Source organism: Gossypium hirsutum, chromosome A13 (genome assembly GCF_007990345.1).
Source record: "Gossypium hirsutum isolate 1008001.06 chromosome A13, Gossypium_hirsutum_v2.1, whole genome shotgun sequence".
In the NCBI taxonomy this organism is placed as follows: domain Eukaryota; kingdom Viridiplantae; phylum Streptophyta; class Magnoliopsida; order Malvales; family Malvaceae; genus Gossypium; species Gossypium hirsutum.
In genome coordinates this window covers 13004357-13076445 of record NC_053436.1, presented here as the reverse complement: position 1 = coordinate 13076445, position 72089 = coordinate 13004357, and the positions used below count along the sequence as shown (strand labels likewise).

The window sequence follows — 72089 nt, the reverse complement described above, 5'->3', positions numbered from 1 at the left end:
ATCAATTTGTGACCAATCCTTCTATCAAACCGCCCTCAATCTTTCCACTTATTTACCATCCTCGCCATCCTCCGACCAAAACGGATGACCGCAATAAAATCACATGTCCACGTCATCCTAGAGTGTCCCATCCACAAAGCTAACATCGCACCACGTGGCAAGCACCCATCAAACCTCGGACAAACGTGAATAAATAAACCAGTTTTTGCTCACTGAAAAAAATAAAAAGAAAACTTCCAGTTACCAACGCTGACAGCTCTTCACTGTTCCCCCTATTATGTATTTTTAGCTCAAAGAAATGTTTGCTTTTCTGTTATCAATGTTGATGCGTATTTGCTTCGATTAATGGATTATGTGTTCTTCGACATTGGCTGATTTCAGAAGCCGGGATTGGGTTCTTTTCATTGAAGAGGTAAAGCTTAATCTCAATTTACTCTTTTTCTATGATTTTAAATTTTAATCATTCAAATGATTCAATTCCTTGTTCTTTGCACATGATCTGGGTATAATTTTAATCGGTTTTTGTTAATTTTGATTATTGAAGGGTAGTTTCTGTTAGGATTGAGGAATCAATAGAGCCGAATTACCGCCCAACTGCAGTGGTTTACTGTAAAGTTAGGAGGAATAACGGGATGGAACCTGTATGCGATTTTTGTCGAGGAGAAAGAGCAGTGGTTTACTGTAAATCGGATTCGGCTCGGCTTTGCTTGAGCTGTGATGGGTGCGTTCACTCTGCAAATTTGTTGTCACGTAGACACGTTCGTTCACTTTTGTGTGAGAAATGCAATTCTCAATCTGCAGTTGTTAGGTGTTTGGATGAGAAATTGTCTCTTTGTCAGGATTGTGATGGTAATGGCAATGGTTGCTGGAGTTTGGGGCATTGGCGAGAGGCCCTCAATTCTTATACGGATTGTCCTTCTTTGGCTGAGTTTAGAAGAATCTGGTCTTCGGTTCTTGGTGCTTCGTCTCCTGCTGTTTTTGATGTTGATTGGCCAGTCGGTGCTTCAGCTGCTAACGACAATTGTTTCACTAACTGTTTGAATCAAATAGATCAAGGGGGCTCATTTGAACTGGCTGGTACAAAGTTAAATGAACTAGATTCATGTCCTAAGCTAAAGCCTTGTATGGTTTCATCTTCTCTGATATCACCAAATGCAAATTACGTCCCTTACTGTAACGATGGAGAACCTGTTTTCTCAGAGGAGCCGAATATGCCAAAGGTATGGCTTTTGCTGCTATATTTATTTGAATTGGTGATGGAAAGTATTGAATTTGAAGTAATAGCTCGACTCTTGAATCATTCTTTGTTTAGCCGCATTTGGACTGATCTGTCTTGAATGTTTGATTTTGGCTCCTTTTGTTCCAGGGTTATTCTGACCTCAGAGATTTCAAAGTTCCTGATGGTGATGACCTTTGTGAGGGCCTGAACATCAATGATGTTCAATTCAGCTTCGAAACTGCCAATGAGATATTTGGTGGTTCACAAGGCCAAACTAGGTACCAGTTTGAGAAGGTTGGGACAGACTGCCTAATTATGGACAAAACTTTACCGGTAATCGAATCTAATGGTCCTAGCAAGAACATGTTAGAGGTTTTCTTTTCTCTCTCTAATTTCAATTGCAAAATTTATCTTATAAATACATCTATGGTTATATATATATATTTATATTCTATTTCTTCCTTTCCACATTTTCTAATCTAATTTGTAGTATTGTATGAGCATCTGAGTTGTTTTTCATATAAAACTTAGAAAATTATCAGCTGATGCTTTGAGTTTTAAATCCTAACTTTTTGGTACTTCATCAACTGTGATGTGAGAGTGTAATAGGTAATAGGCCAAAAATCCATCTGCTATATAGCTATTGTTTCTATTCAGTAATATGTTTCTGATAAAGTAAAATCTGAAACTTGAAGTCCTTGTGCAATAGAACACCATTTATTTTATGTCCTAAGTGGCCTCCATTTGCAGCATTTGTTTTAAAATCAATTCATTTCACTGCATTAGTTTCAACTCATGACTTGTGCAAATCGTACTTTGTAATACTACTACCTTCTGCTCTACAAATCAAACAATAATAGACATATGGTAAGGAACAATTAAGTTCATAACTAATAGGATCAAGACTCAGCTCCATGGTACTCATGTTATTGTGTTAATAAGACATTTTACCATGTTACATGTTTATTTCTCGAGCATACTTATTGTTGCTGGTGTTCTGGAGTTATTATAAACCTGAAAAACTACATAACTGTGTTCTTGTTTTATCTATGTTTCTTTATTGAAGTTGAGAAGAGATTTTAAATCACTTCATGGTTGACAAGCCACTGTTGTGTATCTTAACAGGCATTACCATCGGGACAAAAGGAGTGCCAGCCTTTTCCATCCCCTCAAGTTGGTTGCTCAGCTAGTATGATGGCTACCATGATTGGCACTTCTAATTGCATGCTTATGAATCCGGGTTGTAACCGAAACATCAATCTAGGATATCCTGTTGGCCAAGTTCCTTCAAACTTAGCTCCTTCACCGTCCAACATTACAGTGAAAACTAGCCCTGCTGGATTTCAAGACTGTGGATTACCACCAGGTTTTCTAACCGGTGACTCCCATTTCCAAAATTTGGAAGTTAGTTGCCCACAAGCTAGGGATAAAGCGAAGATAAGATACAATGAAAAAAAGAAAACACGAATGTATGTTTTTCATCCCTGTTACATTGAAATTGATGTTTATCTTCTGTTTTCATGTTAATATGATACTGAGATAACTCATTTTCTGGTTAAAAATGTTTGGAGGACACTTTCCTGAAATCAAAATTGTTCTGTTTTAATACCTGATAATCTGTAGATTTACTTCTTTTGGGATGACATTGTCTGTTGTCTTTAATAATATAGATTGCCTCTTCAACATATGAAATCATCAGTTGTAATTTGTAGGCATGATTATTGTTTTACTTTTCCTGAAACAAAACAATTAGTTTGACAATAAAAACAGAATACATCTCTGCATAATGAATATTACTTACGTTCCCAATTTAAGATGGAAGGAGGTTGTTTTGCATTTTATTTTTCAATATTTGGTTTAAATAGCTATTAATTCACATGGTCAGGATGATGTATGACAAGTTCTTCTTCAATTGTTTTTTCATTTTCCTATTTACAGATTTGGTAAGCAAATAAGATATGCCTCCCGTAAGGCTAGGGCTGACACTAGGAAACGTGTGAAAGGCAGATTTGTGAAAGCAGGCGAAGAATATGATTATGATCCTCTCGTTGCACGGAACTTCTAAGGCAAATTATGGAATCATGCCCCTGATCATGAAGGTAAGAGATTTAATAAGACGATAATTAGTCCATCTAAAAATGTTTGTAAATAATGTTAATCATAATGGCATGATAAGCATTGAACCGAGACTCTAGCCTATTTTCAGTAAAGAAAGAAAAGGTCTACAATGGATCAATTGATAAAATAAAGAGCTTATTGTAGAATACTATATTGAAGAAATTAAGAAATCAGTAACATTAGAGCGAAGGAAATATAAAGGAACACTGAAAGTTTAGTCATCTTCAGATTAGCCTGCTTTTTTTTGGTTTATAGGGAAAGTCAAACAGATATTCAGATAAGACAGCTGTAGGAAACAAGTTTCTGCTAGAATTGATCTTATACATAGTTTTTTTTCTTCTTTTTTGGAAAATTTCCATTGTTGACTAGTACGAGTATGGCTGTAGAGGTTAATCACAGTATTGACAGATATCGCATGCACTTTCAAAGTTCAGGTCTTAACCCTTTAATTTTGTTGCTTAGGATCCAATAGCTAACAACATTATCATTTCTCTTGTTCAATATGAGGCAGCAATGCAGCTTTTTTATAAATTTCCTCCCTTGGTGTACTTTTCAGGGTGTCCTTTCCTTGTACACTTACTCGACTTAAGCCTTCTCAATTGTACTTACTATTGCTGATTTACTTGGTCTTTCTTGATGATGGAGAATTGGCAGTAAACCTCCCTTAGTGTATGAAGGTGCTTTTATTTCCATTTGTTATGAGCATTATTTGGCTTCATATCAGAAGCCTGTTTCTTATGCACGAGTCTATTGTACTGTAGGCACCTTAAATTATTTGAGTTGTGAACACTCGAGTTATAACCGAGTTCATCCCTGATAATCTATGAACTGCCTCAATTATGCTGATGCTATAGCTCCACATGATTTGCTACTGGGGGCTCTTAACAATAAATTATTCATGTAAAATTACTGCTTACATTACATGCTACTTTTGTATGCTTCATTAACCGCATAAACTCAACTGAGGATATTATTCTATTGGTATATTTGTAGGAAAAATTATGAAGGTACACACATCAAGAAGTCCCAGCTGGCTTTGAAGAACGTTGAAGTAAAAAACCATTGGTGCATATTTTTTTCTTAGACCCTTTAGCTTTTTCCTAATCATCTATGTTGCCACTGCACAAGGCAAAACCCTTGTTGCAAGTTAATTTTGGTTAACAAATTTTTTATTGGTGCACAACACAAGCTCCATTCCATGTAATAAAAACACTGATCCTTGGTCATCAAATTGAAATAAGGAGTAGAATTTTGGTCACAATTTGTCCTTTTGATTTCTTTCATATTTTAAAGTACTGTATATTCTTATTCTGCCTGTTTTTCTTTAGTTGCAGATGAAATGATCTATGAAGAATGGTAAAAGGGAAATTGCTTGAAGTAGCAGGGTCAGTAGCAGAAGCAAGTTGTTCCTCTCTTTAAGGCCTCTGAAGGAGAGAAAAAGTTTTTGAAAAAAAGGGAAGAGGATAGTGTACCATGTATATGCAGGAAATAGATAATGTCGCAATATAAAACACTGTGAAGTTGTGAGGAAAAAGGAAAATTAAATGTAACCTCCCCAAATTTTGTACTTTGAATCAGTACATATGCTATACAATTATTATTATTATTATTATTATTTGCTTTTAACCTCCCCTTCCCAATTGTCCAATTCTTGTCTTAGAATAGAAAAGGTCTGATGAAGGATTTTCAACTCCTCAACACATCTGGTATTGATTTCGGAGGTTTTGTCGTCTTCGAAATATTATTTACTTCTGAATAAGTTGCAGAAACTAACGAGTCTGTGATTAGAATTATGGGTATTTAATTTCGGTTAAAATCAAATTAATCAACTGAACTGATCTAATTCGGTTAATCGATCTAATTTGGTTGGAGGTCAGTTAATAATTTTTTGGAGGTTGGTTATCGAATTGAGTAATATTATATACTATAGGTATTAGTTAATTCGGTTAATCTAGTCAAATGAAACATTATCTTTTTTTTTTATATATATTTTATACTTGTTTTAACCAAAACAAAATAAAAACATATAAATTTCGATTAACATAAATAAATAAATAAATAAATAAAACTAAAAAGAATTTCATCTATCCAAAAACATACTCCCTAGCATTTCAATGCTTTTCCATTTAAAGTTGCATAATAATAACCAATCTATTATTACAGGTTTTTTCTGTCTAGATCAGGGTTTTGTGTGTCTTTTGAATTGAATCTATCTTGTTTAGATTTGATACCTAGGTTTTGATATGGCACCATTGTTTGCGAAAGGACAGAAATTTTATTGTTTCATTTTGTTAAAAGAAATGCCTTGAGAAAAGTGTTGTAGGGTTTGAGTGATGAAGGTTGAACTGGAAGGTGCAAATGAGGAGACTCTAGGTTTTATATAAGAAAATTTTTAGAGCAGAAAAGGAGTAATGAATATTCTTTTAGGGATGTGGCCTAAGGGTTAGGTTATCTTTATTAATTTCATCCTTCATGCTAAACAAAACCCTAAAATTTTGTCATTATTTTTTTTAATGGTACAACAAGCATTTTAGCATGGAAGATTTAAGATTATATAATCAAAAGAAATTTAAATTTCATAGAAAATTATTAAATTCAAGTTACTTGACTTGATTTTGTTAAGGATAGTTTGGAAAAATAAAACAAAATTTTAAAATTTAGGAGATTAAATTAATTAAATTATTAAATTCAAGATTTCATTAACAAATCAGTTGATATTATCGAGTGAAAAGAAAATTCAATAATTTGTATAATTGATTTAGATGTTACAAATTTAAAATTTTAATATTAAATTTTTTTAAAAAAATTTTTGGCAGTGGAATAAAAAATTACAATTTAATAATTTTTTTAGTTTATCACTTTTTCACTTTAATTCTTAATATTTTTTTATCCAAACAAATGCTTAATTTTTTTTTGAGTGACTAAAATGAAGGCTGCCTAAAAATTAAGTGACTAAAATAAAAGTATAAACATAACATGTAGCAATCAAGATTTAACGCTTAGATGACTAAAATAAATACATTCTAAAAATTGGATAATAAAATTGCAAAGATTTTATATTAGATAATCTAAATGAAAACTTCTAAAAATTGTGTCAACAAGATAAGAGTAGATTGATTTTCGTGTTTTCGTTTGCCCCACCAATATCCATTGCATGCATTTAATGAGAATGGCAATTTTCACTCGAGTGACAATAATTGTAGCACTATTTTTCAGGGGTGATTTACCTAAAAAGGCCTATTTCCAAGTATATTTACGGAAATGGGTCGATTTCTAAATTATTTACTAGAAAGGTTGGTTTTGGCAAAATGCGTCCACGTAGAAGTGTTTTAAGGGAAAAATGCCAGCAAAATGCGCCCCTGGGGGAGCGTTTTTGCCATGTCAGCAAAATCACGCTGACGTGGACGTGCTTTGCTGACGTGGCAAAAACGCTCCTCTAGGGGCGCGTTTTGCTCCGTGTTTTTGACCCCAATGGCTATTTTTTTTACCGTTGGGGGTCCAACGGTAAAAAAGAGAGAGTATAAAACCCCCTCATATTATTTCACACAATATTTCTTAAAATTTTAGCAAAAAACTCTAAAATTTCTCCCTAAAGCTCTCAAATTTCTCATTAAATTTCTCAAAGCTTTCTTTAATTAGTTATTTACTTTAATTTGTTTTCTAAATTAGTATTATTTTTTTTATAATTTCAAAAATATTTGATCGTGCTAGCAATGGTCGAGGAATTATTTCGTCTCGATAATAAACATATCTCCGTCAAAGAAATGAAAATGGTAAGGGTTAATTTTAATTTTTGAATATTATTTAATATTTTTTTCATTTATGTAATTTTTTAATATTATTTAATATTTTTTTCATTTATGTAATTTTAATTAATTTGTATTTTATAATTTTTTATAACAGTCTGTAGATCGAGTGTTACAATGTTATATTCGTAATATGCTCCATCACCATTGATAGAAAATTACTTAAGGGAAACAAGTTTTTGTCACGCGACCACTATAGGCCGGGGGTGCAAGTTAGACCCGAAACTCATCAGCGCGTTAATAGAGAGGTGGAGACCCGAGACACACACGTTACATCTTCTATGCGGATAGTGTACTATCACTTTGGATGACGTCCAGTTACAATTAGGATTGCCGGTGGATGGGTCCGCATTCACCAGGTTCGTTCAATCTGCTGATTGGGGAGCCATATGCTATAATCTTTTGGGTGCAATTCCGGATAATATTTACGGAGGTCAAATCGAGATGGGCTAGTTATGAGACACATTCCCGGAGCCGGGGAATGATTCGACTGAAGTAGAAAAAATACGGTATGTTCGGGCATACATCCTTAAGATGATTAGAGGTTATTTGATGCCGGACTTGTCACGAAACCTTATACATTTAAGGTGGTTGTTGAAATTCGTTGATTTTAGAGCAGCTGGCGAATTAAGTTGGGGGTCTACCGTGTTGGCAACATTGTATAGGGAGATGTACGGGGCGACGCCACCAAATAAAGTCAAAATCAGAGGTTGCCTATCACTACTACAATCATGGGCTCGGTTTCGCTTTCCATTTTTACGTCATCGAGTGAACCACTCATATACATTCACACTCATAATGAGGTAAAATTTTTATTTAATTTTACAATTATTCCATAGATTTAAAATAAAATTGTAAGCTGAAAATTTATTTAATTAGATGGAACCATCCGGCGAGTTATGTTGGAATACCTACTGCTGTTGAAGATATATGGCTTTTATTAGACCAATGGTCGGAAGCGCAAGTAAGTATTAAATAAAATATATATACATAAAATAGTCATTTCATATTTAGTATTTAGTATTTAATATTTAGTATTATGTATATAACTAATATTTTTATCACATTCATATAGTTTCAATGGACACCATACGAGGATCCGACAATACAGGTAGTAATTCTGAAAGAATTCTTTCAAAATCTGAACATTTGGCATGTTAAGGTCTCATTGGTCAACTGTGCTACTGTCGAGATGCACTAGACGGATAGAGTGTTGGGGCAATTTGGATTCCAACAACCGATTCCTGAGGAACCTATTGTGCTCGATGACCAACATAAAATCCACTTACGGTAAACGAATACAAATTGGCTGGTATTCTTCTCAGAATAGATCAAAATTTGGGAAAACTGGTATGATCATATACCTGATCATGAACTGATTATCGTCCCAGAGTTAGCATGCGCGCCAGAGTACATGCCATGATTTAAGATCCATGGCAAGTCATATTTGCTGTTGGAAGAGCAGAGACGTCGGTAAATCTGTGCTGAAAGGGAATGACAGGGCACTTTAAATTCAAGGACAATGGATGACGGCACGGGCCCATCAACAGCTCCCATACAATCATTGGGCCTAACGCCTCAACCGGTAACACCCACATCACAACCCCTTCAGATTATGCCAGGTGCGTATCCTAGCCCTTCTATGTATCCTAACCCTTATATGTTTCATTTTCCTCCCATGCCAGGTTAGAATGCATGGCCCGGTATATCTCCTTTCCTGATGACTCCAACTCAACTGATGATATATAGGTCATCATCGCCGTAGGGATTGCACGAGGCACCATTGGCGAGCTCATCTCATTACCAATCCCTATCGCCTTATGGGATTCAAACACATTCGCCGTAGGTGATGCAAACACCTCCACATTCTTTATTCTACCAAGGTGGTTCATCCTCCTAACAACCACAACTGGAGCAACCACAACCTCCACCGGAGCAACCACAAACCCCATCGGAAGTGCAACCAAGGAGGAATCCAGCGCGTAATTGTCGATCACCCCCATATGGCACTGATTCTGACCGGCATATATATTGATTTTTTAAATATATTTGTACAAAATTTTCTATATTATTTCATTTAATAAAATAAAAGTTATTTTTAATATTTTAATATTAAATTAATATTATATTTTTAATAAAATAGAAGTTCTTTTGAATAAGACGGAATAGAAATAATGCAACATAGTTTCATTATAGGAATTATCAACTATTTCGGTTTGGACATGATTGAATTGTATGACCTGGGTTCCTACACCATCCACACAACTTCTGTTGATTCGTTCTTTCCCGGATATCCATATTATTACGTATTCTAATCGAGCAAGGTCGACCTTTTGGTTTGCGACGCAATTCTCTATCTGGTAATAACTTAAATGGAGCAAGCGATACAGATGGCCACTTACGTCCATCTGAGACTAGTGGGAATACGTGTCTCTACACATTGTACATGTATTCTATTTTGTACACTTCGTCAACATATCTCATGGGATCCAAATGGAGATTCTGGCAAGCTGCAATTGCATGAACGCATGGATAACGAAGTGCGTCAAACGTCCCACAGTCGCAAGTCTTTATTATCAGGTGTACACGATATTGTCTTCCAGTAATATATTAGTTCGGTCTGTCAAACTCTGTCACACAAAACCATAGCTTGTCGCGATCGTGACACACTATGTGCATGGTGTTGGCCCGCGCTTTCGCCTTATTAATTTCTTACAATACCTTCCAGAACTATAAATGACTTCCCTGTATTTGGCCTTTACAACTCACTGCTCGTTTTGGAAATAGTGTCACCAAACGAAAATATATTTCTCGCACAACCAAGGTTATCGGCAAATGACGCGTTCCTTTTATAACAGAATTTATGCTTTCAGCCAGGCTTGTGGTCATATGACCATATCGTAGGCCGTCTGTCAAACTCTATCACACAAAACCATATGTTGTCGTGGTCGTGACACACTGTGTGCATGGTGTTGGCCCGCACCTTCGCCTTGTTAATTTCTTGCCATACCTTCTGGAACCATACATGACCTCCTTGCATTTAGCCTTTACGACTTGCTACTCACATTGGAAATAGTATAGCCAAACAAAAATATGTCTCTCATACAACTGAGGTTGTCGACAAATGACGTATTCCTTTTAGAACAGAAATTATGCTTTCAGCTAGGTTTATGGTCATATGACCATATCATAGGCCGTCGTCATATACTTGTGTCCACTGTTCGAAAGGCATGGTATAGAGTTAGTCTGCGCCTTGATCGTTAACTGAACGCAAAATCCCCAATATCTCATGAAAACGGTTCTTATTAATCTCGAACCCTGCCAATCTAATTTGATAGCGAAAATTACATACCAATATTCCATTGAGAATAAATTTGAATATTACAAACGAAAGTATATTAATAGAGATTAAATACCCATGTTGGTCACTTGTCGTCATTCAGTCGTAGACCGATATTACCTGTAGTAGTTGGATGCAACGTGCCTTAGACAATACTAATGGTGTGTGTGATCCTATAAGCTTCTCCGTCGTTCAATTGTGACTAATATTTTAGTGCCTCAATCTGATATAACGCAGATATCAGGTTGGGGGCATACATACCTCTATAACCTAGAAAGAAAGAAATCCCAGTCATCAGCTGACTCCCCCTGTGTTATTGCAAATGCAATTGAAAGGATCTTCCCAGCGTCATCCTGTGCCACAGCTAGCAATAGCCGATGGGTATATCTACCATACATAAAGGTACCGTCAATTTGTACCAATCACTTGCAGTATACAAATACGTCTTGACATTGCTTAAAGCTCTAGAACAGAAGCTTGAACATTAGGCATCTATGGAGCAATCGGTCATTGTAGTACGCGGGATCATTTCAAGGTCTGTTATGCAACCTGAGAAGTACCACACCAGCACCTGACACCACTGCCAAACCTCATTATATGAAACGTCCCACCCACTATGCATATTTTCCAACGCCTTCTGCTTAGCTATCCAAGCCTTGCGATAAGAGGGCATGTAGCTCAATTGGCTACAAATACTAGCAATTATGCATGACACAGAAGTCCTGGGATTCATCTTCAACATCAGTGGTATTAGGCTAGCTATTATACCTGAATCTAGCGTGGGATGATCTTGTGGAACACCTGTCAACGAAGTACATTAAATAATGCAACATTAAGTGATAACATTATTATTCAAAAACCCTAAACACTCAGTGATACTGTACCGGCAACACAGGTATATGGACCTTTGTACTTTTTTATCTCTCACAAGCCTGTATTGTTCCTAAAAGAAGCCATGATTTTCCATGAACATGTACCGTCTTGCACTGCATACTTGGCCTCGAACTTCTTGGATTTGGATTTAACCATGTTGTAGTTAACCCCGTGATTAATGCTATGTTATTTCAAAGTACCAAGAAAACTATCCTTACTGGGAAACTCCTTACCAACTTCTAATTCACCAGAATCCAATGATGAACCTGTACGGTCGCGCATTCTGTATGGTAGGTCTGGAACTCCAACGCATCATCTGCTGATATAACGATATTATGTATGTAGGCTGAAGGTGAGTACGCCCTGAATCACGGATCTTCTTCTTCTTTATATGAACCACCTTCAACGTTTTCAAGTTCAGATAGAACAGGCGTTGGTTCAAAAAATAATGCAATTTTTGCACCATCGTGGCCGGGCTCTCGAGGTGGATCCACATCAAACTCATAATCCAACCCACCATCATCTGCAACGTACGAGACCCCTTCTCTGGTGGATTTTGTAGGGAGTACATCATCCCTTCTTGTGGACGTTTCGTAACGTCCCCAATAAGATGTGGATTGCAAACCACTAGAAGTTGATGTTATTTCCCAATACGTATTTCCAGCATCAAACATCAACCCACCAATGTGCATGTCCCATCCACTAACCGAGTGTCGTATAGGAGTTGTGTTTTCCATACTGACACCAAACACGAGTGCTTTTGTGTTCTACCTCTCACTAACGGAGTGTCGGTTCCTCTCAAATAGTAGTTGATGTTGAAGTTACAAATGTTTCATTTGGCGATGAAAATTATACATATAACTCAAGATAGGGTGATCCACTAGCGAGATAAGTCTGCACCATCGCCTCAAAGCTACAACCACCTTTGATATCAAATGAGTCATATGTCATGAGATCAATCGAAGCACAAAATTGACACTTAATAGAAGAAACCCTACTTGGCGTCGTTTCGAAGATTTTTTGCCTAATTCTTTTACAAAATTCTGTCAAATCTATGCTTTGGCTAAAAACCATTTGCGTTGTGTTCTCTAGTAAAAAAACAATACCGTTCTCAGTATCATGGACCTCACCATCATAGTAAACAACAGCACTAATACGTTCATTCATATTCAATTTCTATTCTACTTAGCCTCTCTATTTTTTCTTGCTGTAACTCATGCAACCTAATAATGAAATTTGCCTGATTTATACCCTAAGGCCAAACATGAACTACTGTAGAAAAAGAGAGTCCACGTGGGAGCTTTTTTCAGAAATTTTGCTGACATTGCATATTGCTTGAAGTGTTTTTGACACTATTTGTTCAGAAACGTCTTCTCAAAATTATTTTTTTCAGGAACTACTGTAGAAAAAGAGCGCCCACGTGGGAGCTTTTTTTAGAAATTTTGTTGATATTGCGTCCTGCTTGAAGCGTTTCTGGCATTATTTGTTCAGAAATGTCTTCTCAAAATTATTTTTTCAAGAACTACTGTAGAAAAAAGAGCATCCACGTGGGAGCTTTCTTTCAGTAATTTTGTTGACTGTGCATCCTGCTTGAAGCATTTTTGATACTATTTGTTCAGAAACATCTTCTCAAAATTATTTTTGCGGGGTAAAAATAGTCAATTTTGTTTAAAAAAAACTAAACTTTAATTTAATTAATTTTAACCCTAGACTCTAGACCCTAGACCCTAATCCCTAATTTATTTTATTTATTTAAAACCCTTAAACCCTAATTTACTTAATTTATTTAAAAATCATAAACCCTAATTTAATTAATTTTTATAAAATAACACTAAATCCTGATTTAGTCCTAAAATCCATTAAAACCCTAAACCCTAAATTATTTTAACAATAACCTAAACTTTAAACCTAAATTATTTTAGCAAAATCCTAACCTTTAAAACCTTAAAAACCCTAGGGACTAAACATGAAAAAATCCCTAACCTAGAAAAAAACAATGAGCAAAACACGCCCTTGGGGGAGCGTTTTTGCCACGTCAGCGCGTTTTTCCTAACATGGAAAAAATCCTCCTCCAGAAGCACGTTTTTGTTGACATAGCAAAAACGCTCCCAAGGGCGCGTTTTGCTAGCATTTTCCCCCTAAGACGCTTCTACGTGGATGCGTTCTGCTAAAACTGGCCCTTTCCAGTAAATAATTTAGAAATCGGCCCATTTTCATAAATATACTTGAAAATGGGCCTTTTTAGGTAAATCACCCATTTTTTAGAGTAATAATTGTACTACTTACGTTTTTTAAGAAATATAATTGTCCTACTTGGGTTAAAATAAAAGTGACAATTATATCAACATTGGTAACTCATTTTTTTTTGAGAGAATGAGAATTAAATTATATATTTTTATAATAATAAAATTATAATTTTATTATTTTAATAGTTTGTATATTTATAATTTTTAAAAAATTAAATTAAATTTTTAAAGAGACAAATATATAATTTTATCATTATTAATTTAAAATTTTATAAGAATTTAAAATGATTTTTTTAAAAAATGTCTACTCACTCTGCTTATAATTAGTTTAACTCTGTTAAGTTTAACTCTATTATTAGTTTTTTTTTCTAATTTAATCTTTTTTTTTTACTTTTCAATTTTTAAAATTTCATGATTCAAACTCGTTAAAATCTATTAACTAAAATGATTTTGATTTTTTTTTGTAATTATTACGTGGAAATAGCAAACTTACATAGTATTACATGTGAAAATATGTTAACAACATAATATTATAAAAAAATTAGAGTGTTGACAATTCTAATAGCTATTGTTTAAGTAAAGATTAAAATTTTAAAATTTAAAAGTGCGAAAATTAAAAATTACCTAATTAAAGTATAAGTACTAAATTAGCGACTTACGCATATTATATGAACTAATAACAAAATTTGACTTTCTAATTAAATACCGCTAAGACGTTTGTTATTCCCTAGCATAGATATGTAAATGAATCGAGCTTGAACGAATAAGTCTTTGATCATTTCCGTTTATTTATTTTTAAAATTGTTCATGTTAGTTTAGAGTTTCAAAATTTTATTTGTGTATGCTTCTTTAAAATTATGTATATTCATATTCATTCATTTAAATTAAATGAACTTGTTGATGAACATTTAATTAAACATGTTAATGAATAATTAAAAATATATATTTATGAATAACAAACAAACAAATCATAAATAAATACTTTCTTATTTTTACATATAAAAGAATCACACATACATTTTACTAATTATATTATTATAAATAAAATAAACACATAAACAATATTTAATTATATAATAATCAAATAATAAATATATTTTTATGATTTAATAAATGAGTGTTAATGAACATAAATGAACTAAATTTGTGTTGTTTATGCTTAATTCGTTAATAACTAGCATCAAAGGTGGCTATGTTATTGGATTGAGAAAATAACAATAATTTGAAACTTTTTACACTTGTGATTTTAGAGGAAAACGATACTGAATGAGAAAAAAATGACTTGGACATTACTTTTTGTTAGTGTTAGACACACTTTATCTGGATGAAGTATGATCTTCAATCTGAACTTTAACAGCAATGTAATGTATTCGGATGAAGAATGAAGAAAGAAAAACTAGAAATTCAAGCTTTGAGCTTTAAGCAGGAATAGAAACAAAATTTAGAAAGCAAAGAAAAGTGGAGCATATGGAAGGAAATTCTAATGATTTCATTCAAAAGAAACATAGGCTTAAAGCCATTACATATACCAGAATTTGACTGGTCAAAAACAATAAATTCATCACCTAAACATTACCTAACTCCACTAGTTACATAGGGACTAGGTGATTTTGCTTGCAAACATAAACAAAGCTGGTGATCAGCTCTATCACCATCAAATTACATCAAACATAAACTAAACTAAGTTCAAAATGAACTAGAACACAAAATATGGACTAAACAAACTAAACCATGAAAACTGAAACAGTAGCATGGTTCTTCATCTTCATTTGGTTAACTCATATTTCCACTAGATAACTTAAGCTTTGTGATCAAGTCCTTATCTGCGTGAGCTGCATATCCACCTTTGTTGTTGCATGTGTTGCATGGGAACTAACTTCAACACTTTTCAAGTGTTCGGAGTTGAGCCTTTAACACCTCCAAAACCCAAATAACCATACCAGATATCTTATGATAACACTTTAAAACTTGGTGGATTCATCAGTGAAGATAAGAAAATAGAGACCATGGGAAATCTTCTAATCCTTTTTATAGCTTCTTTGGGCCTCTGCCTCTTCGTAGCTTTGCTCTATGTTTTGTACAACTATTGGTGGGTAACTCATCGTGTACAGTTCATCATGAGTTCACAGGGGATCAGAGGACCTCCTTATGAATTTATCCATGGAAACAACAAACAAATTCTTCAAATGCAGAAGGAAGCATATAGCAAACTTATGGCCTTGACGCACGATATATTTCCCAGAGTGTTGCCTCATGTTTACTCCTACATCAAGAAATACGGTGAGAATATGTTGTTTTGGTAGTATTTTTGGATTTCCATGAAGAGATTTTAATTAAATCATTTTTTTAGGGAAGAATTATCTTAGTTGGAATGGAGTTCAAGCTCAACTGGTAATAACAGACCCAGAACTACAAGGTGACAGCCTTGTTACAAGCGAAAGTGAGAAACGGGCAAGGCAAAGGAAATTGGCCAATTATGCCTTCCATGGGGAGAGCTTAAAAGTAAATCACTAGTTTCTAATCTAATTATTGTAGTGGAACATTGATAATGCATGATGGTTTTTACAGAATATGATTCCAGCAATAATTGCTAGCGTTGAAACGATGCTTGAGAAATGGAAAGGTAAGGAAGGCAAAGAGATGGAAGTGTTCCAAGAGTTCGGATTATTGACTTCAGAAATGATATCCAGAACAGCCTTTAGTAGCAGTTACTTGGAAGGAGAGAAGATTTTTGACATGTTGATGAAGTTGTCCGCAATTACAGGCAGAAATATGTATAAAGCAAAGATTCTATTCATCGGGTAACTTCATCTAATCCTTTCTTTAAGGACTAATTCTTTGTTGCCGTTCCAGTTTAAAACGTAGTGTTTTTTTTAAAATAAAAAATAGTAAAACTGTCCAACCAACCTGGGATTAAATAGAAAATTGGTTTTAAAATATGGATTTATTTTAATCTGCTTTTACCTTTTCAGCAAGTTTTGGGAACCTGCTGATGAAATTGAATCAGATAAACTTGCGAAAATGATACATGATTCTGTGATGAAGATTGTTAAACAAAAGGAAGAGAAAGTAATGACCAGAGAAGCTGACAACTTCGGCCGTGATTTTTTGGGATTACTTTTAAATGCCTATCATGATCCGGACGAGAAAATCAGGCTTTCGATACAATATGTGGTAGGTGAGTGTAAATCTTCCTATTTTGCTGGCCAAAAAACAACTAATTCCTTGCTTGCATGGACAATCCTGCTTTTAGCAATAAATGCAGATTGGCAAGACAAAGCAAGAGCAGAGGTGATTGAGGTCTTTGGTAATCAAAACCCAAATTCTCAAGGGATCGCCAAATTAAAGATCGTAAGCAAACTATACAAATTCTAAAGCTTGAAAACTAGCATTGACCATTTATATTAAACTGCAAATTATTATAGTTTGATTTTTTTTCTCAAACAGATTACCATGATTATTAATGAAACTTTACGGCTCTATCCTCCTGTACATGGCGTGGTAAGAAAGGTAGAAAGAGAAGTCTGATTAAGAGAACTTGTCCTACCTACTAATTTAGAGCTCAGCATCCGATACATAGCCCTCCATCATGACCCTGATTTATGGGGAGATGATGTTCATCTTTTCAAACCAGAGAGGTTTGCTGAAGGGATTGCCAAAGCTACCTACAACAATGCAGCTGCATTTCTACCCTTTGGATTGGGACCTCGATCTTGTGTTGGAATGAGCTTTTCAATCACTAAAACTAAAATCCCCCTTTCCATGATTCTGCAACGCTACACTTTCACTATTTCCCCTTCCTATGTTCACGCACCTTTACCAAATCTTTCACTCAAGCCACAACATGGGCTTCACTTACTGTTTCATTCACTACATTAAAATTGTAAAATATTGTATTATATAATAAAATATGGATGCGAAACAATTCCTTTAATGTTAATAGATTTACTCTATTTTGCAACCATATGATGATGATATATGATTTGGGGATTTCATGTTTTGGCTGCTCTTTTGCTTTTTAATTCTAATTTGCTTTAGTAATATATTATATTATATTATTTCTATTTATTATGTAATTTGTATCACATAAAAAAAGTAAATCTAAACATAAAAAGTTTAAGGGTAAAATACTAAAATAGTCACTTTTTGTTTACCTCTCATGTTACATTTTAGTCACTTATGTTTGAAATGTTACGTTTTAGTCCCTTATGTTAACCTGTTGTGACATTTTAGTCACCGAGCTGTTAATTTTCATTAACGGTATAACGACAAGCTGACTTTGGGACGTTAAATCATCATTTCAAACAAAAATTTTAGGTTAAATTATACAATTGCCCCCAATATTTTTTTTCTTTTAAACAATTTATTTTTTTCTTTTATGTTCTTTTAACTTCCCCCCTTTTTTTTCATTCTCTTCTGCTTCTCCTTCTGTTTTTCTCCCTTCTCTATCTTTTTTAACATAATTTTTCTATATTTTCCATTTCTTAAAACTTTTTTATGTTTATGAAAAAAGAAAAGGCAAAAGTTGAAACCAAAATAAACTTGTTTCACATATTCTCACCCCACAGTTACAAACCTTCATCATCTATCATCGCTTTAACGAACCAATTTGGATTTCTCAATGACCTAGCCCACAAGCTCATCTCATTCGAAGACCTCGCCAGTGGTGACTTATGGTAGTCCACCCTCAACAAAGTTTCTTGAACTCATTCCCTTAACCTCCTAACCAACCCCCACAACCACCTTATCTATCTCACCTACAACATTCTCGCCCTCTTGAAACTACGTTCTTTCATGGATTCGTCAAATGAGCTCTACACTCTCAGTGACTAAAATGACCACCATACAAAACTTACCCTCAACTTTACCCAAACCAGTTTGGTTCCATGCTCTATCTCTCTCTTTGATTCATCCATGCTCGACTTTCAATCAAGTTTGTTTGGGGATATCCAGGAAGGTTTAGATCAATATTATTGCACATTTAATTTTTTTTTAGAAAATAAAAGAAAATGAAATGAATAATCCATACGATTCTGTAAATGTTTGGAAATGGAAAAAAATTGTTTTCAATATAAAGAATTTAATTTATGTTTAGATTTGATTAAGGATATGATTTTTTATATTGATTAGTTAGATCCTATTTTAGTTTCAAAATTAGGTTATATTCAAATCGCGATTTGATTAAGAATGATTGATATTTCGTTTTGAGTGAAATTTAATTTAGGAATCATGTGAGAAAAACAAAGATTTGGTTTATTTTGTGGGCAAAGATTATATTTTTGTAGTGAAGAATATGAGAAGAGAGATACATAAAGGGGAAGAAGAAAAGGAAAAGAAAAAAAATTAAATTGTTCAAACAAATAAAAGTATGGGGACTTGTTTTAACAAATGGAAAATATAGAAAAACTATGTTAAAAAGAAATGGAGAACGGAGGAAAACAAAGAGGAAAGGAGGGAGAATGGAAAATAAAGAATTAAAAAGGAAAGTTCAAAGAATATAAAAGAAAAAAATTAAATTATTCAAAATGAAAAAATATATATGGACCAATTGTAAAATTTAACCTAAATTTTTATTTGAAATAATAATTTAATGTGCCACATTAGCTTATCGTTACACCATTAAATACAGTTAACGCTTAGTGACTATATATACACGTGTCATATCCCAAATTGTTTAGGACCAAGCTGCAAACTTATTCATGAGTCTATATATACACATGTGTCATATCTCACATTGCTTAATAAAAGGGAAACGAGAATTTGGGTCTATATAAAGATCTGCTTTCTTAGTTTTATTTCCATATTAATTGGTGACACCATAAAATGAAAAAAAAATGGTGTTGCCACTTTGGGTCTTTATAAATGCTTATTCTCATAAATTTTCAAAAAATTTGGTCTATTTTTATAATTTTTTTTAAAAAAGACCTTTTTTGAAAATTTAATCCGAAAACGGGCAAAAGCGCGTCCATGTCAGCGTGTTTTTGTTGCCACATCAGCAAGGTGCGTTCATGTCAGAGCATTTTGCGTTGACATGGCAAAATCGCTCCCCTAAGGGCGCTTTTTGTTGAAATTTTTCCTTAAAACGCTCTTACGTGGACACGTTTTGCCAAAATCAGCCATTTCTGATAAATAATGTAGAAATTAGCTCATTTCTATAAATATACTTGGAAATGGTCATTTATAAGTAAATTAATTGTACAAAAGATAAGGTAGATTGATTTTTGTGTTTTTTGCCCCACCAATGTCCATTGCATGCATTTAATGAGAGTGGCAATTTTCACTCTGAGTGACAATAATTGTAGCACTATTTTTTTGACTAATAATTGTACTACTTTTGTTTTTGAAGAAATATAATTGTCCTACTTGGGGTTAAAATAAAAGTGACAATTATATCTAACATAGGGGAAGTTAGAATTTTCTTTTAGAGAATCGAAATTAAATTATATATAATTTTATTATTTTAATAGTTTGTATTTATATAGTTTTTAAGAGATTAAATTAAATTATTATCATTTTTAAAAAGATAAAAGTGTAATTTTATTATTACTACTTTAAACTTTTATAATAATCTAAAATGAAAATTTTTAAAAATGTCTACTCTTATAATTAACATCCTTTTTAAAAATAAGAATTATTATCTTGACAAAAATCATTTAGAATGTTCAAATCCTACAAAACATTTTACAATACCCAAAATCCTTCTTATGATTCATATTTTCAATTTTAATACAAATTTTAGTTATTTTTGAAATTATGTTAAATTTTACTATTTGTTCATCTTAACTTTTTTTTTAAAGTTATAGAATTAATTCATATGCTTTAATTCAGATACTTTTAACTCTTATATATATATTTTTAGTTTTAAATTTTTAATCGTAACTTAAATTGTAGTAATTAAATCTGTTAAGATTAATTCTATTATTAGTTTTTGTTTTCTAATTTCTATCATTTTTTAGTTTTCTTTTATTCTTTTCAAATTTTCAAATTTTTAAATTTTCGAATTTTAATCATGATTCAAACAACAATCATTAAAATTCATTAACTAAAACAATCTGACTCTTTGTAATTATTATGTGGAAATAGCAAACTTACATGGTATTACACATGATAATATGTTAACAACATAATATTATAAAAAAAATTAGAGTTTTGACAATTCTAATGACTATTGTTTGGGTCAAGATTGAAATTTTAAAATTTAAAAGTGCGAAGACTAAAGTTAGTGACTTACGCATATTATATGGACTAATAATAAAATTTGATTTTCTAATTAAATACCGCTAAGACATTTGTTATTTCCTAGCATAGGTTTGTAAATGAATCGAGCTTGAATAAATAAATCTCTGATCATTTTCATTTATTTATTTTTAAAATTGTTCATGTTGATTTAGAGTTTCGGAATTTTATTTGTGTATGCTTCTTTAAAATTATGTATATTCATATTCATTCATTTAAATTAAACAAACTTGTTGATGAACATTTAATTAAACAATTAAATATATATATTTATGAATAACAAACAAACAAACCATAAATAAATACTTTCTTATTTTTACATATAAAAGAATCATACAATCATTTTACTAATTATATTATTATAAATAAAATAAACACATAAACAATATTTAATTATATAATAATCAAATAATAAATATATTTTTATGATTTAATAAACGAGTGTTAATGAACATAAATGAACTAAATTTGTGTTGTTCATGCTTAATTCGATAATAAACTAGCATCAAAGGTGGCTATGTTATTGGATTGAGAAAATAACAATAATTTCAAACTTTTTATGCTTGTGATTTTAGAGGAAAACGATACTAAATGAGAAAAAAATGACTTACATATTTTAGTCACCGAGCTGCTAATTATCATTAATGGTGTAACGTTAAGCTGAAGTAGGACGTTAAATCATCCTTTCAACAAAAAAAAGGTTAAATTATACAATTGGTCCCCATATTTTTTTCGTTTTGAACAATTTAATTTTTTTTCTTTTATGTTCTTTTAATTTTTCCCCTTTTTTTCTTTATTTTCCATTCTCTTCTCACCCTAAAGTTGAAACCAAAATAAACTTGTTTCGCATATTCTCACCCTAAAGTTACAAACCCTTATCATCCATCGTCGCTTTAACAAATCAATTTGGATTTCTCAATGACCTAGCCCACAAGCTCACCTCATTTGAAGACCTCGCCAGTGGTGACTTATGGTAGTCTACCCTCAACAAAGTTTCTCGAGCTCATTCCCTTAACTTCCTAACCAACCCCCACGACCACCTTATCTATCTTACCTACAACATTCTCGCCCTCTTGAAACTACACTCTTTCACGGATTCGTCAAACGAGCTCTACACTCTCAATGACTAAAATGGCTACCATACAAAACTTATCCTCAACTTTACCCAAACCAGTTTGGTTCCATGCTCCCTTTCTCTCTTCGGTTCATCTATGCTCGACTTCCAATCAAGCTTGTTTGGGGATATCCAAGAAGTTTTAGATCAATTTTATTGCATGCTTACTTTTATTTGTCAGAAAATAAAAGAAAATGAAAGGAATAATCTACACAATTCTGTAAATGTTTGGAAATGGAAAAAAATTGTTTTGAACATAAAGAATTTAATTTATGTTTAGATTTGATTAAGGATATAATTTTTTATATTGATTAGTTAGATCCAATTTTTGTTTCAAAATTAGGTTATATTCAAATTGAGATTTGATTAAGAATGATTGATATTTGGTTTTAAATGAAATTTAATTTAGGAATCATGTGAGAAAAACAAGGATTTGGTTTATTTTGTAGGCAAAGATTATATTTTTTTAGTGAAGAATATGAGAAGAGAGATACATAAATGGGAAGAAGAAAAGGAAAAGGAAAAAATTAAAGAATAAAAATGGAAAGTTTAAAGAACATAAAAGAAAAATAAAAGTATGGGGACTTGTTTTAACAAATGGAAAATATAGAAATATTATGTTAAAAGAAATCGAGAAGGGAGGAAAACAGAGAAGGTATGAGGGAGAATGGAAAATAAAGAATAAAAATGGAAAGTTCAAAGAACATAAAAGAAAAATAATTAAATTGTTCAAAATGAAAAAAATATAGGGACCAATTGCATAATTTAACCTAAATTTTTTGTTTGAAATGATGATTTAACGTGTCACTTTAGCTTACCGTTACACCGTTAAGTACAATTAACGCTGAGTGACTAAAATGTTACAATACGATAATATAAGTGACTAAAATGTAAAATTTCAAACATAACTGACTAAAATGTAACCTGAGACAAACAAAAATAACTATTTTAGTATTTTACCCAAAGTTTAATTGTTTATATTTAAAATTTTAATAAAAATATATAATATTATTTAATATTAAATTAAAAATAATTTAATCTATTTTTTAAGAAAAAATATAAATGCATATAAAATAGATTTAAATTAACTATTTATAAATACAGATGAATTTGAATAAAGTGTAAAACTCATGTTTTTTTTTTGAATTTAAACTGCCTGATGCATTAAAAATAAAGGAAAGATTAAAAAGATTACAATTTCCTAAACCCTGTTCGTTTCTAAGCCAAACAGTTGTCACTGTAATGCCCCAAAATTTGAACGTTTGATTGTTAAATCTTGTTGTAATTGATTATTTGCTTTAATGGTTAGTTGTTTTATGTAGGTGTTTGAGATTAAGGGTTTAAGTCTCATTTTTGGAAAAAATTACTATTTGTGTGTCTAAACCTTTATCATTGAGCTTTCAACTTAAGTTTAATTCTGTGTGATTTTGTGTCAAGAATGAGTTTGTTGGTTTAATGGTTAAGCTTTTTTATATCCTTTGGTTTTGTGTTCGAGTCTCTACATAATCAAAAAGGAAATATAATTTTTGTGCTATTTTGTAAAATTTGATTGCTTTTAAAATTAACTAAATTGTTTCCCTATTTCCCTCTTCTTAATTTTTATGTTTTTATTTCTCTTCCTTTTTATTGTTTTCTTCTTCTCCTCTACTCTTCTTTTTCTTTTATTTTCTTTCCGTTAATCTTACTGTTGTTCTATCGAGGGAATTGTGTATTTTGTTGTGTTCGACTGAAAGGTTTCAACGTAAGTTTTGTTGTCGAAATTTTGTTAATGTCACTTTCGTTCTTTATTTGTCAAATTGGGTTTTTTATTTTTCTTCTGTTTGTTTTGTTCGATTTCTCTGTTTGAAGTGTTCAATTGGTTCTATTTTAGGTGAAAATCTTGAGAATAACAATCTCCAAACGCTTTAGGTCCGTGAATTGTTGTAGCGTGTGAGAGTAAGTGTTTGATTTTTTGAGTTGGGTTTTGGGTTGAAGCTTTTCGACATATCTTTGGTTTTGTATGCTAATTCTAACAATTCGGTTGCAAATAGTTGTTTAATTGGTCGCTGGATTGTCATTTTTAGGTTTTGGGTTCATCTCCGGTGCTTTTACATCGAAACCGTGTAAGGTGTGTAACGATAACCAAGTTTTCTATGAATGGCGAAAGCTGGAATCCATGGCTATTGATGCCACACAGCCCTGTTCTACGCCATATGGTAAGCCATGTAACTCTCTGACTTGGGTCATACGAGCGTGTGTCCAGGTCGTGTGAGGGACTGTTTTGATTGTGAGTCACATGGGCAAATGACATGGGTGTATATCTGGACCGTGTAACTCTCACACGAGCGTGTACCGAGCCGTGTGGACCACACAGGCTAGTCATCTAGGCTGTGTGAATAAAGTAAATAGTAAATTAAAAAAATATAAATGCATATAAAATAGATTTAAATTAACTATTTACAAATACAGATGGATTTGAATAAAGTGTAATACTCATTTTTTTTAATTTAAACCGCCCGATGCATAAAAAATAAAGGAAATATTAAAAAGATTACAATTTCCTAAACCCTGCTCCGTTTCTAAGCCAAACAATTGTCACTCTATCATTGCCTACTATGAATGGTGCCTCAAGTAAACTAAACACCTAAAAAAACTAAGCAAAACACTTAAACATTAAGCAAAAAAAACTATAACACCCTTAACTCGTCTCCGTCTCTGAATTAGGGTTACGGAGCATTACCATACAAATTAAAACATTTAACATCAAAACAGAAACAATTATGCAACTTAATTTCAACATCTAACAACTTAATAAAATCATAGTAAAATTAAACCGAGCCTTCGAGGCCTTAAAAATAACTTGGAAACAATTAGGGATAAATTTGAAACAAAACATAAAATTTTGGAAAAACATGAAAATTTGGAAAATAAAGGTCACACGGCCGTGTGACATAGTCCAAGACTATATGGACATTTGAAGTATGGACACATGGTCGTGTCCCAACCCATGTGTCTGCTCGTGTGGGTATTCGAAAAAGAGTCACATGACCGTGTCGCAAGCTGTGTGTGCATTCAATGTTGGGTCACACAGCCGTGTGCTAGACTGTGTTACAACCTGACTTGAGACACACGACCGTGTGGGGCACACAACTGTTTGACAGCCCGTGTCCCAGGCCATGTGCAGCATAAGTTGCCCCCAAAACAAGCCATTTCAAAACCAAATATTACACAAAGCGTGCCTTTTCATGTAACTATAGCATTTCTAATATGCTCTCATGAGCTGTGAAATGGGCTCATTTAGACGAGCTGTGGGTCGAGATGTTAGCTACAAAATTGATAAAATATTGTATTATATAATAAAATGTGGATGCAAAACTATTCCTTGTAATGTCCATCGATTTACTCTATTTTGCAACCATATGATGATATATGGTTTGGGGATTTCATGTTTTGGTTGGTCTAATGCTTTTTAATTCTAATTTGCTTTATGATGATATATGGTGTGTGACACACGACTTGCCATATGGGCATGTGTTAAGGCCATGTGTGCCCTGCATCTTAAAAATGAGAAACAAAATGTCTAGGTTTAGATACACGGCCTAGCACACGGGCATGTGGCTTGGCTGTGTGACACATATAGACTCTAACATGGCCGTGTGATACGGCCGTGTGAAGTCTGCATTTAATTACCACATGGCATAGCAACACGGGAGTGTGCTCAGGCCGTGTGACTTAAGTTTCTTCATGGATGCAAGTTAGAGAGGTACACGCCCTAGAAACACGGCCATGTGGGCTACACGGGCGTGTTCCACGCCACACGGGCGTGTGACCCTTTTTACATGAAAATTTTTCTAATTTTTCTAAAAAGCTTTCGAAATTCTCGGTTTAATCCTGAATCATTTCCAATGCATGTTTTGAGCCTCGACGGCTCGTAATAGTGACAATATGTATGCTTTTGGAAATTTTTTAAATTTGAGTGGAAATTATTGTCTCTATTTTGAATGTTTGCTTGTGAATAAGTCCGATAATGCCTTGTACCCTATTCCAACGTTGAATACGGGTAAGGGGTGTTACATTTATTTTTTATTTTTTTTTATAAAATTTGAAATTTAACCCTCAACTTAGGTTAAATTTTTAAAGGATATCATGGTTTTTAAAATTTTTTACATAAAAAGAAATTGAATAATTTTCTATTTTAAAGAATTTTTTGATATATTTATAATTTATTTAGAATTATCGTTAAAAAATACCACAATGGATACTTATTTTTTTCACTTCAATTTTTAATGATTTTATCCCAATAAATATTTTTTTTAGTGGCCAAAATAGAAGTGATCTAAAAATTGAGTAACTAAAATAAAAATGTAAGCATAATGTATAGAAATCAAGATTTAATACTTAGATAACCAAAACCAAAACATTTTAAAAATTAAGTAACGAAATTACAAAAAAATTTTCTTAAGTAATCAAAATGTAAGCTTCCCAAAAATTAGGTGAACAAATATGTAAGTTACCTTAAATCCATGATTTAAGTTCTTCGAGAACTAGCCATTTAGTGTAGTTTAAAGACGATAACTTTAAAACAAAAATTAAAGAAAAAAAAGGATGATATCTTTGACTTCATGATTTGGTTTGACCTCCTTTACACGCATTTTTATTTTTTGACTAAAACCTTTGCACACTCACTATGCATATAATTAACATTTTACACATTTTTAAAATAAGAATTATTATCTTCAAAATATCACGCTAGATAAGTCTTATAGGTGAATTTTATTTTTTTAATTAGCTCTTTACGTCGATTTTAACTTTAATTAGGGAAATAAGTTATTTTTAAAAAATGTAAAAGCGCGTCTAGTTGGGTGTGTTTTTTTATACAGTTTTTTTTACTTTTTTTTATTACAATTAGTTTCTTTAATTGGATTATTAAATACTTATAGTTTTATTCTTAAGTTTCAGGTTAAATTTATCTCCCACTCACATTTATATTTTTTTAAACTTTTTTTTAATGAATATTTTTAACATATTAACTTCTTTAGCTAAATGACTAAATAATAATATTTTCATCATTGAGACTCAGATTCAATTCTCATTTTCTAAACACATTTGTAATTTTTATTTTATATTGTTTCAAATTTTTTAATTAATAAATATTTTGTTTTTAATTTTTTTATTCTAATTTATCTTTTTAATTAATAATTCTTTTATTCATAAAATCAAATAATTATTACAAATATGATTATTTTTTATTAAATATAATTTTTATGTGTAATATTTTTTTCAATCCATATCATGAGTTTAGTAAATATTTTTGTATGTGTATTTAAAATATTTCACATATAAAAATCTTTGAAATATCATACTCACAATCTAGATGAAAAAAATAATATTTGAAATATTTTACATATAAAAATAATAATTATATTTGAAATAATTATTTCATTTTATAATATTAGAAATCACCATACCCACAATACATGGAGAAAATAAATTCTTGACATATAAATATTATATATAAAGAAAAGTATATAAAAAAATTATATGAATATCTTATTAAGTGGATGTCTATCAAGATCAAGATAAGTTTTGATGTACTTTATGTAATACCTTAAACCCAGCTTAGAAGTTATGACTGAATGTGGAGAAATTACATCAACTCATTTGGAAAACTAATTTCAGTAAATATTTAGCAAATACAATTTTCACAAACAGTCATTAGAAAGCTATTTGTTCGCTTCCAGAAAACACTTAAGAAGTTACTTAATTTTGTAGTGGAAAACCTTTTCCGGAGTTTTAGTTTTGAAAACCGAAGTCTATTTCGTCGACTTAAGGGATTTTACAGTCCCGCGTTAGAAAATATCAATTACTGACGAGTTAATCAAAAACCTAAGATGAATTCAAAAATAGATTACAACCCAAAAGATCAAAACAAAAAAATACGAAATTCACCATATCTATATTAAGTGCAAAAAAAATCCGAGCTCTCACACGCCATCCGGTCCTAAGTTAGAGGTTTACCTGAACAGACAAAGATAAAACGAAGGGGTGAGCTATGGAGCTGAGTGTATAACTATACTCAAACAAAGATCAAACAAAACAAAATACACAAATTAGAGTAACACAGGGAATTTCATAACGATCATCTAACCAGAGAGGAACAAATCAGAATATCACAGAGATTTTCATAACAGCATATAACAAAACAGAAGATATTTAATTATGCCAATGCGGTGTTTTTCCGAAAACTAAAATACAGATTAACAGAAAACATCCCACCCAACTTTGTTACACACCAAAATAGAGTTTCGCAGAACTCATCCAACCAAATCAAACCAACAGATAATTGTGGACAGTGCCACCATAAATGCAGACAAATTGCCAAACAGAATTGTCGAGAAACCACTAGATAAAGCATATCATTAAACTGACAGAAACTTCATCCGTTCATATCATCCCTAACCCCATATAATGTGTCATGGTATGCATATTTAAAATTAGAATGATAAGCATGTAGGATATGTTGTCGTACAATAACAGAAACAGAAGGCATGGGATTCCATGCTTTGCTGGACAAATTAATCCAATCTTAATGAATCATATCAGATTTTCCATGAAGTCACATACATGGTTACTTATCAAAATCAGTATAAGATACAATATCATATTTGGATACCATATGTTCTCATCTAACTCAGTAACATAGAAACGAATCATCAAAATTAACAAAGCACAAATCATACATGGATAAATTACATATCTTACACATGTCCCAACAAAACACAATATACGCTAATAGATCATACTTGCTTAGTTTATAACATATCAGACATACGTACAGATAACAGATTATACATCAACCAATCAGCGAATATAAAGTCTTATAGCTTGTTTTAGATCGTACGGGCCTTACAGTAAGCCTACGTTCGATTCGAATGATGATTACGACTTGTTGAGTAATATTTCTCTTACATCTTATTGATAGGAATGTTGGAGTATTTATACATGCTGTTACAAGTACTATTACAGCTCATAGCAGGGCCCTACTACTTTGTCTTGATTCTCACTACACCAAAACAGGCTTTTAGCGTCGCTTTTTTAGGCCTTTAGTGGCGTTTTTTAACGCCGCTAAAAGTATTTGCGGCGCTTTGAGAAGCGCCACCAAAAATGCCGTTAATGACAGCGTCGCTAACTTTAGCGGCGTTTTTATAAATAAACGCCGCTAAAGACCATGACCTTTAGCAGCGCTTTTCCAACAAACGCCGCTAAAGACCATGACCTTTAGCGGCGCTTTTCCTACAAACGCCGCTAAAGACTAGGACCTTTAACAGCGCTTTTCCCACAAACGCCGCGAAAGACCAGGACCTTTAGCGGCGCTTTTTCCCACAAACGCCGCTATAGAATAGACCTTTAGCGGCGCTTTTTACACAAACGCCGTTAAAAATATATCTTCTAAAAAATAATTTTTTTTAAATAATATTTATTTCTATGATAAATATTATATTATGTTTTAAGGATAAATAAAAATATTATTTAAATTAAATTTTTTACGGAAATTTTAACTTTAAAACTAAATATAAATATAAAAATTAATGAATTTAAATTTAGAATTTAAAATAATAAATTAATAACACAAATAAAATCTAAAAGTTAGACCACTTAAGTAAAAATACAAAATTTAGAATCAAAACTAAAATAAATAATACATATGCAAGGTAATAAAATATACAATGCATTTTCTTAATCAAGTAAATCTTGGTAATAAAAGATATAATACATTTACTTAATCAAAGAAATCTTGTAATGAACTCAGAGCAATGACCCTTAGAGAAACTTTTGAGCATGGCTTCGAATTTGAACCGCAAATTTGGCTCCTACATGCTCTGCATGAAAATAAGAGTAACTTAATTTGTTCAAACCATAGTGAACATGGCAAAGATAAGTAAATCAGTTCAACTTTTTAAGATTGTTTTATAATGTTATAGTAAATTAGGTGTCTTATAATGTTATAATAAATTATTAAAAAATACATCTAAAAAAATATATCTCAACTTTTTAAGATTGTTTGTGGAATAAAAAAATGTACACTACTGATATATCTACTCACTTAAGTCAATATAGGTGGAAAGTATTCATCAATATAAATTTAAAATATTAGAACATATCATGCTTAAATTCCAATTAAACCCTTAAGCCTATATTCTTAAATTCCAATTACCATCAACAATTGCAGAATCTCCTAATTAGCTTATTTGTAGAATATTTGAACATGATATTCCATAGTCAGAATACATATACATCAACAGCTTAAATCAAAGTATTAGAACATATCATGCTTAAAGATAATAATTAGATTTATCTAAAATCAAGCCCGATTTAACTAGTACTAAGTAAACCTATTTCAAGTTTTTTTTTCTGGGCAGCCCAATTTTTGGAAAAATTTAGAACAAACCTCAGGTAAGCATAAGTGAACATTATGGGATCCTTCCTGCCATGCAGAAAACATAAAACATTAGTTCAGAGAAGATATATACAATTAAAAATACAATAAATAATAAAACAGAAGAGTAATTTTACTATTGAAGTGTGATGAACTTGAAACTCAAAGCATACAGCACAAATAGTGATGCAAGAAACTCCTAATCAGAGTGTTTTACAAATGTTTTCACTTCTAGAACTTGTTAACACTTTGAGAAATATATAGGTGTTTGATTTACCCAACAGCTCTGCCCATGATGTATTTTTTTTTGCAACCAACGATTACTAGATGTGTACAACATTCTGTCATCGTAAAGATTAGCGTCTCCTGATGAATATGTCCAGTCAAAAGATTAAAAAGGTTAGCATACTCAAGCAGTAGCTGTACATATGAAGATATTTAAAGAATGATCAACCACACACACACACACATGAAAAAACGAGAAGAACTTGGAATGTATTTAAGACCATTCCACCAGTAAACAAAAAAACTATTTGGAAGTGTCCACTCTCCACTTCATTGGTAAGGAAAGAGATTTTAATAGTCAGAAAATATTTTCATGATTGATAATAAAGAGTTTAAAGTTCGTTGAAAACAAACAAACAAACCACAACTTGTATTTGCTCACATTCAACTAGCTTGATATCAAGGATATGCTACCTTTAGTGAGTATATCAGCTTCTTTGCTATTTCGCTGCTCATGAACCTGACAAAGCATAACCAAACATGCAATGTACTAAATCCAGCATACAGAATAACCAGGCGGGGACCCGTTAATTCAAATAATTTACAGCCATAACACCTATATAAATTTCAGAAAGAAAATGTTCAACCACTAGTACACAGCTCATGAACAAGACTGTTAGAGTTGACCATGGTGTTAACCTTATCAAAACTATTTGTTTCTACTTTCTAGAGATTTTCTACATCAGAACATGAGAACCTTCTGTCACTTGTCGTTCAAGCAGTTCAACATTTGTCAAATTTAAATTTATATGACTATCACAAATATATCTCCCTGCATTTAACAAATTTAAATTTATATGACTATCACAAATCAAAGCTCAAAATTTTTAAATACTTATTTTAAATACGTGTAAAAAATTGGCTCACTCGTTTGAAACCGGGTTCCATACTCCCAGATAGCACAACCACCACCGGCGACTCGCTCCCAATAATGCAAATCAATCCTTTCCATATTATCAGTGCCGATGAAATAACCATTCCATTAGAATATTTCTCTCTGCAATAAAGAATATCGACGGAAACCTAGTTGTGCCATTAAACAGACATATAATTAGATTTTTACAGTTTTGTTTTTAGTGAGGGATAATACAAAAAGATCATGTAAAATATTTCTCTCTGCAATAAGCCATTCTAAGGGATTGGGGGAAACACTATACTAAGCTGGGGGCTCCGTATATAGAACAAGAATTTAACTAAGGGATTGAGTGAAACACTAGGCTACACTCAGGGTTCCGGACATAGGAAGAACATAAATAAGAAGTTAGATTTCCCGCCTCCATTCAATCTGAAGATAAATCTAACCAGCTGCCTATCAAAATGATCATTTTGATACCTCTAATGCTTTGGTCACCTTCGGAATTTCAGCTTCATTCAACATTCCATCTGCCTTTAAAACAAACAAGATCAATTATCAATGACCTATTAATGAATAGTTTCAAGGGAAGAAATTCACAAACAAATATACATATTAACCATATATACAATTTCAAGCAATACTAGTCAAATAGAATCGATTTTTTGCTTGATTTCAAGAATTCAAACTCTATAGAATACGTAACACAAAGATGCATCCCTAGAGACTAGTCCTTTTAGGGTTGGTGGCTGCCTTTCATGACAATGATGTCTCTAAATTTCGAACTCGAGTTCGGGTGCAATGTGAATTAGCAGTGGAGATTCTTTTAAGTGCTATAAAACATTATACATATTTCCAGAATTAAGTAACAAATATAAACTCAGAAAGAAGTTCAAGACCCAGCATCATCCATTTGAAAAACATAACAATTCACCATTACTTAATAAAAAAACTAACAAAGCAATTTGAACTTTTACATAATTAAGTAGCAAAATAGAAGTTAGATCCCAAACTTATATCATCACTCAACCAAAACAATATTTCATTGCATCAAAAGAGGTACTTTGATAGTTCACTAATAAAAGAAGCCAGCTCTGAACAATGGTTCAATTTTCCTTTTGCCAGACCAAAATAACATAAACATTATAATAATTGAAAAAAAGGAACATACTTGGAAGTACATTCTGAGAGTGTCTGAAGGAGAAACAGGAACAGAAACAGACTCTTGTTCGGCGACAGTTGTTTCTTCTCGTTCTTGTTCAACAACAGTTGTTTCTTCTTCTTCTGCAGACTTGAGTTTCTAAGTACCGTAAAGAGTTTTACCGTTTTTGAAGGATAAGGTTAAGTTTTTGGAAGAAAAGGTGGAAACTTTGGTCTGAAAATGGATAGAATTTGGATAAAAGAAAAGGTTTTTGGGAGATTTAAAATGGGTTTTGGAGATTAAATGCAAAGGAGTTGAAAATGCTGAAATTGTTGCCATTTGGTCTTCAAAATTTGTGCTTTTGGATGAGAGAACTAAGAAAAAATTTGGGGGGAAATTTGGGGTTTTTTCGTTTTTGGGTTTTAGGGGGAAATTGGGAAAAAATCAGCTCCAATCTTTTTAAGTAAAATGAATTTTGTGGCGTTTTTATGAAAAACGCCGCTATTGCTTACCTTTTGCTGCGTTTTTCTCATAAACGCCGCTAATGATTGACTTTTTCTTACAATTTTATATTTAATTATTATATAATTCATGTCAAATTTAAATAAATAAATTTTGAAAATTTAAGTAATATTTAAAAGAATTAGATAAATTTTAAAATTTTATATAATTTTTATGTAAGAAAACAAAAACAAAAACAAAAACAAAAAATTTTAAAATATGAAAAAAAACTTTAAAAAACTATATTAATGATAATTTTAATAAATTAAAATTCATATTATCTCTTTTATTGTCAATCTGTTACATTAATTTGTTACATTAATTTATTTATGTATCAATTTGTTTTAAAATCTTATATTTAAATATATCAAATGATTTAAACCATTTAATCTAAATTTAGATTAACTATTTTTAAATATAAAAACATTAATTAATTGTATAAAATTTTATCATTTAACAAATCTAAAGAAAACCTTAAATCCTAAACCATTTAATATGTATAAAATTGATCTATTATCTCTTATATAATTTAAACTATAATCATAATTTTAATATATTAAAATTAAAATTATCTCTTTTATAATTATATAAGAAATTATTTAATATATAAATTAAAAAATACCAATTAATCTTAACCCTGAATCATAAAACATAAACCTTAAACCCCTAACCCCTCTTTTACAATTATATAAAAACTTAATTAATATATGAATTAAAAAATACTAATTAATCTAAACCTTAAACCTTAACCCGACCTCAAATCTTTAAACCCTAAATCACTAACTCTTAACCTCTAACCCCTAACCCCTAATTCCTAACTACTAACCCCTAAATCTTATTTAATATATAAATTAAAAACACTAATTAATCTAGACAGTAAATCCTAAATAGAGGTGCTCATGGGCCGGGCGGCCCGGCCCGGCTCGCCCGAAATATGGGAGGGTTTGGGTAAAAATATAGTACCGAAATATGGGCTTCGGCAAAAAAACGAGGCCCGTTTAGAAAACGGGCCGGGCCTCGGGCACCACTTTTTTGGCCCGGGCCCGGCCCGGCCCGGCCCGATTTAATAAATATATTTATTTTTTTAATTTTAAAATATTTTTTACATACTTTTTTTATTTTTTTTTAAATTTTAAAATATTTTTAAAATATTTTTAAAATACTTTTTTTAATTTTTTTTAATTTTAAAATATTTTTAAAATATTTTTAAAATACTTTTTTTAATTTTTTAAAATTTTTAAAATAAAAATGGGCCGGGCCCGGGCTTATGATTTTTTTCCCCGGGCCGGGCCTGGGCAAAATCTTAGGCCCATATTTCGGGCCGGGCCGGGCTCGGGCCTAGGACCCAGGCCGAAATTTTTTTATGGACCCGGCCCGGCCCGGCCCATGAGCACCTCTAATCCTAAATCCTAACCCAAATCCCTAACCCCTACACCTTATTCAATATAAATTAGAACACACTAATTAATCTAAACCCTAAACCCTAACCTGACACTGAATTCATAAACCTTAAACCCCTAACCCCTCTTTTACAATTATATAAAAACATAATTAATATAGAAATTAAAAAAATACTAATTAATCTAAACCTTAAACCTTAACCTAACATCAAATCTTTAAACCCTAAATCACTAACTCTTAACCTCTAACCTTTAACCCCTAACCCCTAATCCCTAACTACTAACCCCTAAATCTTATTTAATATATAAATTAAAAACACTAATTAATCTAGACCCTAAACCCTAAACCCTAACCCAAATCCCTAACCCCTACACCTTATTCAATATAAATTAGAACACACTAATTAATCTAAACCCTAAACCCTAACCTGACACTGAATTCATAAACCTTAAAACACTAACTCTTAATCTCTAATCCCTAACCCCTAAATTACAACCCTTAAACCAGAATTCCTAATCCATAATCCCTAATCCCATAATCTATAAACATTAAAATTATAACTCCTAAACCGACCTTAAATCCTAAATTAACCATATACCCTAAACCATATATATTAAACCCTAAACTATAATGATAATTATTTAAATATTTTAAAATTTATACTATCGTATCTTTTACAAATTAAGTTTTATGATATTTTATTTTACTCATAATTTAATATATTTTTCTAGTAAAGTAGTTTAAATAAACTGTGATTGAAAAATAATAATAAATAGTTAGGAGTTAGGAATTCTCTTTAATAAAAACATTTTGTATTAAACAATATTATTTGTTATCATTTAAATGTAAATTAGACCAATATATAATAAATACAACGAAATATCAATTTTTTCAACTTATAATAAAAAAATAATTGAAACATTACTTGAGAATGTATCAAAGAATGAGATAATCAAAAACGGGCATTAGCGGCGCTTCTTCAAAAACGCCGCTAAAGGCCCGAGCATTAGCGGCGCTTCCTCAAAAACGCCGCTAAAGGCCCAAAACCCAAAAAACGGCGTCGTTGGGTTTAGGCTTTTTGCGTCGCTTTTCAAAAAACGCCGCTAATGCTTATTTTTAGCGGCGTTTTCCAAAAAGCGCCGCTAATGCTTGACCTTTAGCGGCGTTTTTATAAAAGCGCCGCTAATGCTTGACCTTTAGCGGCGTTTTTTGCCCGAGCGCCGCTAAAAACGCCGCTAAAAGCCTGGTTTGGTGTAGTGTCTATTGCCTCTGATACTGACATTCTCTATCCCTAGTACTGAAATTCTTTACGAACTCCAAGCATGTTAGACATGTGTCTACAGAGTATGCGATCTTTTTTGTTCCTAGGACTGACATCCTGAGCGGGTTCCATACCTGCTGCACATGTGTTTAAGTGACCTGTAGGATATGCAGTCCTTTCTGTACACTTTTTAAATGCGTGCGAACTAAGGTCATGACCTTCCCTAAATTCCTACAAGCTCGACTTGTGAGCCATGCTCGCAGACCCCCTATTGCGATCCATGTCTGCGAGCTCTTCTTGGAGCTACATCTACAAACTCGCTGTCCTCTCGTGATTCGCCTAACAAATAATCTCTGAGTGCGGTCTATCCGGGTTACAGATCAAAAACCCAGATCCTTTTTAGGGCTCGGGTCTGTGGCTACTGATGTATAATAATATAGTCCCCCCTCTAGTGGGCTTAAGGGGTGTTATAAAATGACGCTCCTTAAGTCCATCGTGTTAAACTTAAATGCAACTTGTTGGGCACGCTGTTGGCTGTGATGCACAATGGTTGTTTTGCCATGTACATGCACGAATATCGAGTGGGTTTTGGGTGCTTATATCTGATCGTTGAAAATCGAACTGTTTTCTCAACTTTCATTTGGATCATTGATTCTCCTTGGTTATTTAAACTATCAAAAAGGGGGTGAGAAAATTTATTTAAAAGGGGGGTCTTGTAGAACCATAAAACTTACATTCTTAGCATTTTCGTTATTAGAATCGGTTGAAACTTTTCTTTAAGGTTGATGATCACTAAACTAACTAAAATTACGACAAAGGCAAGCACACTTATCGAATAATAGTATAGCTGTGGTGAGTAGGGAATATCGTATCCATGAAGACTAAAAGTACTAGTAATTATTGTGTTTCTATTATTTAGCTGATAAATTGAAGGAATTGTTTTTAATCTAAAATTAACTAAACTAATTACTAAGAACGCAACAGAGAGTGAATTAGGAAAAAAAATATAACCAATAAGATAGACAATACCAAGGAAAGAATCCACCTAGACTTCACTTATTATTCTGAATCTGAACTAAACGATTTATTCACTTGTGTCTTGATTCGTAGAAATCCCTAAATTCTGTTAATATCTCTTTCGAGAGTAAGGACAACTGACTCTAGGTTGATTAATTGAAATCTCTTTCTACTTAAAACCTTTATTTTCGCATTAATTCGATCTATGGATTCCCCTATTAGATTTGACTCTAATACGGTAGATTTATGTCGTCCTATTTCTAGGATTGCATGTAACTCCACTCAATTATGTTAGATCTACTCTTAAACAGGGACTTTCGCTCCACTGAAATAAGCACATTAAACATGCATTAATATCCTGAAAATATTAAAACACAAAATAAGCATACATAATGGAGAACAAGAATCAAATATTTATCATGTAATTTAGAAATTAAATAATAAGATTCATCTTAGGTTTCATCTTCCCTAGGTATCTAGGGAATTTAGTTCATAATCTGGAATGAAATCATCTCAAAGTTAGAATGGCACAAGACATAAAGAAACCCAATAAAACTTCTAAGGAAATTGAATGGAGATCTTTAATCTTGAAGGAAATCCACTTCTGATTCGAATCTGGTGGCTTTCTTCGAGTCTTTTCTTCATTCTTCTCTGTGTGCTCTCTTAGGTCTTCTTTTGATATGTCTTTATATACTTTAGACTGCTTCGAAACCCTAAAAATTGGAATTTTTTACGTAAAAGGGAAATAGGGATTGAAATGGACACGAGCTGGCACATGGGGTGTGGACATCCTGTGTGGAAATGCCCAGGCTGTGTGGATCTTAGAAACAACTCTTTTTGTCCAATTTTGGCCCATTTTTTGCTATTTTCACTCCCCTATACTCACCTAAGGGTAGAAACATGAATTTAAAGGATTACGAGCATCAAATTCACTAATTTACATAATAAATCATCTAAAAACGTGTCAAGAATGGGATTAAAAACATGTTACTTTTATGGTTTATCAAATATCCCCACACTTAAGCGTTTGCTTATCCTCAAGCAAAATCCTCAACTCTCAATTAAAATTAACCTTTCTCAACTTATAATTCTCATCAATAATGTTTCGAAATAATTCACAAATAATTATGCATTGATAATTCAACTAAAAGAGCACTAAAGATTCAAACAATCCAAGTAGAGCATTTTTAAAGCATGGAAACATACGAATTTCCCCTTATATAAATAATTACCTTTAATTCAAAACCAACAAGAATTGACATCCTCACTAAAGATTCACTCAAGCCACTCAAAGTGTTTAAGGTTAAAAAATAAGCACTCAATAGTCAAACATGAAAAGTCATTACCATAAGCTTGCATGAAAATTAAATCTCCACCATTACAAAAATGAGATGATACACAAATCAAAAGGTCTTTAAGCGATTGTAACGGGGCTTCGGTTAAAGGCGTAGAGAAAGGCTGAAAAAGATGGTTAAAATCGAGATCGAATTGATAAATTACCAAACTAGAAAAAATAAAAAAAAATGTTGAATTAAAAACAATTACATCAATCAAAAACTATTCAAGAATAACACGAGCTTCTTCTCAAAATATAAATTTAACTGTTCATGCTCAATTAACATAGAATAAATAACAATCAATATATATGTATATTTTTTTTCAAGTACAATAAGATATAACTCAACAAATAAAACAAAAGAGCATAGTTAGACAACTAACCAAATCAAATCTCGATAAAAAGGGAGTCAATAAAACGGGAAAAATTCTCAACGAATCAAAATAGTGAGTTATGAGTTAACATGAATGGGTAAATCAAGAAATGGTGTGTTAGACTCAAAAGGGTTCACTAAGGGTTAATTATGAAGATAGACTTTTTATGGGATAAGTAGGTTAAAACCTAAGTGCCTTTATCATCTCAGTATATCAAATCAAAAGTGTGGTCTTGACATGCATAATTGAAACAAGTTCTAGAATAACAAATCACATTGACACACTCATAACCAATAATAAAAATGAGCAAGAAAAATGTATTCTCTAAAGGCTCAAAATCTCACAAAAATTATGGTTTTTGATGTCAATCTTGCAAATCTCAAACTTCAAGGTAATACCTCAATTCAGAGAAACAACCTAAAATTTTTTAATTTTGAAAATAGACTTATCATGCTTGATTCTCTCATGTCTTAAAATTTAAAACAACCAATGCACAAATATCTATGAATTTAATCTAAAATACATCAATAAAAATCACAAATTGATAAAAATCATTCTAATAGTAGTATGAGAAAATTACTTAAACACAAGACATAATTCAAAGATTTTCTAATAATTATATAAATAACCTCCCCACACTTAAGATGTACATTGTCCTCAATGTACAAACATAGATAATCACAGTATAAACATAATATTATAAGAGAAGGAGAAAATTGAAACTACCTTGAATATTGGATGAAATCCCCAAAATAGTGAAAAGCGAAATTGTAGGCAAATCTAAATGCAGAGCACGATTCCGAGCAAACTAATAAGAAAATAATAAAAAATAGTGAAGAAGATTAAGGGATTAAAACTCGATTAGAAACAACCATAAAAATAAAAATACAGTTCAAAATATAAAAACAAAATAAGTCTAAGAAAATAATAATAAACATAAAAATAAAAATAAAAATAAAAATAAAATAAAACAAATAGACTCATCACCAAACATGTTGGTGTCGTGAGTCGTTGGCGCTGAAGAGGAGATATGGAGATATTGATAGATTTGCTGCAATGTCGCGTCAAGACTGTCGAACCTCTGAACGCAGTACTGCTCAAAGCGAGCGAACCACTCGGGGAGGTCCGCTAAAGTAGTAGCAGAAGAAACAGGGCGGTAACTCAAAGATAGAGGCTGTGGTGGGTCCTCGTGATGGAGAGGAACATCATCAGTGAAGTCCCCAGGTTCATTCTGAGCATCAGAATGAAATAATCAATACTAAAGATGATCCACTCCACGACGCCACTCGATCATCCTCATATGAATCATGCTCGAGATTCCCTGTGGGGACATCTGGCCAATGAGTGTAAGTGTAGAAGACTGCTCCGGTGTGTCGAAGAGACCGAAGTGTCGAGCAATGCGAGTCACATAAGGGCCTAAACAGATGGAGCCTTTCCTGTGGCAGTAAGTTTGATGGCGAAAGGCTAAGACGGTGAAATATGCCAAATCAAAGATATGCTTGGTGTCCATGCTTCATAGAAAATATGCATCATGAGTACTAACGACTCTGGTGCTCTCTCTCCTACAGGTCAAAGTGTGAGATAATAGTGCATAAAGATACCGTAAAGTCGGAGAGAGAGAAGTCGCCTTTGAGCGGCTCACGTCATAAAGTGTCTGACTCGCTATAAGTTCTGCCCAACAACGAGATGGGTTGTAATGAATGTGCCGATGTAGAAGGAAGGAGTTATCAGTACTTATAAACTCCTCAGTGTAGAGTCTCATAGCAGCACCGAACTCGGGGATACTCATATGGTGCACCAAGCCACCGAGTTTGAAAGTGATGGAGCCTGGCTCGTCATGAGTCGTCATGACGTACTGTAGAATAAATGTTGAGCAAAACTCCAACGTCAAATCCATGTATGTGGGTTCGATGATGGAGAAAAATTGGTCCCATGGGGCTGTGGTAATAAAGGCGCTAACATCGTCAGCTAGTCAGACCTGCTCCAACACGGCCCGGTCAATACATCGGCCTAGGCCGAGTGGTTGCAATCTCAGTAGCTGAAATAATTCCTCCTAGGGGCCAGCTAAAAATCTAGAATAAGGGTTGTGGGCCTTGGCAGAGACGCTCGAGGAAGAGGTCGCACCAGAGTCCTTTCGCTTTTTTGAAGCGGGGACGACGACCTTAGACTTGCCGCAAGTGTTTGTCATGGTGTACCTGAAAGATAGAACATTCCAATATCAGCAAAACAAAACCAAAAATATCACCAATTAAACACATAGAGGAACATATGAATAAACGTGTGAATAATACAAAAATATGGTTGTAAGTAATCTAGTCTGATGAAAATAAAAATAACAAAATCAAAACTAAAAGACATGACATACTGGAAATAAAAATAAAAATAAAAAGAATATATATATATAGTAACCTAAATAGACTTACGATACTAGAATTAAGAGCAAGAACTAATATTATAACACAAATGTAAGGAATCAATGAACATAATCAAACTATAAACATATGAAATGGACTAAATAATGAACATAAAAAGAAGTAGACTAGTAAAATAAAATTAACTAAGAAAGAAACTAAAGAAAATAATAATTATAATAAAAACACATAAAATAGAAAATAATAAACAAAAGAAATTAATAAGAATAATAAAGTATAATTAAATAAAATAAAATATAAAATAAAGAACTAAAAAAGTGAGGAATAGGAAAGACAAAAAGTGGGTGGTGGTGGGTTCTGCGGGTCGGCGGTTGACGCGGGCGGTGGTGGTTCGTGGTGGCATGCAAGAGGTAGGCTCCAGTGTGGGAGAGGTGTTCGGTCAGCTTCATGGTCGGGCTAGAATGGCGGAAGGGTAGGGAGGAGAGAGGAAGGGTATGAGGAAAACATGGGGATTTAGGGCGTAGGGGTTTGGTTGAGGGTATGGTGTGTAACGGGGGTGAAGGAAGAGAGAGGCAATGAGAGAGGGATATGGGGGTTGGTCGAGTGGGTGGGGCTATGATTTAGGTGAGAGAGATGAGCGGATAGCGACAAAGGGGGGTTGGTTGGTGCGGGCGATGGTGGAGCAGCGTGGGGGTTGACTGGTGGCTGAATTGTGAGAAGGGAGAGGGAGTGGCAGCTGCTAGGGTTTTGGTGCTTGGGGAATTAGGAGGAAGAAGACAAAATTGAAAAAATAAAAAAGGGAATTAGGTTTTTTAATGGTGACACGGTCATGTAAAGGCTCATGTTGGCCAACACAGCTGTGTCACACGCCCGTGTGGCTCTCCCCAGCCCGTGTGCGATAAAATTTTTAACCCAATCTTTACACGGCCTTCGACACGCCCGTGTGTCCAAGCTGTATGGAACACACGGCCGTGTCATATGGTCATGTGCAACCTCCTTCACTTCTCCCATGCCCGTGTGACATTCCACATACCCGTGTGGCTCGACCGTGTGTCGCACTTACCCGTGTAACTCTTTGACTTGTTTTAAAATTGAAAATTTTAGCTCCAAGTTTAATACGGCCTAAGACATGCCTATGTGTCTAGGACATGTGGTTCACATGGTCATGTCACATGCCTGTGTAGACTATTTTAGGCCGTGTCTTTGTCGATTTTTAAAAAAATTAAGTCTCAGGATCCTCACGGCCAAGGACATGCCTGTGTGTCTAGGCCGTGTGGGTCAAATGACCATGTCGCTAGGCCATGTAACTCACTATTAGACCCCTTTTGGTGCACATGGCCTGGGACACGCCTGTGTGTCCAGGCCGTGTGGGTCAAAAGCCTACATTTTTATTTATTTAATTAATTTTTAAAAATACCATGAAATGAAAATAAGAAAATTAGCAGTGTTAACACTCGAGTTGCCTCCCGAGGTGCGCTTATTTAAAGCCTAAGCTCGACTTACCTCAAATTTGCACGGTCACGGTGGTTTGCTGAGTTGAAACTCCTATTTCTCGCTACTAACTCGAATATCAAAATAAGGTTTGAGTCGAGTACTATTTACCTTAAAAGTTTCGAATTCAAAATGATTTACCTCGACTGTACCGTATGGGAAGACATTTAGTACCATGAAAAGAGTTGCTCTGTTTACATTAAGCTCTGAAGTGGCAATACCTGGATTCGTGTTATTTAGTAGTACCTTGTGCTCTACCTTAATTTGATGTGTTTCATCCACATGCTCATTATGGTGTAGTTTTGGTTCTGCATCGTGTATTCTTGGTTTCTCCTTGACATGTGCCCGCCATTCGTCTAGTTTCTCGATCTGTGGCATTCGTTCTTCATGAGTCATTCTGTTTTTGTCGCATGGACTGGAACGTGGCTCCATCACACTTTTTCGAGGGGTTTCCTGCAAAGAAGTTTGAGCCAAAATGTTATTCATATTGACAGAACTCGTATAATCATCGCGATCACTAGATGCCTTAACAGAATCACGAGATTGAAGTGTAATCGTATCATCACCTACACGAAGTATTAGTTCACCTGTACCAACATCAATAATAGTCTTGGAAGTTGCTAAAAAAGGTTGTCCTAAAATTAAAGTTACGTCACTATCCTCATCCACGTCTAAAACAAGAAAATCAACTAGGAATATGAATTTTTCAATTTTGACAAGAACATCTTCAATAATACCCCTAGGAAATCTAATGGTTCTATTTGCTAATTGGATACACATCCTAGTTTGTTTGGGTTTCCCAAGACCTAATTGCTTAAACATTTTATAGGGCATGACATTAATACTAGCCCTTAAATAAGCCAAATCATTATTAACATTTAAACTTCCAATTAAACAAGGGATAGTAAAATTCCCTGGATCTTTCAATTTGTTGGGTAGTTTATTTTGCAAAATAGCTGAGCAAACTGCATTTAGCTCCACATGTGATGAATCATCTAACTTTCATTTATTTGCCAAAAGCTCCTTTAAAAATTTAATAGAATTGGGCATCTGCGAAAGAGCTTTAATGAACGGTAAGTTAATATGTAACTTTTTCAAAAGTTTAAGAAATTTACCAAATTGTTCATTTATGTGGTTTTTCTTTGTCGTGTTGGGATATAGCACACGAGGTTTATATTCTTTACCAACCGGTTTTTACTCATTTTGGCTTACCTCAACCTTACCTTTACTTACCACACTTTATTGCTTTGGTTCTGGTTCAGATTCATCTAACCCTTTTTCATCTCGCACAATAATTGCATGAAGTTGCTCCCTCAGGTTAGTTTCGGTGTTGCTAGGCAAGCTACCTTGTGGTCATTCTGAAATCAACTTCGCAAGTTGACCAATTTGGTTCTTGTGCCCTTGAATCGACACTTGTTGATTTTTAAGTGCTGTTTTAGTATTTTGGAATTGGGTTTCTAACACTAAAATAAACTTCTTCAAAATCTCCTCAAGGTTCGACTTTTTCTCTTGTTGGTAAGGTAGTTGAAAGCCTGGAGGGGGTTGTGGTATTTGGTTTCCTTGACCACCCCAAGAGAAATTGGGACGGTTCCTCCAACCTGCATTATAAGTGTTACTGTAGGGATAATTCTAAGGTCTAGAATTAATACCCATATAGTTGATTTTTTCTTTCTCTGTGCTAGGACCGTAGGGTAAATATTCTGAATTGTTCGTTCTTACTCCATTTACATCACATTGTATCACCGAATGTACCTGCTAGAAACACATAAACCACCAATTTTCTTATTTAATTGTTCTACTTGATTTGATAACATGGTGACTGTATCTATATTGAAAACACTGGCTGTTCTATTAGGCTTTGTCCCTATGACTTGCCACTAATAATTATTTAGTGCTATCTCTTCTATAAATTAATAAGCCGCTTCAGGTGTTTTATTATTCAGAGTACCACCGGCGACTGCATCAATTAATTGCCTAGTTGAGGGGTTCAAACTGTTGTAACAGGTTTGAACCTGTAGCCATAGATGTAACCCATGGTGATGGCACATTCTCAATAAATCCTTATAACTCTCTCATGCATGATATAGAGTCTCTAAGTCAATTTACACAAAGGAAGAGATATCATTCCTCAACTTAGCTTTTTTAGCCGATGGGAAATACTTTGGTAGAAATTTCTCGGTTATTTGGTCCCATGTAGTGATAGAACATTGTGGTAGGGAGTTCAACCACTGTTTAGCTTTATTCCTCAACGAGAAGGGAAACAACCGTAGGTGGATGGCATCATCAAAAATGACATTTATCTTGAAAGTATTGCATACTTCCAGAAAGTTAGCCAAATGAGTATTTGGATCTTCGTCTTGCAAACCATCAAACTGTTAGATCATCTGAATAGTGTTTGGCTTTAGTTTGAAGTTATTCACAGCAATGGTAGGTCTCACAATACTCGATTCAGCCCCAGTTAGAGTGGGCTTGGCATAATCGTACATAGTACGAGGAGTAGGATTCAGGTTTGCAGGATTCGTAATAACCATAGGAGGTAGCTAATTATTCTGATTTTCAAGCATCTCCTCAATAATAATTATAACGTCTTCTTGCTCTTCCACTATATTCTGTCGACTCTGCCTTGCTTATCTACGGTTTCTGAGAGTTGTACTTTCAATTTCACTGTCAAACACTAATGATCCCAACGAGTTTTTTCTAGTCATAAACTAAAGACACCTACCAGAAGCAAATAAAAGAAAAATTAGAAAACAAAAATAAAATTAAAAACAAAAATAAAATGCAATAAAAATAAATGGCTAAATTAATAAAAATCAAGTGTTCTTAATATTTTAGTCCTTGGCAACGGCGCTAAAAACTTGATGATCACTAAACTAACTAAAATTACAACAAAAGCAAGCGTACCTATCGAATAATAGTATAGCTATGGTGAGTAGGGAATATCATATCCACGAGGTCTAAAAGTACTAGTAATTACTGTTTTTCTATTATTATGCCGATAAATTGAAGGAATTGTTTTTAATCTAAAATTAACTAAACTAATTACTCAAAATGCAACAAAGAGTGAATTGGGAAAATAAACGAATATAACCAATGAGATAGACAATTCCCAAAAAAGAATCCACCTAGACTTCACTTATTATTATGAATCTGAATTAAACAATTTATTCATTTATTTCTTGATCTGAGAAATCCCTAAATTATGGTAATATTTCTTTCAAAGAGTAAGAACAACTGACTCTAGGTTGATTAATTGAAATCTCTTTCTACTTAAAACCCTTATTGTCGTATTAATTCGATCTATGGGTTCCCCTATTCGATCATCTGGTCCAGATTTTGATAAGGTTGAGGGAGGAGCCCAATAATTTGTACTACAATTATTGTAGAATAAACACTCATTCTTGGATGAGATCGAGTTTACCGCACATAGGAAGCAACCATTCCGATAATCTACTACTTGTTCTTGCTAATTTTAGGGTTGTTGATGATGCATGGATAGCTTGCAGTTCGGGGAGTAACTTTAAGGATATGACCAACATCTCGTGAGAAGTTAACAAGGTTATGGAAGCTACTGAGTCGATGGATCTGGGAGTTGATTTAAGGGCTCAACGCAAGAGGCCTAGAACTAGTACGAGTATTGTTAACGTGGTGGTTAATAGTAAAGAGGATACTAATAATGACAGGCTGGAGTTTTGTCACAAAAAAAGGATAGATCATGCTAGGACCTCTATTATGATGATCATTGCTCCGCATTCCGTAAGCTTGCAAACTGTAGCTTGCGAGAGTTCTCATGTTCCTGCCCATGGTAATTCTCTTCCTCCTAACGTTTCTCCTCTTAGTGCGCCTCTTCTTGTGGAGCTACCTCTTGGGAACAACGATGAATTAGCTCTAAGCCACAATATTCTGAGTGGCGAGGAGCTGCAAGATATTATGGGAAAGTGACGAGCTTTGATGTCTGGGGTTACATAGAGAAAGTTGTGCATTGATGAGTCGTATAGGGGCTCTGTAACATCCCTAACCCGTATCTGTCGTCGGATTAAGGTTATGGGGTGTTACCGTACAATTAGGAACATTTAAACATAATATCATTCAATACAAAAATCAAATCATAAACCAATTATGTACATACATATCGTCCCTTAATCGAGCCCTCGAGGCCCTAAAAATACCTTAGAAGCAATTCGAGACCAAATTGAAACCATCTGGAAAGCTTAGGAAAAACATGCAAAATTTACAAAAAGGGGTCACATGACCATGTGCCCAGGCCGCGTACCTCACAAAGCTGAGAAACACACCCGTGTCTCAGGCTATGTAGCCTTCGAACTAAGGACACATGGTCGTGTCCCATCCTATGTCCTGACTTGTATAACTCTCTGAGTAGAGTCACACGGCTGTGTCACATGCCAGTGTGCCAGGCCGTGTAACTCTCTGAGTTGCCCCATGTGCCCATGTGCCAGGCCATGTAACTCACTGACTTACAACTTAAGAATTCATTAAATAATATGCGACCATGTTGCCAGGCCGTATGTTTCACATGGCTAAGTCACATACCCGTGTCTCAGGCCGTTTGGACCCAAATTTACCTAAAATCAAGTCATTTCCAAGTCCATATCATACATAACCTTCCAACCCATTTAAGCATACTTCAAAGGAACCTAAACATGAACAAAACATATACCAAAATACCATTTCAAAGTTCTAAACCAACTAACCAGTATGTCATTCAAAAGCACCTTAAATGCACACAACAACACTTACATAAACATGTAAATTTTACCATATTTCAATTATCAAATTCTAATTCAATCTTACCAAAACATGCCACAAACTTGACCGTTTTCATAACATGTCACATATACCATATGAGCAATTCAAACATGCATAGTAAGATAACCAAAATAACACAATTTGACAATGCATCAAATGGTACCAAACCAAGATAACTACCAAAACTTATACATGCCAAAAACACCAACAAAACATTTATTAATATACCATTACACTTCCTCCTATACATGCTATTATAAACCTTGGTCAAAATGTTCAAAAACTACCGAAAAGACTTCTGGATTGTGTGATAGATCTATGACGAGCTTCCAACCAAATTGAGCTTCCGATAATCTATGAAACATAGGAAAGAAACTACGTAAGCAATTAATGTTTAGTAAGCTCGTATAAATCAAAACATAACTTACCCTTTCATTTGCATAATATAAGCATAAGTATAATATAATCCAAACCATAAGCTTGACATAAGCCTATGTATCATCATCAATACACAAGTTAGTACACTTGTACATAATTCAAATGAACTAACCATAAGATAAATCATTTTCCATGTGAAATACATCATTTAATTCATGCATTCTTTCATAAAGTCATGGTTCAATTAATTTGCATACTTACCTTTTCATTTCATTTTCTTGCTCGTTGAACCATTTATAATTTCATTGAATACTCGGGAAAGCTCACACAAAGTGTGCCTTTACATATAATCGTAACCTTTCCTTTACATTATTGCTCACAAGAGCTGTGAAATGGGTCTGCTCACACGAGCTGTGGGTCGAAATATAAACTAAACGATTCTACTCACATGAGATGTGGAGTATCCACAACAAATATAGGACCTCAGGCATCGGTAGGACATTCAAGACCAGCACACAAAACATGAAATTCCTAATGACATGTTATTCGTACCCTAAGAATCCCTAAGGTTCAATCGGGACTCGATATTCGTCATAGTATTGATATGTTTATACAATTATCCATTCAAATTATAAATAAAATAATAACATTAATATGATAACCGTTCATACAAATTTACCTCGATGACTAGGGGCGTGGAGGTTAAATCAAGCTAATCCGAAACTTTTGTTTTTCCTCAAACTAATTCTATATGTGGTTTATCCTAGTCTAAATAGATAATTATATTCAATTAAGTACTTCAATTAACCTTAAACATTCAATTCAACCCATATTTCTAATTTATACAAAATTACCAATTTGCCCCTAACAGTTTAACTTTTTCACAATTTAGTTCTTAAGCTTATAGCTTAAAATCTAACCATTATAATGTAATTCCATGTTAACCAAACATGCAAAGGACTTTGAAACAACTCCTATTGACCATAATTTCACAATAAAATGCTATAATTTATACTTTTAACAAATTAGTCCCTAATTCCAAAATTCAACAAAATTCACTTAACAAAACTTATTTATTTTTCAAGGAAGATTCATAATCCATAATTTAACATAAAAAACCATTCAAGAACATTCATGGAATAACCATCAACCTTTAACATTTTTACAAATTGACCCCTAGGCTAGATAGATTAAAGCTAAAACGATCTAAAAAACATAAAAATCATTAAACACGATATTCAAAATCATACCACGCAAACAATGAAGCTTAACCAAATTCCCTAGCTAGCTTCAATGGTGTATTTTTGGTGGTTTTAAGAAATGAAGAAGATGAAGTTTAACTTTTTTTTATTTAATTTATGTTTAATTGATTATTTACCATTTTATCCTTTAAAAATCTTCATAATTTCAACAAAACTTTGCCATGTACATCCATTATCTCATTCAAATCGTCTATTTTCCATTCAAGTCCTTTAGTTTAAGATTTCATTTTCATTTAACCCTTTTTACTAAAATAACTCAACTTTTGTATCTTTTACGATTGAGTCCTTTTTACTTAATTAACTATGTAAACTTTAAAATTTCTTAAAGAAATTTTAATACGAAAATCCCATGGAAAATAAAATAATAATAAAATAATAACTTACTCATCAGAATTGTGGTCCCAAAACCATTTTATGGATTTCATTGAAAATGGGTTGTTATAGTCTCACATGAATCTAAATTGTCGAGGTTCAACCCCTCCTTACAGGCCTTTCTCACTAAAGCCTCTGTGATTAGTTTAAGCCTTGAGAAGATGATTGGCAGAACAGAAGCCACCCAAAGGAGGCTTGAAGTGAGCCTTAAGGTTTTCGAGGAGCGATGACAAGAAATGAGATTTGAGAATGAGGTGTTTTATAAGCAAAATGAGGAACTTGTTAAGAGGTTAAGGGCTGAGCAAGTGAAAAATAATGAACTAACTAATAAGGTTGCAGCTTTGCCTGCTGAGTTGAAGAAGGTCGTCGAAGAGCACAAAGTGGCTGTCAGCTGAATCAATGCAAATCATGAGGATGCAATGAAGACGTTGAAGCATAATCAAGAAGAAGCTTTGAAGGGTTTTAAGAAGAATACCTTAAAGACGTTGAGAGCTATCACTGTGGAGCTCAAACCTAACATCCTTTTGCACACTCAAGTTGTTGTTGGGCTCTTTGATGTTTACAGGATGGACTTCGATGCTCTCGCTGAGATGGAAATGGATCAGTTGGCTTTGATGTCCACTCCCCCTCGGGAGCTGCTTGGGAAGAGTTCCTATCCAAATGGAAGAACTCGGAGGATTTTTACCTTGAGGGAAGCCTCAACCCAACCATTTTTTCTGTTGGTAATGTTACTACTGATGCTCTTGTTGCTAACAATGTTGATGTTGTCGAGGGAGAGGGGAGAGGTGAAGTAAGAGGGGAGGAGGGTGAAGAGAAAGAGGATGAGGTCCCTGGCGACCAAACTAAGATTTAAATGTTTGTTGTCATGTAACTTTGTATTTTTACTTTTTTGACGAATGAAGAAGATGGAATTTTTTAATGATAACTTGCATTTCCATGATCTTGGGCAAACTTAAAAATTTAAACAAGTTTCATAGGCCGTGATGTCTGAATCTACGAGCCTTAGTGTGACAGCTGGGAGCTTTGGTCTTGTTAACTATGTTAGAGGCTGCGACTCTTCACTTGAAAGCCTTAATGTCACAGTTAGGAGCTTTCCTTTCGCTAACTGTGTTGGAGGCTGCGACTTTTCACCTGTGAGCCTTCATGTGCTAGCTAGGAGCTTTGCTTTTACTAACTATGTTTGAGGCTGCAACTCTTCACCTATGAGCCTTAATGTAATAGCTGATAGCTTTGTTCTCGCTAACTGTGTTGGAAGCTGTAGCTCTTCGTTTGCAAGTCTTTGTGTGACACGAATGTTGTTTGGAAAATTTTTCATTCATAGGATAAGGAGTTATACATAGTATTTTTTTAAGATTTTAGGCGTTCCAAGTTCACGGTACAACTATGCCCTCGACCCTTACTAGCTTATACACTCCATAACCTATCTTCTTTGTAACAGCCATTTTTGGGTCAAATCGAAACAGTGATTTTTGGACCATAAATTTGAAGTAAAAATATTTATTTTATTATTTTAATAATGTTTACAGCATGATAGATTAATTACGTGAAATTTTTGTAAAGAAATTTTACCGTTTAAATGCTTAATTCGGTAAAAAGAACTAAATCACGTAAAGTGTAAAAGTGGAGTTCTAATAGCTAAAAGTGTTTAATAGCTATAGAACCTTAATTTAAGGTCCTTAAGTGGTAAATGTACCTTTTTTAGTAAATGGACAATTATAGACTTTAAATGGATGATATTTATGGTTTTTACTTAAGGTTAAATTAGTAATTTTTGTAATAATATAGTAAAATAATAGCATAATGCATAAGGTTATCATCTTTCTTAATTTCTTCCACCGAATGAAGAAAGAAAAGAAGCCATGGATGAGCTCCAAGGTTCGGCCACCTATTGTCCAAGCATATTGAGATAAACGAGATTTGGATCTAGAATGAAAGAAAATAAAGTATCGGATTAGTCGACCAAACTCGTCGTTACAGCGAATAAGGTAAGTTCGTATATGATAATTTCATTATAAACGCATGTTAAAACCTTTGATATTGCATAAACAGTGATTATGAGATTACGGATAATGTTTGAATTGTAAATACGACTCTACGGATGTGTTCGACGATGAAATCGACATGTGTAACTTCTCGGTTGAACCTTAGGAATAGTTTAGAATTCCAATGACATGTCATTATGTTATTGTGTTGGCTTCGGGCCATGATATTGGTGCTTCGGGCCATGATATTGGCACTTCGGGTGCAAGTTATACCTTGATTTGGCTACGGACCATGGTATAGGCATTTCGAAGAGGAGTTACCTTGATTTATCTAGGGGCCATGGTATAGGTACTCCAGGAAAAGTTACCTTGATTTCACTTCGGGCCATGGTATAGGTGCTTATCAATTGAGACCTTGAGAATCCGACTTCTATTTTGAATAGCTCAACGAGTAAATCAAAGACGAGAATGTATAAGAGGTTGGTACGAGTTGGTACAGGTATGTGTATAACCTGTTCTAGTTTTGAATCGAAGAATTGATGATGAATGTATATAGTTTTAGGAATGAACACTGGAAAGGTTTGATTGTCAAGGAAAGTACATATTGATATATTGAAATTATTAAATTATATTTATGTGAATACATTGAGTTTATTTCAAACGAACTTACTAAGCTTTATAGCTTAATATTGACGTATTGAAATTATTGAATTATATTTATGTGAATACATTGAGTTTATTTCATACGAACTTACTAAGCTTTATAGCTTACTTTGTTATCTTTTTTATGTTTATAATGATTCGGAGGCTCGCTCGGGTTGGAAGTCATCGGAGATCATATCACACTATCCAGCTATGGTTTGGTAATTATAAGTTTTGTGATATTAGTTATATGGCATGTATAGGTTTTGTGGTTATTTGTTGAGTATAGGTAATTTTGGTGATTGATGCATATGTGCTTGACATGTATTTCGCCATGAGTTTTAGTCGGATAATGATGTAAAGTTTGATAAGTATAGGTTATCGTTACTTCGGTTTGGTTGTTGGAAGTGTTTTTGGCTATTTGAAATGGCATGATTAAATCATATGGTTCAAAGTATATATATTCCCATGTGATATGGGTTATTTTAGTAAGCTTAATGATGGTTTAAAATAATCAAATGGCCATTTGGTATGTGTTGTGTAATAGCTTGAGATGTACTTGGTTTTGGTTTGGTATTTGAATGCCAAATTGGTTAATAAAGTAGGTTGATATAGTATATGATATTTATGTGAATCTTGGCTTATGAATCTTGTTAATTGGTATGTGATTTAGTTAAGTAAATGATTATGGTATAAGATTTGAACAGTTTGGTATTGAAATGGTCTATAATGTAATGATTTGAGATTGATTTGAACAGCACCATTTTTGTTGTTTAGGTGAGCATGGGAAATGGTGGCAAATTGACTTTACAAATGGCCTATTTTTGTCCACAAGGGCAGAGACACAGGCTTGCTACACGGCCGTGTGTCCCTTGGTGTTGATATTAAAATGAAGTCAGTATGCTCCACACGAGCATGTGACTTGGCCATGTGACACAAGTCAGTATACCCCCTAAATGGCACACGGCCTAGCACATGGGCATGTGTAGCCACTTCGAAGGGCACACGGGCTAGACACATGGGCATGTAGTCGGCCGTGTGAACCAAGTCAGTATGTATGCCCTGTTTTCACACGGCTTGAGACACAGGCGTGTCTGGAGCCGTGTGAGGCACACGACCTATTCACACGGATGTGTGACCCTTGTATGTTTGAAATTTTTCTAAGTTTCTAAAATTTTTATAAGTTATTGGTTTAGTCCCAAACCACTTTTAAAGCATGTTTAAGGCCTCGTAGGCCCTTATAAGGGACAATGTGAATATGATTGAATGGTATTGAGTATGAAGGCATAAATGTATGAGTTATGTTTGTTAAATGATGTCGGTTGATCGGTAATACCTCGTAACCCTATTCTGACAGTGAATACAGGTAAAGTGTGTTACATTTATTGGTATCAGAGCTGCGGTTTAGTCAATTCTAGGACTAATGTAGCATATGTAAGTCTAGCTATAAATGCCATATAGAACCTGTGATAGTGTGATATCTCCCGATCTAACAAAAATTATTTTAATTAGACAGATAGGCTTTCCAACCGAGCTAATTCTGATAGTGCAGAAAGTGATACTCAAATATTTGACCGAAAATGTGTTTATGATGAGTTGAAATTCATAAAAGTATGAATAAAACTTCATAATATTATGTTTTTAATGAATGTTATGTTATGTGCATGTATATGTGAGAGTTAAATTTGAGGCTTTACGACTCTCACCCCCTTTTTAGTATAGTGTTGCAATAAAATCCATAAGATTTAAATTGAATAAGCTCACAAGTGTGGAATTACAGAGTTTCATGATTGAAAGATTAATACTGTGGTCAGTTAAGAGAATTGAGTTAACAGTAAAGACAATAATAGAAGAGATATCAGATCATTTTGAAGGCTATTTGGATTATGCAAAGTCACTATTAAAGAAGAAGTTGACTTCAATGAAACAAAATATTCAGGCATGTTATATAAAGAATGTATTAACTGGAAGTTCTACTTAATTTATTTCTGTTAGTGATAGGATAAATAGGAATCAATAATGACAGAATTAGATAGTGAAATAATGTTTGAATCGTAAAGATATCTGAATACAGCAATTTAGTCGGATAACTTATAATGATCTCATCTGGGTATTCTATGTGATCAATTATTCTCAGAGGTATATGTGGCTATTTATTTTCGAATGAAACTCTTATCGTTTGAGAACACTAGTAAACATACTGATAGATGAAAGCATCGTTGGTCTGTTTGGGTTATGATCGGTATTGCTCTATCTTTCCCTGGTATTTTATTCTATTGTGTTGATGGAAAAGTTGATGGTAAAATTCGTGTGATGCTAGTATTCTATTTCTATTGGTTATTGTTTTGTTGAATAAACATGAAGATTATATTGCTTCTGTCACAGTTGATTTCAGAGCTTATGAGTGATGTTTTCTTCTGGAATTTCTCTAGGACACTATTGAGATCTTTATCATTCTATATGGGTTATAACTTCCAGAAATTCTATATAGTTCCATACCTTGAGATTTCACTACCTCGGTTTTATTATGATTCTAAGTGATTATCTACAAGAGATGTTCTTTTGACGGGGATGAATATATCTATTATGATTATAATTTCTGATTTGATCATGGGAGTACAATGGTATTGTTATTGGATTTATAGAGGTTATGTATCTGCATTTATTTCTGTTGAAACTATATTTGAATTTCTTTTGTGTTCAAAACGTATTATTAACAGCTAGGATATTATCTATTTATATGGTTGAGATGTTGGTCTTATTATGGCATTTTGATTTTTTTTATCTGACAAAGGTGGCTTCAGTATAGTACAACTCTTCGGTGATTAATAGTTGAGATAACTTTATTATAAAATCCTTTCTAGTTTTCTTGAAAAGGGAATTGACATCGAAAAGAGTATAGACGAGAGAAGATCAAGTTCAAATCTGTATAATAGTTATCACTTTCAGGTAAATCTTGACATATGTCAATGAGTAAAGAGGAATGTTATGTCATATTCGAATTATGCAGTTTTTAAGAAGATCTTTGACTAGTATCCTGAAGAAATTGTGATAAATTGTATGTCTGAGTTATCTTGACAACAAGAAGAAAGGTTTCTTTGAAAAGTTATTGTTTGATGGCCAAGATCGATTCAGTTGTTTAGTTTGATTGGGTTATTTGTTTGAAAGATTAATTAAGTTATATATGTTTGGGTTTATCCTTGGGTCCGGAAATAAATTTTGTGCATTCACATGTAAATAAATGGATAGTCTGAATGAAGAATTCATATGTTAGAAGACATGATACAGAATTATATCTATCAGAACAGTTCTATTTGAGAAATATTATTGTAAATTAAAGTTTTTTCGATTGTTGAAGTTTTCATTTGTGCGAAGTTTGGTTTGGTTTAATATATTTTAATAAAGTTATAAACAGTTGAAAACACTGTTAACTAAAGCATCAATTTTGGTTCAGCCTGAATAAGGTAAAGGGTTTATGATTTTCAGTCATGTGTCTTTGAATGGTTTGGAGAATGTTTTAGTACAAGAATGTATAGTGATGGCTTATGCTTCCATACAGTTAAATTTCCATGAAAAGAGTTATTCGACGCGTGAATTAGAGATGATTGACATTGTAATTGCATTGAATAGTTAATGACATTAATTGTTTAGTGAGCAATGTAACCTATTGAATGACTGCAAGAGTTTAAAATATTTGATGTTATATGGAGATTTGAATTTGGGATAGCAAAGATGGCTTGAACTATCAAAAGGTTTTGACTTAGTAATTGGTTATCATCTTGGAAAAACGATTATAGTCACTAATAATTTGAACAAGAAATTTTTGTGTGCTTTACAAGCAATGAATACGCGATTAATCTTATCGGATGATGGATAGATATTAGATGAGTTAAAAGCTAAACGGATGTTTATTCTGTGATTTTATGAAGCTCTGAAATGTATCAATGAATTGCAAGTTAAAAGAGTTCAATGTGAATTGACTTCTGATTAGAGCTTCAGATTTGAAACCGATGATTATTGGTTGTTTCTACACAGAGTTTGTGTATTGAAAAATCCAAACATTATACAACAATTGTTATATCTAGCTCACAGTGGTAATTATCTGTTCATTCGGGAAATACTAAAATGTAAAATAATCTGAGATAGTTTTACTAGTGAATGAGTATGAAATGTGATACTTCTAAGTTTTACTAGTGAATGAGTATGAAATGTGATACTTCTAACCTGAATCCAAATGTCTAATTTATCAACAGGTTAAAGTTGATTATCAAGTACCTTCGGGATTGTTAAAGTTTGTATTATTATCTGAGAAGAGATGAAATGGAATTTCGTTGGATTTTGTAAAAGGAAGATGTTATCTGAACTATTATTGATTGTTAAAGAAGTCTGTACATTTGATCTCAGTACGTATAATTTCTCTCTTGATAGACTATCTAAGTTATACATTTTTGGAATTGTCAATTGCAATAAAGTGCCAATCTTCATTATTTCGGATAAAGATCCAAGGGTTATATTATGTTTCTAAAGAAAACTACTATAAGTTTTGGGTATGAGGGTGCATTGTAATACCGCATTTCATTCTCCAACTGATGGATAATATGAGAAAGTGATGAAAATTCTCGATGATACGGTTTGTTACTGTATTTTAGAAGTGAAAGCAATTAAGAAAGACAATTACTGTTGGTTGAGTTTAAGCATATTAATAGTTATCATATGAGTATAAAGATGGCATTGTATGAAATATTGTATGATTGCAATTACCGAACTCCGTTGTTATGGCATCAAGCTTTGTGAGAAAAAGATTCACGGGATTGATTTCAACAGAGAAATTGAAGAGAAAGTGAAAGTAACTCGTCACAGTTAGAAGGCAGTTTCAGATTGACAGAAAACATATGCAGACTTGATACGTAAAAGCATTGGATTCAGTTAGTGAACTGAGTGTTTGTGAAAGTATTGTTATAAGAATAGAGTTTCTTGAGTTAACTATAAAGAGAAGTTGAGTTCGTGATTCATCGGGCCGTATGAGATTATTGAGAAAATAAAGCAAATGGCTTATTCGATCTATATTATTGTCAGAACTTGAGAATATCCATAATGTGGTTCTTATATCTATGATGCGACGATTCAGATAATACCCTTTGTATATAATATCTCTTTAAGAAGTTGAAAGTCAACTTGATTGATGTATAGATAAAGATAGATTAGAATTTAGCTCGTAAGATTAAAGAGTTGAGAAATATGAAGCTATGTGAGAAATTGATAAGGTTTTAAGAAAGCAAATCTCTATTTTATTCTCTGATAAGATTTTCGGAGACGAAAATATCTAAGGGGGAGAGTTGTAACATCCCGTTTTAAGGTCAAATTAGAATAGTGGTTTCGAGACCACAAATCCAACACAGCATGATAGATTAATTACGTGAAAGTTTCGTAAAGAAATTTTACAGTTTAAATGCTTAATTCGGTAAAAAGGACTAAATCGCGTAAAGTGTAAAAGTGGAGTTCTAATAGCTAAAGGTGTTTAATAGCTATAGAACCTTAATTTAAGGTTCTTAAGTGGTAATTGTACATTGTTTTAGTAAGTGGACAATTATGGACTTTAAATGGATGATATTCATGGTTTTTACTTAAGGTTAAATTAGTAATTTTTGTAATAATATAGTAAAATAATAGCATAATGCATAAGGTTATCATCTTTCTTAATTTCTTCCACCGTATGAAGAAATAAAAGAAGTCATGGATGAGATTCAAGGTTCGGCCACCTATTGTCCAAGCATATTGTGATAAACGAGATTTGGATCTAGAATGAAGGAAAACAAAGTATCAGATTAGTCAACCTAACTCGTCGTTACAGCGAATGAGGTAAGTTCGTGTATGGTAATTTTATTATAAACATATGTTAAATGCTATGATATTGCATAAATTGTGATTATGAGATTACGAATAATGTTTGAATTGTGAATACGACTCTACGGATGTGTTCGACGATGAAATCGACAAGTGAAACTTCCCGGTTGAACCTTAGGAATAGTTTAGGATGCCAATGACATGTCATTAAGTTATTGTGTTGGCTTCGGTCTATGATATTGGCACTTCGGGTGCTAGTTATTCCTTGATTTGGCTACTGGCCATGGTATAGGTTCTCCAGGATAAGTTATCTTGATTTAGCTTAGGGTCATGGTACATGTACTTATCGATTGAGATCCTTGAGTATTTGGCTTCTATTCTGAATGGTTCAACAGGTAAATGAAAGACGAGAATGTATATGAGGTTGGTACGAGTTGGTACAGGTTCAAGTATAATCTATTCTAGTTTTGAATCGAAGAATTGATGACGAATGTATATAGTTTTGGGAATGAGCATTGGAAAGGTTTGATTGTCAACATATTGACATATTGAAATTATTAAATTTTATTTATGTAAATACATTGAGTTTATTTCACACGAACTTACTAAACTTTATAGCTTACTTTGTTATCTTTTCTATGTTTATAGTGATTCGGAGGCTCGCTCGGGTTGGAAGTCATCAGAGATCATATGATCACTATCAGCTATGGTTTGGTAATTATAAGCTTTGTGATATTGGTTATATGGCATGTATAGGTTTTGTGGTTATTTGTTGAGTATAGGTAATTTGGGTGATTGATGCATATGTGTTTGATATGTATTTCACTGCGAGTTTTAGCCGAATAATGATGTAAGGTTTGATAAGTATAGGCTATGGTTACTTCAGTTTGGTTGTTGGAAGTGTTTTTGGCTATTTGAAATGGAATGATTAAGTTATGTGGTTTAAAGCATATATATTCCTATGTGATATGGGTTATTTTAGTAAGCTTAATGATGGTTTAAGATAGTCAAATGGCCACTTGGTATGTGTTGTGTAATAGCTTGAGTTGTACTTGGTTTTGGTTTGGTATTTGAATGCCAAATTGGTTAATAAAGTAGGTTGATATAGTATATGATATTTATGTGAATCTTGGCTTATGAATCTTGTTGATTGGTATTTGATTTAGTTAAGTAAATGATTATGGTATAAGCTTTGAACATATTGGTATTGAAATGGTCTATAATGTTATGATTTGAGATTGATTTGAATGGTACCATTTTGGTTGTTTAGGTGAGCATAAGAAAGGGTAGCAAATTGGCTTTGCAAATGGCCTACTTTTGTCCACACGGGCAGAGACACGAGTGTGTGTGACACACAGTCATGCTACACGGCCGTGTGTCCCTTGGTGTTGATATTAAAATGAAGTCAGTATGCTCCACATGGACATGGCCAAGTTAGTATACCCTTTAAATGGCACACTGCCTGGCAAACAGGCATGTGTGTCCACTTTGAAGGGCACACGGGATAGACACACAGGCGTGTGGTCTGCCGCGTGACCCAAGTCAGTATGTATGCCCTGTTTTCACACGACCTGAGACACAGGCGTGTCTGGAGCCGTGTGAGGTACACGGCTTGTTCACACAGACGTGTGATCCTTGTATGTTTGAAATTTTTCCAAGTTTCCAAAATTTTTATAAGTTATCAGTTTAGTCTCAAACCACTTTGAAAGCATGTTTAAGGCCTCGTAGGCCCTTATAAGGGACAATGTGAATATGATTGAATGGTATTGAGTATGAAGGTATAAATGTATGAGTTATGTTTCTTAAATGATGTCGATTGATTGGTAATACCTCGTAACCCTATTCTGATAGTGAATATGGGTGATGTGTGTTACATTTATTGGTATCAGAGTTACGTTTTAGTCAATTTTAGGACTAACGTAGCATATGCGAGTCTAGCTATACATGCCATATAGAACCTGTGATAGTGTGATATCTCCCGACTCTGAAGAAAATTGTTTTAATTAGACAGATATGCTTTCTAATCGAGCTAATTCTGATAGTGCAAAAAGTGATACTCAAATATTTGAGCGAAAATGTGTTTATGATGAGTTGAAATTTATAAAGGTATGAATAAAAGTTCATAATATTATATTGTTGATGAATGTTATATTATGTGCATGTATATATGAGAGTTAAATTTGAGACTTTACAATCCTCACCCCCTTATTAGTATAGTGTTACAATGAAATCAGTAAGATTTAAATTGAAAACTGAACTTAACCTCTAAATCTCTGATTTAAAATTAATATTCATATTCATTCATTTAAATTGAATTAACTTATTCGTGAACATTTGATTAAACATATTGAGAAATAACTAAAAATATATTTATAAATAACAAACAAACAAATCATAAACTACTAGTTTCTTATTTTTACATATAAAAGAATCACGCATACATTTTACTAATTAAATTATTACAAATAAAATAAACACATAAACAATACTATATTTAATTATATAATAGTCAAATAATAAATAGTAAACGAGTTTGGATGAATATAAGCTGCTGCAAAATTTGGTGGATTCATCAGTGAAAATAAGAAAATAGAGACCATGGGAAATCTTCTAATCCTTTCCACAGCTTTTTTTTGCCTCTGCCTCTTCGTAGCTTTGCTCTATGTTTTGTACAAGTATTGGTGGGTACCTCATCGTGTACAGTTCATCATGAATTCACAGGGGATCAGAGGACCTCCTTACGAATTTATCCATGGAAACAACAAAGAAGCTCTCCAAATGCAGAAGGAAGCATCTAGCAAACCTATGGCCTTGACACACGATATATTTCCCAGAGTAATGCCTTATGATTACTCCTGCATCAAGAAATACGGTGAGAATATGTTGCTTTGGTAGTATTTTCGGATTTCCATGAAGCGATTTTAATTAAATCATTTTTTTTAGGGAAGAATTATCTTAGTTGGAATGGAGTTCGAGCTCAACTGGTAATAACAGACCCAGAACTGGTGAAAGAGGTGCTGAAAAACAGTGAAAAAGCTTTTTCAAAGCCAAAGCCTCTATATTTCTTTAAGAAGCTACTAGGTGACACCATTCCTACAATTAATAGTGAGAAATGGGCAAGGCATAGGAAATTGGCCAATCATGCCTTCCGTGGGGAGAGCTTAAAAGTAAATCACTAGTTTCTAATCTAATTATTGTTGTGGAACATTGATAATGGATGATGGCTTTTGCAGAATATGATTCCAGCAATGATTGCTAGCGTTGGAACGATGCTTGAGAAATGGAAAGATAAGGAAGGCAAAGAGATGGAAGTGTTCCAAGAGTTCAGATTCTTGACTTCAGAAGTGACATCCAGAACAGCCTTTGGTAGCAGTTACTTGGAAGGAGAGAAGATTTTTGACATGTTGACGAAGCTGACCCTAATTATAGGCAGAATTTTTTATAAAGCAAACATTCCCATCATCGGGTAACTTCATCTAATCCTTCACTAATTTAAAACGTGTTTTTCTTAATAATTTGTTAATTTTTAATATTTTTCATTTTTGTCAAAAATTATAATAATTTTGTTAAGTTGTATGATATTTAAATAATTTAATATAATAAAATATAAAATATTCTATTTTAATATACTTTTAATTAATTAATATAAAAATATAAATATTTTAATAATTTTCACTCCAATTAAATTGCCTTTTAATGTGAAAACTTTTTAACCATATTTTTTCTTCAAATATGAAGTATTTTTCATTGTTTTAAAGTAAATTGCCTTTTAATGTGAAAACTTTTTAACCATATTTTTTCTATGAAGTATTTTTCATTTTTTTAAAGTATTTTTCAAATTGAACTAGACTACTAGTTAAACCGATTAGATCAAGACTGTCCGGTCACTCTTATTAAACTGAAATGTCTGGTCACTCTTATTAAATCGAAAATTCTTTAAACAGTAAGAAAGCAGTATTTGATTATTTTTTGTTTTTATTTCAGTTTTTTTTTTGGGGGGGATATGAATGAAATTCTGAATCAATTTCCTTTTTAATATATCAAATAAAAGAGGAGAAAAAACAGAGATGGAAGATAAAAATTAATTTAAAGAAACCATGAGCTTGTCAAACGGTCCAACCGGAAAATAAATTGAAAGTTAATAGTTTGGTTGGTATAATCATTGGTCTTGTTTTTAAAATATTGGTGTTTTCCCACAACAATGGAGTCAATGGATTAATTTTAATCTACTTTACCTTTTCAGCAAGTTTTGGAAATCTGTTGATGAAATTGAATCAAATAAACTTGAGAAAATGATACTTGATTCTGTGATGAAGATTGTTAAACAAAGGGAAGAGAAAGTAATGACCGGAGAAGTTGACAGCTTCGGCCATGATTTTCTAGGATTACTTGTAAATGCCTATCATGATCCGGATGAGAAAAACAGGCTTTCGATACAAGATGTGGTAGGTGAGTGTAAAACTTTCTATTTTGCTGGGCAAGAAACAACCAATTCCTTGCTTGAATGGACAACCCTACTTTTAGCAATATATACAGATTGGCAAGACAAAGCAAGAGCAGAGGTGGTTGAGGTCTTTGGTAATCAAAATCCAAATTCTGAAGGGATCACCAAATTAAAGACGGTAAGCAAACTATACAAATTCTAAAGCTTGAAAACTAACATTGACCATTTATATTAAACTGCAAATTCTTATGGTTTGAATTTTTTTCTTAAACAGATAACCATGATTATTAATGAAACTTTACGGCTCTATCCTCCTATAAATAGTGTGGTAAGAAAGGCAGTAAGAGATGTTCAATTAGGAAACCTTGTCCTACCTAATTGTTTAGACCTCAACATCCGATTCATAGCACTCCACCATGACCCTGCCTTATGGGGAGATGATGTTCATCTTTTCAAACCAGAAAGGTTTGCTGAAGGGATTGCCAAAGCGACTAACAACAATGCAGTTGCATTTATGCCTTTTGGAATGGGGCATCGATCTTGCGTTGGAATGAGCTTTTCAATCACTGAAACCAAAATCGCCCTTTCCATGATTCTGCAACGCTACACTTTCACCCTTTCCCCTACCTATGTTCACGCACCTTTACCAAATCTTTCACTCAAGCCACAACATGGGCTTCACTTATTGTTTCATTCACTAGATTAAAATTGGTAAAATATTGTATTACATAATAAAATGTGGATGCGAAAAAAATTCCTATCTATTTAATATATTTTGCAACCATATGATGATATATAGTTTGGGGATTTCATGTCCACAAGATTACATATGGTCTAATGCTTTTTAATTCTAAATTAATTTAGATATGAAGCAACAAAATTATTTATCGAGGTCAAACTTGGAGCTCGATATTTAACAGGATTTAGACAAAAAGATTATACTTGAAAATAGACTTGAGTAAGGAAGTCCATTAAAAAATGAATTAGGATTGAGCTTGGGCTCTAACATTAAATGCTCTAGTATGACTCGACCCGTTATTAATTCTATAATATATTTTTATTTATCATATCACTTATATCATATAAAACTTAAATCTATATTAATATATAATATTATACCTGAAAATGGGCTTAAATAAGAAAGCAATTTAAAATATGGGCCAAATTTGAGTTCTAGCACTTAAGGCTTGAGCTTCTCTCAAACTGTTTTTAATTTTGTAATATATTATATTATTTTTATTGATAATGTAATTTGTATAACATAAGAAATAGATCTAAACATTAAAAATTAATTGTTTATATTTAAAATTTTAATAAATATATAATATTATTAAATATTAAATTTAAAATAACTTAATTTTTAAAAAATATGAATAAATCTAAAATAAGTTTAAATTAATTATTTATAAATATAAAAAATAGAATAAAATATAAAAATTAATATTTTAAACTTAGCAGAGTTTGGGGCAAAAACACATTAGATTAATACTATCCAAAAGTTCAATACAAATCTAACCTCACCAGGTCTGTTAACATAAAAAATTTATGAAATAAAGACCACATTTCTCAAATGGATCGCCATCCTTGTGTTTGGATTGTGTGGGATCTTTCTACCCTCGTGTAATTTTGGTTATTATTTTAATAAAAGTTCATGCAAAGATATGTTTTAAAACAATTTGGATTGATTATTTTTAAAATAAATATGATTAGAATTGAAGTAATTAAAGATATTATAAAAATAAGGATAAATTGTGGTGGAATTGGGATTGGAAAAAAAATGTTAATAGTGTAAGCAATTCCATTTAAAATTTTTGAAAGATGTAATATCTAATAAATTTAATATATAGTTAGGGTTTTAAACAAATATGGTTATTTTAGTTTGTTAGCTTAGTTCTTCTATTAACAATGTTTAACTGAAATAAATGATAATTACAAAATTGAACACTTTTTTCATTAATTGAAATTAATGGTAAATGCAAAATGTCAATCACTTTTGTTTTTCTTTAACATTTGAATATTATGTCAATGTCCATAATGGTGCAGAAAATTAATATTATTAAAAGTGTATTTTTGCATTGGCCAGTTTAATATTCTCAAATATTTTATTCAAGGAAAAAGGTGGCTCGTACGAAAGAATAATCAGGTAGTGGATGTATAAACTAAAATAATCTTTGCGAATGAGGGAAATTGGATATTTAAGAAATTTTATAAGAAGATATTGTAAGGGTATTATGTCCCCTGGTTTTGCATTGTAAACTTTTGGCATTTTTAATTTGTTTTTTAAGCGCACACACACAAAAAAAAAAACATTTCCAAATATTTAAATTTATATAAATTTTTAGATTGGGACTTATTTTTTAAGCTCTCATAATTTATTTTATTATTTTTTAATAATAAAATTAATATTCACCACTCAAAAGTAGCTATCAGTATAAGTTTTACATATTATTTTGTAACAATTTTGTTGTTGTTTATTATTATAATATATTTGTTGAATTTTATTAACTTTGTATTTGTTCCTCTAATTTAAGTATTTTACCTCACATTACTAGTATCATGTATTTTTTTTATTCTACTTCATTACCTTTAATTATTTCAGTATTTTGAAAGGAAAACCTTCTAAAATCTTATAGTGAATCATTAACATATATATTTAAAATTTATTAATTTTAAAATTTTTATTTACAATTTTCAAAAATATAAATGATTTATTTTAATTGTAGACAAATTTTAACCTATATTTTTAAGTTGTAGCTTTAACATGTGTTTTCCTAGAATTAAAGAATAATTTAGATTTACAAAGCATATATTTCCAGATTCTTTTAAATGATTACTTAAATATCTAAAATATTTATATTTAAATTATAGATCAATTTAAAATTTCCAAAAAATAATTAATGGTTTTATTTCATTGAATTTGTTAAAAAATTCATAAACCCATGAAATCATAAAAAGTCCATGAGATGAACGATAGTAGTTATTAAAATTGTATACTACATTACAAAATTTATTATTATCATTTTCATAAAAATATGTTTAAACTAATTACATTAAAATTTAAATCAAACAATGTGTATGAAATTTTCTAAATTTATCAATTTAATGCCTAATATATATTAGAAGCCTACGTGTTTACCCAAAAATACAATTGTTAAATTTCTAATTTCAATTGCAAAATATATCTTATAAATACATCTATGGTTATATATATATATATTCAATTTCTTCCTTTCCACATTTTCTAATCTAATCGGTAGTATTGTATGAGCATCTGAGTTGTTTTTCATAGAAAACTTAAAAAATTATTTGCTCATGGTTTGAGATTTAAATCCTAAATTTTTGGTAGTTCATCAATATGATGTAGGAGTGTGTTGTGAGATGACCATTCATGCAGTATACATATTTGGCGAACCCTCTAAGATTAGCAAATTCACAGTAAGTGGCGAGCTACCTCAAATGAATAGTAAGCGATGAGCTCATTACTTTGGTGATCACTAGTATGCAAATTGGGGTCGCGGGAAAGATGCGAGCTCTTGAAGTTAAAACATGAAGCTATGAAGCAACATAGTTTAAAGAACTTGCATGCAAATTATGTTTTCAGATATTATTTTCCATATTTTTAGAAGATTTATTATTTATTAGCATAGTATATTTGATATTTATTAGGATAAAATCTCTGTTATTTCTTTCCATAATTAGGATTTTTTCTTGTTATAAATACCTTTGTTTTATTGTTCAAAAATAGATTGCAATATATTAAAGTTAAGCACATAGATTTGTTGCTAAATTTCTTATTTCTTCTCTGCAATTCTTTCTTTCTTACATCAAAATTCCAACAATTGGTATCAAAGCCCTATTCTCAAGAGCCGTTTTTGTTTCTTTCTCGGTTAAACATGGCTTCCGCAAGCTTTTCTCCACCTTCTCCATTCGTTCAATGGTGAAAACTATCATATATGGGTTGTTAATATGACCTACCTGCAAGCCTATGACTTGTGGGAGTTGTGAATACTGACATCGAGCTTACACCATTAAGGGACAAAACTACAGTCGCACAAATCAAGCACCATAGTGATGAGCAAGCTAAAAGATACAAGGCAATGTCCTGCATATAGCATGACATCTTGGATGCAATATTCACACGTATTATGGCCTGCAAGACTCCAAAACAAGCTTGGGATAAGCTAAAGGAAGAGTTTCAAAGTTCGGACAAGACCAAACAACAACTACTCATTAATCTCAGCAGAGATTTTGAGAATTTGAAGATGAAAGAGGCTGAAACAGTCAAACAGTATGTATATAGGATTATGGTGGTAGTTAATAGTATTAGGTTACTGGGGGGAAGTGTTGGCATATAGCAGGATCATTGAGAAGGTCATAAGAATACTTTCTGAGAGGTACGAATTTAATATTTCCTCACTTGAAGACTCTAGGGACCTATCAACCATCTTTATTCCAGAGTTGATAAATGCCCTGTATGCTCAAGAGCAAAGAAGAGCATCAAGGCAAGAGGAACATGCAGAAGAAGCATTGTGAGCCCTGAGTATTGAAGTTGCGAACCCCCAAAAACATAAGGATAAAAAAGGTTGGACAAAGCAGAAAGAGAAGTCGATGCAAGATGGTGGAAAGAAGATATATTCACCATGCTCGCATTGCAAGAAAAACACTCACTCTGAAAAATATTACTAGTTCAAACCAGATATAAAATGCAAAGATATGTTTTAGAACATTTTAGATTGATTTTTTTAAAATAAATATGATTAGAATAGGAGTAATTAACGATATTATGAAAACAAGGAAAATTCTTGTGGCAGCTCTCGGGCTTGGGTTGGGATTGAAAAAGAATGTTAATTGTGTTAACAATTAAATTTCTATTTTGAAACTTAAAATAAAAATACAGAGACTAAATCCAAAATTTCCGAAAAGTATGACATCTAATATATTTGATATATAGCTAGGGTTTTAAGCAAGTATGGTAATTTTAGTTTGTTAGCTTAATTCTTCTATTAACAATTGGCCCCACAAATGATTGTCATGTGTAATTTGTTTAACTGAAATAAATGGTAATTGGAAAATTGAGCACTTCTTTAATTGGAATCAATGCTAAATGCAAAATGCCAATCGCTTTTGTTTTTCTTTAAATTTTGAATATTATGCTATGGAACGAAATCAGTGTCCATAATGGTGCAGAAAATTAATATTATTCATGTGTATTTTTGCATTGACCAGTTTAATATTCCCAAATATTTAAATTTAAATAATTTTGCATAGGGACTTATTTTTTAAACTCTCATAATCTATTTTATTATTTTGTAATAATAACTAATAGGATCAAGACTTTGCTCCATGGTACTCGTGTTACTGTGTTGATCAGACATTTTACCATGTTACATGTTTATTTCTCCAACATACTTACTCTTGTTGATGTTCTGGAGCAATTTTAAACCTGAAAAACTACATAATTGTGTTCTTGTTTTATCTATGTTTCTTTATTGAAGTTGAGAAGAGATTTTAAATCACTTCATGGTTGACATTCCATGGTTGTGTATCTTAACAGGCATTGTAACATTTTTAAAATTTCTAAAGTTTGGAATAATGATATACATGATAAATTAGTCAGAATTTTAGAAAAGATAGAAATTAAAAAATTTCAGTGTTATGAGACAGTGAAGGCAATTACAAAAGGTATTTGAAAAAGTATACATATTGAGATAAATAAATTCGGGGTATTGACTAAATTGTAAGAGAGTGAAAAGAATTGGTGCTAAAGTGACAAATTTTAAAGTTAAAATGATTAAATGCAATTGAAGAAAAAGGAGGAGGGACTAGAGGAGGAAATTTACCAAAAGAAAAGATGAATCATCCATGGAACTGTAGAAAAGTGAAGGGGTAAAATGATAATTATTGTAACGCCTCGGATTTTGGGGCTAGAAGTTTTGAGATTTGTGATTAGAGTCTGCGTGAGGCTCGACCAATTACGTGTGTTTTCTCGTTTTAGTTTTAGAATGGATCGTTGGTCTGGTGGTTGTATGAGTGTTAGTGAACCTTTGGATTTTGGGTTCGAGTTCTTGTGTGTGCGTTTTGGAGAAATATTTTTATTTTTTTTTGTTTTGTTATATAGTAGTTTTGGTTTTGTCGAAACCATTTTTTATTTTGGAAAATGGGGATCGACTTTAAAACCAATCTTTTTTGTTTAGGTGTGATCGGATCACCTAATAAAACATTTTATTTCATTAAAATATTGATTTTGGCCTACGAAATTCAAAAAAAGGGTTCGGGAGTCGGTTACGTATGAGGAAGAATTAGCACTCTCGCAATGCCCAAAATCAATACCTAATTGATTAATTAATGTCCTAATGTCGAAAATTTGAAAAGATTTTAAAATACAATCCCATATTAAAATGTTTGTATCACTCAAGTTGAAATTTAAGACTCACTTGTTTCGAAGGAATAAAATATCATATCCAGTACGTTAGGATACAACATTTTAAACCCTCAAAACAGAGATCATCTTATGATTTTCAAAACATGCAATTAAATGGATATTTGGCTATTTGGTCAAACGAAAAATCGAAACTCAGCATGTTAGGGCACGATTTCTTGAGTTTCCAAACACAAAATATTATCTTGTTTTTTTTTTGTGAAGCTTTCAAATAGGAGCGATTATAAAAAACGGATTTGAAATACATTTATTTGGTTTGTTTGAAGTAAAGAAAATGAAAGGTTCAATTTTAGGCAAATAAGTTAACAATCTCAATCATAATACAATACACGGAAATGAAAAACAAAGTAACAAATGTGGAAAATATACATGGATAACATTTTATACAAATTATCGACAATAATATAAAGATACGAATATGTAGTCAAAATACACCCAATGGTAATAATCTTACAACATACATTATTTAACATTTCTAAATAAAGACTAATGAATAAAAAAATCTATTTAAACAATGAAACAAAGAACTTTTCAAAGGTAATGAGCAGTGTTAAAACAAATAATGAAAAGGAAGGTAAATTCAAAATCGACAATGAAAAAGACGATTTAAAAGCAAATTATATGTATATAAACAAATAATACATGCAAAAATTTGAAATAAATCATAAAATAAATAAAAATAAAAATAATTAATACATAAAATTTAAAGTTTAACATATAAATGAATTTCAAAATAAGTATTATAAGAAGAAACTTAAAATTTATGCTATACAAAACAATTTAAAACCAAAATTTATAAATAAAAATATATTATAAACTATGTACATAAAAAAATAATGTATGCCCATATAAAACTTTAAAACGAATAATGTACATATTAGAAAGTTTTAACATAAATAAACTATATAAATACAACCATATAAAAATATACAAAAGAATATACGAATAACAATCTATATAATATGAAATCAATGATCATACAAAATAATTTGAAACAAGATTTATTCATCAACAATAATTAGCATACATAAAGTGAAAAACTTAATATAAATAAAGTATATATAAAAGGATAATAATATAAGAAAGTGTTAAAAAATATATATATAGTAAAATAGATCTTTAAAAGAAATAAATTATATATAGATAGATTTAAAAGAAAATACAAATATATACATATATATATAAAGGGGAATCCAAAAATAACAACTAAAATAATGTGAACATAATATATACAATATAATTCAAGCAATAAATATATATTACAACAAATAATAAATTTTATCAAGAATTATTTAAAATGAATAAAGAAAAGAAACTAAAATTAAAAAAAGACTCGATTGAAATAAAAATGACATCAAAAGGATAATTTATAAATAAATAAAACTATTAAAAAGAATTAAGGACCGAAATAGAATACACACAAATGAACGAGGATTAAAAATGAAAATTTTCCCAGTCACCAAAACGCGACGTTTGGATATGCGCATTTAAATGGCTCAAGGACTAGGTCAAAACAAAGAATAAATTTCTGGGCCAAATTAAAAAATAAAAGAAAAACATAAAAGAGACGAGATTGCATAGTAATGAAAATGCGGAAGGACCTAGGGAGCAAATTGCCCCTTTAATAAAAACGCGCGGATCCTCCCCTGGCCGGGTCACTCGCGCGGATCTCCCTTTAAACAATGTTATTTTGTGTCTTAAAAACTTAAGTAAAATGACGCCGTTTCATGGAGGCTATTTAAGCCACTTTTGTTTTTAAAAAAAATCATTTTATTCTTCAAAAAAAAAAACCAAAAACTCTTTCTATCTTTCCCCAACCCAAGCGATTTTCGGCCTAGCTCTAGTACGTCCACCGCCACGCGCGCCACCATCGGCACCACCATATACGGTGGCTGAATGGCCAAAAACCTCCATTTTCAGGCGAATCAAAAGGTAAACCCCTTTTCTTTCTTTTTCTTCCTTTGTTTTTGGATATAAAAAATAAAATAAAATCAAAATAAAAGAAAACCAGATGAAAAATAAAACAAATAGAAATCACCTTTAATCTTTTCTGAGTATATTTCTTTTTTTGTATGTATATGTGCGCGTAAAAACTTACATAGCGTTTTTCTTTTGCTTTTATAGCCAAATCAAATAAAATAAAGAAAGGGAAAAAATAAAATCTATTTTATTTTCCAGCTATATTGCTACTAGATTCTGTTATTGCTATTCCTTCTCGCAGGTTCTAACGCTGATGTGGAAGTGTACGAAGGTGTATGGCAGTGATGAGGTCGTGCGTGGGAGCTGCGGCGCAAGGGTGACCTAGGGTTTCCTAGGTTGTCTGATTGTTTAGGTTTTTGGGCCATGGGTGTTGGGCTTGACAATTGGGCTTGGAATTTGGGTCTATAGCATTGTGGGTTATATAATTTGGGCCATAAATTTATCTGTAATTGGACTTTGATGATTGACTCAATTATTTATTAGTTTGGTTTATTGTTGTTTTGTATTTTGGTTTTGGTGTGGGCTCGGGCAAAAATTGGGTCTTACAGCTGCCCCTCTTTGCTCATTGTCGTGTAACAGGAATAAAGCAAAGACTCCAAAGAGGGTCAATTTTGCCTGACCTTGTCGAATCTTGACTTCTTTGGTGCCCCTCTTCTTCAAATAGTCCCACTGCAACTTCAGGAAGATAAGACTTATAGCTTCGATTTATTCTAATATAGTTTCAAGGAGAAGAGATTTGTAGATTCGATTTACTCCGCTAGAACTTAAAGGAGATGAGAATTGGTAATTCCAACCTGCCCCACTACAACCTCAAGGAGATAAGACTTGCTATCTTCAGTTTGCAACTTCAAGGAGATAAGACTTGCGTATTTTCATCCTACTCTACTGCAACTTTAGAGAGAGAAGGATTATGATTTCGATCTACTCCACTGCAACTTCAGGGAGATAAGATCTATTATCTTCAGCCCGCTCCACTGCAACTTCAGGGAGATAAGACTTGCTTATTTTCGTCTTGCTCTACTGCAACTTTAGAGAGAGAAGGATTGTGGTTTCGATCTCCTCCACTGCGACTTCAAGAAGATAAGATCTGCTATCTTCAGTCTACTCCACTGTAACTTCAGGGAGATAAGACTTGCTTATTTTTGCTCTACCACAACTTCAAAGAGATAAGGTCTATTCATTTATGGCTTCAATCTGTTCCACTGTAACTTCAGGGAAATAAGATTCGCTATCTTTGATCTGCTCCACTGCTGCTCAGGGAAATAAGATCTATAATCTTTAGTATACTCCACTGCTGCTCAGGGAGACAAGGCTAGTGGCTTAATGCTCCATTGCTACCTCAGGAAGATAGGATTCGTCGTCTTCGATCTGCTCCATTGCTGCTCAGGGAGATAAGATCTACAATCTTCAGACTGCTCCTATCGTTACTCAGGGATATAAGGCTAGTGGCTTGAATCTGCTCCCTTGCTACCTCAAGGAGATAAGATTCGCTGTATTCGATTTGCTCCACTGATGCTCAGGGAGAAAAAATCTACAGTCTTCAGTCTGCTCCCTTGCTACCTTAGGAAGATAAGACTAC

The 72089-nt window shown here is 32.6% G+C and overlaps 3 protein-coding genes and 1 non-coding gene across 16 annotated transcripts; 3 read left to right on the top strand and 1 right to left on the bottom strand.

The window, feature by feature from the left end:
* Positions 1 to 223: 223 nt before the first annotated feature.
* On the top strand, positions 224 to 4949 carry LOC107894028 (zinc finger protein CONSTANS-LIKE 12). Of its 9 annotated transcripts, none has more exons than XR_001683113.2 (8): positions 224 to 412; positions 545 to 1220; positions 1367 to 1552; positions 2345 to 2688; positions 3158 to 3318; positions 3894 to 4014; positions 4331 to 4402; positions 4666 to 4949. XR_001683113.2 is itself a non-coding variant. In XM_016819219.2 (6 exons), the coding sequence occupies exons 2-5, from the start codon at positions 633 to 635 to the stop codon at positions 3282 to 3284; spliced, it is 1284 nt and encodes a 427-aa protein (XP_016674708.2). In that variant the 5' UTR covers positions 236 to 412; positions 545 to 632; the 3' UTR covers positions 3285 to 3318; positions 3894 to 4015. The 9 variants fall into 9 exon arrangements, 1 of the variants encoding a protein (XP_016674708.2); XR_001683109.2 differs by having other exon boundaries at positions 236 to 412; positions 550 to 1220; positions 1367 to 1591; XR_001683111.2 differs by having other exon boundaries at positions 236 to 412; positions 1367 to 1591; positions 4331 to 4388.
* A 10497-nt stretch (positions 4950 to 15446) lies between these two features.
* LOC107894643 (cytochrome P450 CYP749A22) lies at positions 15447 to 62845 on the top strand. Of its 4 annotated transcripts, none has more exons than XM_041084918.1 (6): positions 60164 to 60519; positions 60591 to 60814; positions 60881 to 61113; positions 61891 to 62096; positions 62184 to 62269; positions 62366 to 62845. In XM_041084918.1, exons 1-6 carry the CDS (start codon positions 60246 to 60248, stop codon positions 62795 to 62797), a joined length of 1455 nt encoding a protein of 484 aa, XP_040940852.1. In that variant the 5' UTR covers positions 60164 to 60245; the 3' UTR covers positions 62798 to 62845. The 4 variants fall into 4 exon arrangements, with proteins under 4 accessions (XP_040940850.1, XP_040940852.1, XP_040940851.1 ...); XM_041084917.1 differs by having other exon boundaries at positions 60165 to 60519; positions 62172 to 62269; XM_041084916.1 differs by lacking the exons at positions 60164 to 60519; positions 60591 to 60814 and adding exons at positions 15447 to 15882; positions 15953 to 16104 and having other exon boundaries at positions 61891 to 62269.
* On the bottom strand, positions 29620 to 33070 carry LOC121212391 (signal peptidase complex catalytic subunit SEC11A). 2 transcript variants are annotated; one of them, XM_041084920.1, is made up of 7 exons: positions 32678 to 33070; positions 31987 to 32040; positions 31521 to 31676; positions 31068 to 31113; positions 30646 to 30734; positions 30381 to 30416; positions 29620 to 29811 (listed from the first exon to the last, which is right to left on the bottom strand). In XM_041084920.1, exons 1-7 carry the CDS (start codon positions 32687 to 32689, stop codon positions 29803 to 29805), a joined length of 402 nt encoding a protein of 133 aa, XP_040940854.1. In that variant the 5' UTR covers positions 32690 to 33070; the 3' UTR covers positions 29620 to 29802. The 2 variants fall into 2 exon arrangements, with proteins under 2 accessions (XP_040940854.1, XP_040940853.1); XM_041084919.1 differs by having other exon boundaries at positions 29620 to 30416.
* Positions 44429 to 44535, top strand: LOC121212901 (small nucleolar RNA R71). Its single transcript, XR_005908274.1, has one exon. It is a non-coding gene; the product is annotated as a small nucleolar RNA R71 (small nucleolar RNA).
* Positions 62846 to 72089: the final 9244 nt, after the last annotated feature.

Bases quoted from the DNA above. Each gene is read 5' to 3' on its own strand.
- LOC107894643 (XM_041084915.1), top strand. From the start codon at position 60,246: ATGGGAAATCTTCTAATCCTTTCCACAGCTTTTTTTTGCCTCTGCCTC. The intron at 60,520-60,590 runs GTGAGAATATGT...CATTTTTTTTAG, and splicing joins CTCCTGCATCAAGAAATACG to GGAAGAATTATCTTAGTTGG. The intron at 62,270-62,365 runs GTAAGCAAACTA...TTTCTTAAACAG, and splicing joins GGATCACCAAATTAAAGACG to ATAACCATGATTATTAATGA.
- LOC121212391 (XM_041084919.1), bottom strand. The intron at 30,735-31,067 runs GTAGCATATCCT...CATATTCATCAG, and splicing joins AGCTGATATACTCACTAAAG to GAGACGCTAATCTTTACGAT. The intron at 30,417-30,645 runs GTAAATCAAACA...TCTGCATGGCAG, and splicing joins ATCATGGGCAGAGCTGTTGG to GAAGGATCCCATAATGTTCA.
- LOC107894028 (XM_016819219.2), top strand. From the start codon at position 633: ATGGAACCTGTATGCGATTTTTGTCGAGGAGAAAGAGCAGTGGTTTAC. The intron at 1,592-2,344 runs GTTTTCTTTTCT...GTATCTTAACAG, and splicing joins CTAGCAAGAACATGTTAGAG to GCATTACCATCGGGACAAAA. The intron at 2,689-3,157 runs GTATGTTTTTCA...TCCTATTTACAG, and splicing joins GAAAAAAAGAAAACACGAAT to ATTTGGTAAGCAAATAAGAT.